The following is a 72,089-nucleotide window of genomic DNA, read 5'->3' as shown; positions in this document are numbered from 1 at the left end:
GGTCAGGCCGAACTTCCATTAGAATTTTGGGGACATGCACTAAATACAGCTGCACTCACTATAAATAGAGCTCCGTCTAAAGCTGTCGAAAAGACTCCATACGAATTATGGTTTGGAAAGCCTCCAAATGTGTCTTTTCTTAAGATTTGGGGATGTGAAGTATACGTCAAACGATTAATTTCAGACAAACTTCATCCAAAATCTGACAAATGTATCCTTGTGGGCTATCCAAAGGAAACAAAGGGGTATTACTTCTACAATACATCTGAGAACAAAGTGTTTGTTGCTCGAGATGGTGTCTTTTTGGAGAAGGATCACATTTCCAAAATGACAAGTGGGAGAAAAGTAGACCTCGAAGAAATTCGAGTCGAACAACAAACTCTAGAGAATGCTCAAGATGACATTCAGGATAAAACTCAGAGATCTTTAGAAGAATCTGGTGAGAATCATGGTCAATCTAGAAATGTTACCCCGCGTAGATCGCAAAGATATAGATCTCAACCGGAAAGGTACTTAGGTATTTTGACGAACGAGAGCTATGACGTTCTATTACTTGAAAGTGATGAACCTGCGACTTACAAGCAAGCTATGACGAGCCCTAGCTCCAAGCAATGGCAAGAAGCCATGCAATCTGAATTAGACTCCATGTCTGAAAACCAAGTATGGGATTTGGTCGATTTGCCAGATGGCTACCAAGCCATTGGAAGCAAATGGGTTTTCAAACTGAAAAAGGACAAGGATGGGAAACTTGAAGTTTTCAAAGCTAGATTGGTTGCAAAAGGTTACAGGCAAGTCCACGGTGTGGATTACGATGAAACCTTTTCACCAGTTGCAATGCTAAAGTCTATTCGAATAATGTTAGCAATCGCTGCATATTACGATTACGAAATATGGCAGATGGATGTCAAAACTGCTTTCTTAAACGACGTTTTAACAGAAACTGTGTTTATGACACAGCCTGAAGGTTTTGAGGATCCAAAGAATGCTAAAAAGGTATGCAAGCTAAAGAAGTCAATCTACGGATTGAAGCAGGCATCCAGGAGCTGGAATATACGTTTTGATGAAGCAGTCAGTGACTTTGGTTTCATCAAGAACGCGGACGAATCTTGTGTATACAAGAAGGTCAGTGGGAGCAAAATTGATTTCCTAGTATTATATGTCGACGACATATTGCTTATCGGAAATGACATTCCTATGTTGAACTCTGTCAAGATTTGGCTTGGGAAATGTTTTTCGATGAAGGATCTAGGAGAAGCACAGTACATATTGGGCATCAAGATTTACAGAGATAGATCTAAAAAGATGATTGGACTTAGTCAAAGCACTTATATCAATAAGGTGCTTGATAGGTTCAAGATGGCGGACTCCAAGCGAGGCTACCTACCCATGTCTCATGGAATGACTCTAAGCAAGACTCAGTGCCCAAAAACACTTGATGAGCGTAGACGAATGAATGGGATTCCATATGCATCATTGATTGGTTCAATAATGTATGCTATGATATGTACACGCCCGGATGTTGCGTACGCACTCAGTGCTACGAGCAGATACCAGTCAGACCCAGGAGAGGCGCATTGGACTGCTGCCAAGAACATTCTGAAGTACCTGAAAAGGCACAAAGATAACTTCCTGGTCTATGGTGGAGATGATGAATTAATTGTTAAAGGCTATACGGACGCAAGTTTCCAAACCGACAAAGATGATTTCAGATCACAGTCTGGGTTTGTCTTCTGCCTCAACGGAGGAGCAGTAAGCTGGAAAAGTGCTAAGCAAAGCACCATTGCGGATTCTACAACTGAAGCGGAGTACATTGCTGCACATGAAGCAGCAAAGGAAGCTATATGGCTAAGGAAGTTCATAGGAGAACTTGGTGTAGTCCCCTCCATTAAAGGACCAATAGCCCTGTATTGTGATAATAACGGAGCTATTGCACAGGCAAAAGAGCCTAGACACCACCAGAAAGTCAAGCATGTACTTCGTAGATTTCACCTTCTACGAGAGTTCGTTGAAAGAAAAGAAGTCGAGATAAGCAAAATTGGAACTGATGACAACATATCAGATCCATTAACTAAACCTCTGCCGCAGGCGAAGCACAACTCGCACACTGCAGCTATGGGAATCAAGCATATTGGAGAATGGCTTTGATGTCTCTGTTTAATGTTTTAAAGTTTTAGAGTTTAAATCTTTGTAAAACATTATTGGTTAATCATTCACAATAAATGAAAAGAATTCATTTTTCCATTTAATTTGTGGTTTATTAAATGATGAGTCCCTTCAATTTGACGATATATTCAAGATAGACTGTCAGGACCAGTCCTGTGACTAAGAAATGTCTATCAAGTGAACTTGAATGTCAAAGGTTGAAAATGGTCCCTAATCGGAGTTTTCTATAAAATTGGACGCATAGAAAACGTTAGACGATTAGAATGCAAGATGACTAGTAGTTCTGTTTCTTGAACTATGTGGACATGGCAATGTCATAATCATTTGCATAGATACTTACTTTGGGAAGACTAGTATCGGACGAGACCTATGAAACTTTACTGTAAGAGATGAAAGTCTGTCATAAGTAAATTTCATTAAATTATTAGACACTAAATCCTCAATACCTGAGTGATTTGAAGATTACTTGTTTGAGAACTGGTTGCTTTGACGTTGACCAACCGTCGCACCGTAAAAGGAGGCTATAAAGGCAACGCTCAGGTAATCACCTATCAAACGAAGTCTAATCTCAAGATCGCAAGATTGGGATTGTCCTCCCATAAATCGTGATGAGATGCTTAAAAGTTGTACAAGGCCACTCGGAGAGCTAGAAACTGTGAAATGCATGGCCGTGCTCGGATGAATCATAGGCTATGATTATCTGTTTATTTGATCAGTTGAACTCTGAAACCGAGGAACACCTCTGGACATAATAAGGATGACAACTCTTACCTTATGTTCAAGAGCAAGCATCGAGCGACAAAGGAATTAGGAAATGCACACTTGTCCCTAAGGACAAGTGGGAGACTGAAGGAAATAATGCCCTTGGTCCAAGTATGCATTCTATGATAAGCCTAATAAATGCGGTTCAGTATTAATTAACAAGTTAATAATTCAGTGAGATCAAGTGAGCTGAATGCCTAGCTAGAGGCCGCTTCAGTTCAAGTGGAATTAATGATATTAATCCACAGCTTACTCTTGACTGAACCCGTAGGGTCACACAAATAGTACGTAAACGGATCAAGTATTTAATAGCATTAAATACTCCATCTATGAATATTCGGAACCGACGGATCTTGGTTTCAGTGGGAGCTAAGATCGTCACAGGCAAGGAATGAATACTCCGGAAACGATGATATTGCCGGAAACGGAAATATGGATCGTATCGGAAATATAAATATTATCCAAGTCGTAGATGTTGCCGGAAACGGAAACATGGTACGTGTCGGAAAATATTATCGGAAATGGAAATATTGCCAGAATCGGAAATATTGCCGGAAACGGAAATATTGTCAGAATCGGAAATATTACCGGAATCGGAAAATAATTCCGGAAACGGAAATATTAAATATTTGTTCGAAACGGAAATTAATTCCGGAATCGGAAATATTAAATATTGTTCGTATCGGAAATGAATTCCGGAATCGGAAAATTTAATCGGAAGCGCATCGTACGAATAAGCATCGGACGAGGCCTGCCGGACGAGGCCCAGCACGAAGCCAGGCCATCGCCCAGCAAGCCAAACGCGCCGCACAAACAGCAACGCCAGGCCCAGCGCAAGGCCAGGCCCAGCAGGCTGCGCGCAGCGCGCAGCGCGCAGCGCGCACAGCGCGCACAGCACGCGCAGCGCGCAGCGCGCGCGGGCGCTGAGTGGGCTGCTGCTCGCGAGCACGCATGAGGCCCATCGTGGCTGCCGTGCGTGTGTGTGCAAGTGTTTGTGTTCGTGCACGTTTCCTAAAACATGCAGAGTTCGGTTAATGATTAAATTCCTAATTCTATTTGATAAATTAATTAAATTAGAGTTCTTGTAGGATTCTAGGTTTGATTAATTTGTATCTGAATAGGATTTCGATTCCCTTTCCATACCGCTATAAATATGAGGCTAGGGCTCACAATTTATAACACAAGTTTAAAAGTATTCAAAGTGAGTTTTTGAGAAAAAAAATTCAGTCACACATTTGCCTATAAAGTGCCGAAAATAATAGTACCTTAAGGGCGATTCTAGTTGGTCAATCTTAAGGCGGATCCGGACGTGCTGTGGACTATCTACGGAGGGACGACACTTGGAGTCCTAAAGACTTGTTCTTGTTCGGTTCGGGCGCAGCTAGGGAAGGCACGCAACAAAGAGTATGCATCTAATCTATGCTAAATGATTATGTGTAAATAATATGTTTTCCTGGGTTTATGGTTTTTCCGCATGATTTATGAATTGTCATATGTATCATAACCTAACAGTCCAATCATATGGAAGGGGAGGGGCAACTCTCTCCTCGGGGGTAACATGACCACTATAGTATGGATAGGTGAGTGGTGTGCCATCTCCCCCCCAACGAGGAATTGGTCCTTGTGGCGGGTGGTTAGGGTAGTTCAAGTACGGGTCAATGAGGTTGTTCCTCACATTAATATCATAGTTTGCCCGTGCATAGTACCCCCAGTGATCTTGCCCGTGAAGGATATCACTAAGGGTACTTTGAATACCCTCAAAGCTAAATGGGGAGGGGGTAGAAGATGACGTACCTTGCTCCCCTTGGGGAGCTTGTTGGCGGGGTGCTCTCACCTTTTATTGTGGTGGCTCGGTTTCCACCAAGGTTAGACCATTTGAGATGTCTTGCGTCCCGATGTACCATGGGTGGGCCTTGGTGCGATCAATCTTTATGAGGTCGTGGTTGGGGAGGACATACCACTCTTGCTCCTTGTAGACCACGGCGATCCACCTAGCATCTTTCCTTTTGGAGTAGTTGATGAACCGTTGGCTTTGGAGGGCCGCAATGTTGAGAAACTTATCATTCGGGCTACCAATGCTAGCAAGACCACTCAACCTACCCGCAAGTCTCCCTCTATCCATCCTCTTGGAAATAAGGGTGACCATTGCTCCCATGTGAATTTCCCCCTTCACGGTCCCGTCCCTAGTGCCCAAGCATCGGCTAATGAAGGATACCACACAATCGTAGCGGAAATGCGGCCGTGGTTTATCGGCCAACCATAGACTAGCAACCTCATCCTTAATCATAGCTCCTAGACTTGCCTTGAAAAAGATGGAACAGGCAAGCATTCGAGAGAAATATCGGAGGGCTAGGTGGATGATTTCCGATGCCTTGGATTGGTTTGTTTAATTTGGAAGTGGTTATGCTCGGTGATTTGGCTCCACCAATCGGCCTCATTATAGGCAAACCCATTGGCTACTAGAGTGGAGGCTAAGTTGGTGTGGGCTTCACCATCTTGGGGGAAACAAAATAGTGCACCCAACTCGGAGGAGCTTAATTCATGTGATTCATTGAAAAGCCGAAAGTGGACTTGCAACCCATCATCCGTTGAGGTTGTCTCTATAGAGGATAGGAATTCTAAGGTGCGCCAAGGATAGGTCTCGCAATGTAGATTTGTGAACTCCTTTAATCCAAAGTTTTCAACCAATAGCATCACTTCATCCTTAATCCCAAGTGAGACTAGAGTAGGCTCATGATAGAATTTCGTGGCTCGGATTTTTCTAGAGGAGAGCCGCTCAAAGTTGTCCCAATGCTTTTGGGACTCGAATTGGATGCCATAGGTTGTTGAGACATTGGTGGGTGGGATGATTTGTGAGGTAGAACCGACATCTCCTCCCCTTCTCTTTTTAGTTGGCTTAGGAAGCATAGTGTGTTTGGGGGTTCGGTAGATGATTCAAGGGTTACTTCATAAGGTTCACAAGAGCAACAACAACAACTTCCCAATGCAAGAGACAACTATCAACTCCAATAACACACCCCCAACAAATTTCAACACAACCTCCAAAACTACAACCACACCTGTTGAAACACAATACATACAAAAACAATAATCCATCAACAACACATATAAACTACCAACAACACATAATCCATCAACAAAGCAAATAAAAATCAATAATTTCTCAATTCACATTCAATAATTTCTCAAACCCTAACATATGTATTTCGAAGAATAAAGCATGAAAACAAGTACTAAGATGCAAATTAGACTACTCAAAACCATTAGGGAGATGAATAAAACAATAAAACACCCATACTTACAATCAATTTGAAGAATTTGAGAAAGTTGATGAATTTCCCCAAATTTGCAAAGTTGAGAAATTTCAGATTTTTTGAAGAATTTGTGGACTTGAATCAAGATTTTGTTGTTGTGGAGTTGATTTGTGAGTGAAAGGAGTAAGGATTTGTGATGGAGTATGGAGAGGAATCGAACTTCTTTTGCAATGGAGTATGAGGATGAGAGAAAATGAGAGTAGAAGAGAAAGGGGTTCGAAAATTCTGAAGGTTGAGGAGAGAGAATCGGCAAAAAGAAATTAAAGGGGCCGAATTTCCCAGCAGGTTCGGCCGAACATTAAGAGAGTTCGGACGAACTCCTTAATGTTCGGTCGAACTTCCTGCGAAGTTTGGCCGAAAGGGAAAAACTAGTTCGTTGCTAGTCTTACACCTAAATCAACTTAAATACCTAAACTAACCACAAGAATCAAGTAGAGTGGCAAGCAAAGGGTCGATATCCACAAGGAATTGCGAGTTCCGTAGCTAGAAATACTAACATAAGCTAATTCGAAAAGGGATTGGTTGTTGAAAAAGAAAGAAAATTCAAACTAAGCGATTAAAATGTTAAACAAGGATTAAAAACACTAGGGGATTGGGGTTCACCAAGGGATACATGCAATGGGGGAATAAGGATTTGGGGATTAACTAAACTTGCAAAGACAAATTGAAAAGGGAATCGATCTTTAATATTCTCAAGCAACGAATCATGCTTCCGCAATCAACCCAAGGCCTAAGAATCAATCGAAACAAATTCGATCAAAATCATACAATGCAATGACTTACAATCCCTTGCCAAATCAATGCATCACGTTCCATTGACCAAGAAAAGTTACGTCTAACCAAGCAAGCAACGTGGACCCCCCAACTTATACATTTAATTGCAAAACTAGCAAATCCTACCTTAAAACCCCATACATGAAACCCCTAGGCTACACCCAAACCCCTAGATGAGAACTACTCACTCATGGACTTGACTACAAATTTCAACATGATAAATTCAATGGGAGTATGCATTTCCGAATAATCAAAGCAAAAATCCCTAACCCAATAGTTCAAGCTAGTTTCATCATGGCAATCAAATCTATAGGCAAAACCATCATCCACAATACAATCAAAATCACCAAATCTCAAGAGATTAGCAAAGAAACTAGTAAGTCTAATCATAAAGGATTAGGAAAAGCTAAACAATCAAACAAGTAGGAAGGAAAAATATAAAAGTGCCTATTTTTGGGGGTTTTTGATTAATGAGAAAATAAGAGACAAAAGTAAGAAAAATCATAAATTAATGACATTAAATGGAAATAAGAGTTGAGAATTTTTACAATGAAGCTTCAAAATCCAAGATTAGGGAGAATCCCAAGCAATACAATGAGCAATGAATGAAGTTCTCCTCCTTTCTCTCTCTAAAATTAATTTCAAACTACTTTTGTAAAAAACTAGGTTTTCTAAAAGCTCATAAAATGCTTTAAATAGTCCCGAGAAACGGCTCAGCGCTGACAGCAGGTTCGGCCGAACATAAAGAAAGTTCGGCCGAACTAAGAGGCAAGTTCGGACGAACATAAGGCAGGTTCGGCCAAACCTGGGGAGAAACAGGAGCTACTGATTGCGAGGTTCGGTCGAACAATTGGGGAGATTCGCCCGAACATATGTAAGTTCGGCCGAACTTTTGCGAATGTTCAGCCGAACTCTGGGCTTGATTGCTTCAGGCTGTTCTGCTTTGGTTCGGCCGAACACATCTGAAGTTCGGCCGAGCGTCTTAAGTTCTTGACTCCTTTCTTCCACTTCGAGCTTTCCTTGGATACCGTTGAGTTCCATTGACTTTTCCGTCCGTTTTACTTGTTTTCCTACACATTAACAAACCCGTGAAAAGCAAAAGCTTTGACAAAAATTAAGAAAAACAAGGCGAAAGGACGATAATTAGGACTTTTACCTCATTAGACACCTTGTACGGAGAAGCTGCTCACCTGTATGGGTTACAACAAAGGAAGAATGGAGGTGCTGAGAAAAGAAAGGATGTTGGGAACTCGAATCAGGGGAGTAACCAACAGAATCAAGGAAATTTTAAGAAGAACAAAGGGAATGGGAATTTCCAGTTTAGAGCTTACAATGGTGGAAATCGCAACAACCAAGGTGGTGGAAACCAGTTTGGAAGGAATGGAGTGAGGACCTACAACTGTAGGCGCTGTAACATGAATCACCCTGGAAAGGATTGTGATGGAAACCTAATGACCTGTAGATTCTGTCAGAAGTTAGGCCATAGAGAGTACGAATGTTATTCTAAGAATGGAAAGCCTAACCAAGGTAACCACCAGAACAATAATCGGAATAACCAGAACCGAAATGGAGGAAATGGAGGTGGAAACCAAAGGAGTTACCAAGGAGGTAACAATAACAATAACAATGGCAATCACCAGAACCATGGAAAGCCTGGAGGAAACCAACAACAGAATGGGAACCGAAACAACAATGGAAACACCAATGGAGGTGGCTCAAAGGAGTTGCCCAAGGGAAGCTGAATGTGATATCTAGGCAAGAAGCAGAAACTTCCTCTAACGTCAAAGCTGGTACTTTTTCTATTAACTCCGTTTTAGTTAAAGTACTATTTGATTCTGGTGCAACATATTCTTTTATCTCAGTAGACGTTTTGGGAAAATTAGGTTTGAAAGAGCCTGAAATAATTGAGGTACTTATAGTCATACCTACTGGTAGCATAGTGAAGTGTATCAAAATCCATAGAGATGTGCCTTTGACCATAGCCAAGACCGTGTTCCTATATAACCTAATCGACTTTGAGTTAGGAGAACTAGATGTGATTCTAGGGATGGATTGGTTGACCATGTTCAAAGCCAAAATAGATTATGAGAAGCAGAAGGTTCACTTGAGGTATAGCTTAGGAAAAGTAGTGTCGTATCATCGTTTTGGTAAACCTAAGAACATAGGGATTATCACGGCAATGGAACTCGTGAAGCTAGTCAGAAAAGGGAACCCAATCTTCTTATGCAATGTGAGAAACCTAGAGCATGTGACCAAAGATCAACCTGAGGACATTGCGGTAGTGAATGGATTCCTCGATGTGTTTCCGGAAGAGATCCCGGGGATGCCTCCCGATCGACCTATTGACTTTACCATAGACTTAGTGCCTGGAACCTCGCCTATCTCGAAAGCACCATATCGAATGGCTCCAGCAGAAATGAATGAGTTAAAAGGCCAATTGGAGGATCTGTTAGAGAAAGGTTACATTAGGGCAATTGCATCGCCTTGGGGAGCACCAGTCTTGTTTGTGAAAAAGAAGGATGGAAGTATGAGGCTCTGTATAGACTACAGGGAGCTCAATAAAGTCACGATCAAGAATAAGTATCCTTCACCTAGGATAGACGACCTATTTGACCAACTGAAAGGAGCAGGAATCTTTTCAAAGATCGATTTGCGCTCAGGTTATCATCAATTGAGAATCGCTGATCACGATATACCAAAGACCGCATTCAGGACTAGATACGGACATTATGAGTTCACCGTCATGCTTTCTGGGTTAACCAATGTACCTGCAATATTTATGGACTTAATGAACCGTGTGTTGAACCATGCGTATTTGGACAAGTTTGTAGTGGTTTTCATAGATGACATCCTAGTGTATTCGAAGAGTGAAGAGGATCACGCTGGACACTTGAGATCTGTGTTGAGTACGCTAAGAGATAACCAATTGTATGCCAAGTTCTCAAAGTGTGAATTTTGGTTGGAAATGGTTGCATTTTTGGGACATTTTGTGTCTAAAGAAGGAGTGGCAGTAGACCCTGCTAAGATTAAAGCTGTTAGTGAATGGCTTACACCCAAGAGTGTGACTGACATTCAAAGTTTTCTGGGATTAGCTGGCTACTATAAATGCTTTGTGCAAGACTTCTCTAGGATAGCCAAGCCAATGACAACCGTGATGAAGAAGGAAGCAAAGTTTGAGTGGAATGACCAGTGTGAGGAGGCGTTCCAAGCCTTGAAGACGCGATTGACGACCGCGCCGGTGTTAACTTTGCCAGATGAGAGTGGTAATTCACTTTCCAAGTAATTCCCCACGTCTTGAGCCAAATCTTCAGCCTGTGCAGGGTATCATGGTGCGAATAGAAGATGATCCACAACTCCAAGGGGAATCTTCTTCTCCCATGGAGGAGGAAGTCCCCTCAAACGAGCATGTTGATGGTGTGCCGGCAGGCCCTTCAGGTGGAGAAGAAGGTCACCTCTACCCTAGTGAGATCTTCCCACTTCAGTCGTGGCTGACTTTTCTCACTGCCAAGGGAGCGGATTATGGGGCGTCTCTAAATCTGGGTTCCGAGTACAAGTTCCGTATGCCGGCTGGCATGGACTGCACCAGCTTTGGACTAGTGGAAGGGGAGTTTGCCGTGTACAGCTCCTTTCTGAAGCTCGGCATGAGATTTCCTCCTCACCCTTTTGTGGTGGAGTTGTTGGACGACTTCAACATTGGTCTGAACCAGATGTCTCCCAACTCATGGGCTGGCGTTTTTTGCTATATTGCCCGATGTGACCTTAAGGGTATTACTCCCTCCTTCCCAGCATTCCTGAGGATAGCCTCCATGTCTTAGGTTCCCAAGTCCGCCGAGGGTTGGCTGATTCTCACTTACAAGGGCGCTTATCGGACGGTGATGGGCAAGGCGTCCAAGTGGCATCACTGGAGGAAGAAGTGGGTGGTTATCAAAACCACCAACTTGGAGATGTGCGAGCGGATGAGACGTTGGACGCTTAGACCCAATTTTGTTGGAAAAAGCGGCTCCTTTCCTCCAGTTTCTCCCGTTCTCTGGAAACGGATCTCGTCCTTGTTCAAGGCCAAGCCGCTCATAGTTAAGGCCAAGATGGCTTATATACCCGAGTGGTGGTTGCCTCATTTGGATCAACTGGCCGATCCCGTTTTCCTCTCGGCCGTGGGCTTGTGTCCGTATATGTCGAGAGGTAATGTATATGTACCTTCAGATCTTTCGTTGTTTTATCAATGCTTTACTCTGTACTAACGTCTTTCTTTATTTTTCAGACGAGTCTATGGAGAAACTGGATGATGCATCCAAAGGCCGGGTGGAAATGCCGTCCTAGCTAGCAAAAGTACTTGACGCCAGCACTTTTGAGGCTTTGCAGCGTCAGAAGGCGGCTGATCAAGCTGTCCCAGAGCAGGTGGTTCATCATCCTCCTACTAAGGAGAAGAATGTATTGTTCAAGCCTTCCCAAACATGTGATTTCCTTCAATGTTAGCGACTTACGTGTCGTTGTTTCTTCAGAGTTCAAGGAAGGCGGCCTCGGACGCGGCACCTTCTTCCAAGCGCAGGGCTGGCACCGTCTTAAACAGATCGATCAGAACTTTTCTCAAATTGAGGATCTTTCTAAGAAGATTAAGGGGAAAGAAGCTGAGTTTTCTCGTCTTGAGACTCAGTTTGAGGAGTTGGAGACACAGTTGGAGGCGGCTCGCGTGGAGGTGGCCACGTCAAAGAGTGTTCTCGACCAGTCGGTCGTGCTGGGTGAGAAGTCAACTCGAAGGGGCATGGAGCTTGCATGGAATGCCGAATTTGGCAGTGAACGCCCCTTCAGCTGGTTTGAGAAGTTCCTCACCTACCAAGTTGAGGTGGAGAAGGCTCAGAAGGAAGGACGCGCTCCTCCTGAGTTTGTTCCCAGTGACGACGATGAATGAGGGCTTCTAGGTGCCTTGTATTTATTTTGGGTTTGTTTTTGTGACGCCCTGCTTAGTGGCACTATGTGCATAATTTTGTAATTATGACTAATTTTTTGGAATGACTAGGCGTCTTTTGAACGTTTTTGCTCTTAGCTTTTGTTGTTTCTGTTTATTTGTGATTGATTCTTCAATTATAGCCGATGCCCCTAAATAGAGACGTCAAATATTTGCCTTGGTCTTTTTGCCAAGGTCTTTAGCTACTTTATATAGCTGTTTGAGAAATGTGTGACCCCTGTGTTCTAGGTGATCAGCCTAGTGAGGGTGCTAATCTGGGCCACTTCTTAGGCCTTTAGACGACTAGTCTTTAATTCTTGAGAGAATGTTAGTTTGCACTTCTCCAAGAGATTCGATAACGTATTTGTCATAAAGGTTTCCCAGCAAGGCCGGCTTGCAGGGAATTTTTCATTTAATATTCATTAAAGCATGCTACATGGCGCATCTATGGTTTGGACGTCTTTACAAAACATTTAATCAAGATAACATAAATGTTAATCTGGAAAAAGTACTTCTTGAGGTTATCTGCATTCCATGTACGCAAAATCGGACGCCCCTACATGTCTTGGATCCGGTATGTTCCGTCTCGAACTTCCTCGTAAATCTCGTATGGACCTTCCCAAGTAGGAGTGAGTTTCCCTTGTTCATTGGCGCGTCCGACGGCTTCCATCTTCCTAAGCACAAAATCTCCAACTTTTAATATTCTTCTAGAGACCCTTTTGTTGTACTCCCTAGTCATTCGGAGTTTGTATAGTTGCTGGCGCAGAGCCGCGTTTCCTCTTGTTTCTGGCAAGAAATCCAGGGCTGCTTTCATCATTTCCCAATTGGCGTCTTCATTAAATAACATGACGCGCAGAGTTGGTTCACACGTTTTAATGGGTAAGACGGCCTCAGCTCCATAAGCTAACAAGAATGGTGTTTCTCCTGTAGAGTTCTTTGCCGTGGTCCGTATAGACCATAAGACATTGGGTAACTCGTCGGCCCATAAGCCCTTCGCTTCATCAAGCTTCTTTTTCATCCCTTCAGAGATGATTTTGTTGAATGCTTCTACCTGTCCGTTAGCTTGGGGACGGCCTACTGATGCAAAACATGTTGTGATGCCATGGTCAGCCAACTAACCCTCCAATTTGGGTGTCTTGAATTGTTGCCCATTGTCAAAGACAATGGACTTAGGCACGCCGAATCTTGTGATGATGTTTTTCCAGATGAATGCTCTCACATCTTGGGCCTTACTGTTTTTCAGAGCTTCAGCTTCTACCCATTTGGTGAAATAGTCGACGGCAACTATCACATAACGCAGTCCACCTGGTGCGGTCATGTAAGGGCCTAATAAGTCCATCCCCCATTTGGCAAATGGTATAGGGCTGGTGATTGGTGTCAGTCTCTGTGCTGGCCGTCGAATTAGATGAGAAAATCGTTGACATTTATCACACCGCTTAACCAAGTCAAGAGCATCTTCTTTGAGAGTGGGCCAATAGTATCCAGTTCTTAGAGCTTATTCTGCCAGGGCCCTCCCTTGTAACACCCTAATAATTCATTGCTTTTATAAAACCATTTTCCAACTTAAAATAAAGGAAGTACTAAAGTATTACCGCCACCGTGATAACGGTTAAGGCTATTACCAGAATTACGCAGCGGAATTAATTGTCGACAAACTTTTAAAAAAACATAATTAATGAAATATTGAGGCCTCCTACAATTTGGAACCATAATGGCCCAAAACCCAAACCATAAATAGTTTCAAACATTTCAAACATAATTAAAGTATTATTAAATAGTTCAAAATACGAAAACATGCAACTCTCTCGATCATCCCAAGCCACATGATTCCAATCTACCAACTTGCTATTTTATTCTACTCCCCATCCATGCAAGTGCAAATGATAGATCATCATAGGGTCATTAAGGCAAAGCCAATGACCAAAACACACAAAGCACGTAGTCAGCAAAAGCTGAGTACTTACAAGAATAGAGTGAAATGAAACTAAAACATGCATCACTCACTAAGTACTAATCAACATGCAAAAGCCATATAAATTAACAACCAATCATGAATACAAGACTCGACACTTGACTCGACTCTTGACTCACAATTTAATTAGAATAAGCTTCGAACGGGCCAAAAGAATAATCCACAAAGGGAAAAGGTGATGGGAGCCAACCATACACCAAATATATAATAATAAAATCGGGCCATACCGAGTGTCGGGCCATACCGACGGAATTCCTGCGCATAATATAAATGAAACAACGTCTTGTATCATTAGTAGGAGTACGATCTTTCCGGCAAGACTCCCCCCATTGTTCATACTCAAGGTATATACATTCCAAGAGTTTTGAAGCTTGTTCTGGTTGCACTTTACGTTTATTAATATTTTATAAAAGGCGAACTCAAGACTCACCAACATGCACACATACAATTAATAAACAACAACCAAAACAATCTTATTTTAAATGCTTTAGGACTTGTGATCAACAAGGCAAGACACTTGTGATATTACTACCATGTTCCTCCTCGCCAAGGTGAGACTCCACATCATGCACATTAACATGAGGGTTGTTGCCCTTGCACGACAAATCCTAATTCATTTCATACATAATATTCCCAACTGAACCCTACATGTGCGGTGGCTTACGTGAGCTAACCCTTCACATGTGGTAAAATAAATAGTACAACGAAGTACGAATAATTGGCTCAAAGTATGCTAGACATCCCGTACAATAGCATACAAATAAATAATCCATCCCTTGCATGTGAAATAAACCATACATGCATAAATATTGAACAACATGATTGACAATGAAATCCATACTCATAATAATTCCAACATGCTTGTTCAACAATTGATCCAATAAATCCAACATCACAAATCACATGCTCGTTCACCAAAATAGACATGATTCCACATAATGTAATTCACATCATCAACAATCATGTAATGTCATTGACAAAAGGTGTGGTCGCCCTAGACTTGTACGTACCTTGAATACCTAAGCGTAGGGGTCACTTTGCAATAACGAGCACTCAACTAGAAATCACCTCCTATCATCAAAATAATGAAACTTAAATTATTTCCATGTTCATTAAATTTCCAGCAACTTTATAAAATTTTAAACCTCCTTTAGACTTTAGAATTCAATCGTTTTTCAATAATAAAAACGTCTCAATTTGCAAAATCAATCCCTAGTACAAAAACATACTTTTTCCGCCTTTAAAATCAATAAAAATCGACACTTTAAACCTTTATTCAAATCTGAAAATATAATTGATTATCATAATTAAAATCATCACCTAATTATGCTAATCAATTGACTCATTAGGTCTAGGTTAAAACCCTAACTTGAAAATCCCCAATAACACTAGTTTATTATCATAAAAATCAATGCTTTATTCAATAAACAAATCTGAAAATTCATCATTTAATAATTAAAACAAGCCTAATGAATCACAACACGCAATTCCTCAAACCACGGTATTCATAACCGGTTCCCAACATTTTAATTACTCAAAACAATATTAATATAATAATTTAAAATACGGAATTTAAATAGAATAGGTAAGGAAGAAGAGAATTATACCAATCCGGCCTATAGCACGGAACAACCACGAATTAGAGTGATTGGGAGAAAAGAAATTGAATTATGAACACGAACAACACACACACACACACACACACATCCGTGTGTGTGCGCGCGCAGCAAGGGGCGACGAGCAAGAGGGCAGCGCGCGCGGGCTGGGCGCAGCGTGCGAGCGAGAAAGGGACGAGCAGGAGGGGCAACGCGCACGGCTGGGCGCAGCGCGCGAGCGATACGAGGGCAGGGGTGTGCGGTGCACACGAAGCAACAACAACACAGCAGCATAGCACCAGCAGCTATGCGCGCTGGCTGGGCGGGATGCGAGAGAAAGGGAGACGAGAGGCAGGGGGTGTGGGAGGTCCTGCGTGCACGAGAGCACAAGCGAGCACGAAGAGAGGGGCGAGGGACGAGGGCTGTGCGAGAGGCACGAGGGACCAACGAGCAATGGTGCTCGGTTGAGTGCGGGGCAAGGGGGACGGCACAAGAGGGCCGAAAGAAAGAGAGAGAGAAAAGAGGAGTTTTGGGCAAGCAAAGCAAAAATAGGGTTTATGAATTTTAGGGGCTCATTTAATGATAGGGGAGTCCTATTTATAGGCTCCCTAATCCCTTGATGGGCTAGGCTTAGGAGATTTCAGTTGGGCTTAGGAAATAAATGATTTGGGCTAGCTTAGGATTTAAATTAAACTCTTTTGATTGGGCTCGTTTAGTAAAACGAATTGGCCTTTTTATTTAAAACCCGAAGCTTTAAAAATCATTTGCAACTCATTTAATTTCCCGACTCAAGAATTAAATTCGTTTCGTAATTAATTAAAATAATAAATATTCTAATTAATTAAAATACATTAAATAAAATGCATTTAAATATTATTTAAATGTTAATAAATCGTAAAATGCTTTATAAATATAAAAAAATATACTTATAAATATTATAAAAATACGAGGTATTACAGTCTACCCTCCTTAAAAGAAGTTTCGTCCCGAAACTTGGGTTCGGAAATAAAAATTCAACTCAAAACTTGAGACTTTCTGAGACTTTCAATACGTTCATTTACAAAAAAAATTAAGTTGTTGTACTCTTTACATGATTAAACAGGACAATAATAAGTACAAATTCAATAGAAAGCACTAAACTGAGCATAAAATAGGGGAAAACAAGGTTAAAAGCGCGAAATTCTACCGCACTTTACCCCCCTTAAAAGACACGAGTTACGACCCCGTAACTCAACTAACCTCGGGAAAAAGCTCGGGATATTTCTTTCTCATTTCGTCCTCCGCTTCCCAAGTGGCTTCCTCAGATTCTTGATTAGACCACAACACTTTGACAATTTTCACATCTTTAGTACGCGTACTACGCACTTTGCTATCAAGGATTTTGACAGGTCTTTCCTCAAAGGTTAGACTTTGGTCTAATTCTATGGTCTCCGGTTGCAACACATGCGATTTATCCGGGATATATTTCCTTAACCGAGATATGTGGAACACATTATGCACTCTATGCAAGCCCATAGGCAAGGCTAGTCTATAGGCTACCTTTCCGATTCTTTCTAAGATCTCATATGGGCCTATGTACTTAGGGCTTAACTTCCCTTTCTTTCCAAATCTCATGACACCTTTCATTGGTGACACTTTGAGTAACACTTTATCACCTATGTCGAACTCTTCATCCCTACATTTCAAGTCTGTATAACTCTTTTGGCGATCCTGCGCCGCTTGAGTCTTTTATTGGATGGTTCGGATTTGGTTCATGGTGTCCTCTATCATTTGAGGTCCCAACACTACGGTTTCACTAATATCGTTCCAGCAAAGTGGACTTCTACACTTTCGCCCATACAAAGCCTCAAATGGTGTCATTCCAATGCTAGCATGATAGCTATTGTTATATGAAAACTCAATCAAATCCAGGCTATCTTCCCAACTTCCTTGGAAATCAATAACGCATGCCCGAAGCATGTCCTCCAGGGTTTGGATAGTCCTTTCTGTTTGTCCATCCGTGGCTGGGTGGAAGGCTGTACTCATTTTCAATGTCGTACCAAAGCTCTTCTGCACACTTTTTCAGAAATTCGAAAGAAACCTTGAATGCCTATCTGATACGATATCCTTAGGAACTCCATGTAACCTCACAACATTCTTAATGTAGGCTTTAGCAAGTTGTTCCATTTTCCAGGTTTCCTTCATTGGTATAAACACTGCTGACTTAGTCAACCTATCTACCACAACCCAAATTGTATCATTCCTAGTCTTTGACTTAGGTAAACAAGTGACGAAGTCCATAGAAATACAGTCCCATTTCCAGCTTGGAATCTCTAAAGGTTGGACCTTCCCTTGAGGTCTCCTATGCTCAATCTTAACTTTCTGACAAGTCAGACATCTAGCCACAAATTCAGCCACTTCGTTCTTCATCCTTGGCCACCAATAGACCTTTTTCAAGTCCTTATACAACTTGTCACCCCCTGGGTGCACAAAATATGGCGTGTTATGCCCTTCTTTCATCAATTTCTCCTTCAATTCTCCACACTTTTGAGGCACGCACCACCTGCCTTTGTACCTCAAACTTCCATCATCATGGATTCGGAAATCTAACTCCTTACCCTGCGAAATCTTTTCCTTGATTCGCTCCAACTTTACATCACCTGCCTGATTCTCCCTAATCTCATCAAATATCGACGGCTGGATGGTTAAGGCATTCATTATTCCCACAAGGCTTTCACCACTTACTATTTCAAGGTTCAAACGCTGCGGGTGACCCTACGGGTTCAGTCAAGAGTAAGTTGTGGATTAATATCATTAATTCCACTTGAACTGTAGCGGCCTCTAGCTAGGCATTCAGCTCACTTGATCTCACTGAATTATTAACTTGTTAATTAATATTGAACCGCATTTATTAGACTTAACATTGAATGCATACTTGGACCAAGGGCATTATTTCCTTCACAGATAGTGTCTCCATATCTTCAATGCAAACACTATAGCAGCCAGCTCTAAATCATGGGTAGGGTAATTGGATTCATATGGCTTCAATTGCCTTGATGCATACGCAATAACCTTCCAATTTTGCATCAATACACACCCTAAACCATTCTTAGAGGCATCACTATACACATCGTATGCACCACTCTCATCTGGTAAGGTTAATACTGGCGCGGTTGTCAATCGCGTCTTTAAGGCTTGGTTGCTTCCTCACACTGGTCACTCCATTCAAACTTGGTTTCCTTCTTCATCAAGGTAGTCATGGGCTTGGCTATCCTAGAGAAGTCTTGCACAAAGCGCCTATAGTAGCCAGCTAATCCCAGAAAACTACGAATGTCAGTCACACTCTTGGGTGTAGGCCATTCACTAACAGCTTTGATCTTAGCAGGGTCAACTGCCACTCCTTCTTTTGACACAAAATGTCCCAAAAATGCAACTCTTTCCAAACAAAACTCACAGTTTGAGAACTTGGCATACAACTGGTTATCTCTCAAGGTACTCAACACCGATCTCAAGTGTTCCGCGTGATCTCCTTCACTCTTTGAATACACTAGGATGTCATCTATGAAAACCACTACAAACTTGTCCAAATAGGCATGGAATACACGGATCATTAAGTCCATAAATATTGCAGGGGCATTGGTTAACCCAAAAGGCATAACAGTGAACTCATAATGTCCGTATCTAGTCCTGAATGCGGTCTTTGGTATGTCATGGTCAGCGATTCTCAATTGATGATAACCCGAACGCAAATCGGTCTTTGAAAAGATTCCTGCTCCTTTTAGTTGGTCAAATAGGTCTTCTATCCTAGGTAATGGATACTTGTTCTTGATTGTGACCTTATTGAGCTCCCTGTAGTCTATACAGAGCCTCATACTTCCATCCTTTTTCTTCACAAACAACACTGGTGCTCCCCAAGGCGATGCACTTGGCCTAATATAACCTTTCTCCAATAGATCCTCTAGTTGGCCTTTTAACTCATTCATTTCTGCTGGAGCCATTCGATAAGGTGCTTTTGAAATAGGGGCGGTTCCAGGCACTAAATCTATGGTAAAGTCAACAGGTCGATTGGGAGGCATCCCTGGGATCTCTTCTGGAAATACATCAAGGAATTCATTAACTACTGCAATATCCTCAGGCTGATCCTTGATCACATGCTCTAGGTTTCTCACATTACATAAGAATGATGGGTTCCCTTTACTGACTAGCTTCACGAGTTCCATTGCCGTGATGATTCCTATGTTCTTAGGCTTACCAAAACGACGATATGACACTACCTTGCCTAGGCTAGACCTCAAGTGAACCTTCTGCTTCTCACAATATATTTTGGCTTTGAACTTGGCCAACCAATCCATCCCTAGAATTACATCTAGCTCTCCTAACTCAAATTCGATTAGGTTAGATAAGAACACGGTCTTGGCTATGGTCAAAGGCACATCTCTATGAATTTTGGTACATTTCACTATACTACCAGTAGGTATGACTATAGGTACCTCAATTGGTTCAGGCTCTTTCAACCCTAGTTTCCCCAAAGCATCTACTGATATAAAAGAATAAGTCGCACCAGAATCAAATAGAACTTTAACTAAAACGGAATTAATAGAAAAATTACCCGCTATGACGTCAGAGGAAGTCTCCGCTTCTTGCCTAGATATCATATTCAACTTTCCTTGGGGAACTCCTTTGTTATAGCCACCTCCATTGGTGTTCCCATTGTTGTTTCGGTTCCCATTCTGCTGTTGGTTTCCTCCAGGCTTTCCATGGTTCTGGTGGTTGCCATTGCTGTTGCTATTGTTACCACCTTGGTGGTTCCTTTGGTTTCCACCTCCATTTCCCCAATTCCGGTTCTGATTGTTCCGGTTATTTCCTTGGTGGTTACCTTGGTTAGGCTTTCCATTCTTAGAATAGCATTCATACTCCCTATGGCCTAACTTTTGACAGAATCTACAAGTCACCAAATTTCCATCACAATCCTTTCCAGGGTGATTCATGTTACAGCACCTACATTCGTAGGTCCGTACTCCATTCCTTCCAGACTGATTTCCACCACCTTGGTTGTTGCGATTACCACCATTTTTAGCCCTAAACTGGAAATTCCCATTTCCTTTGTGCTTCTTAAAATTCCCCTGATTCTGATGGTTATTCCCTTGATTCGAGCTTCCACCATCCTTTCTCTTTTCAGCACTACCATTCTTCCTTTGCTGTAACCCATACAGGTGAGCAGCTTTTCCGTACAGGGTGTCTAATGCGGTAAAGGTCTCTCCAGACAACAACAGCTGTAAGTCCATGGTCAAACCATTCTCAAATCTTTGAGCCCTGAGCTCTTCCGTTGCCACCACTTCAGGTGCAAACCTAGACAGCTCTATAAACTTAGAATAGTATTCTGTCACAGACAGACTTCCCATTTTGAGTTCAATGAACTCTTGCGCCTTTTTCTTTTTTAGATAAGGTGGGTAAAACTTGTTCCTTAGTGCAGTTTTGAATGCTTCCCATACAAAGTTAGGTGTGGCTCTAAGGGTATTTTCACATCGTCGCCACCATAAATCAGCTTCACCTCTTAGGTAGTACACAACATTATTCACCCTAAGGTTTTCGGGGCAATTCACAGCTACAATGAGTTTATCAAACTCTCTCAACCAGTTCTCAAGCACACTGGGTTCAATCTCTCCGCTATAGAGTGGAGGCTTGCTTTGAGCTATTTTCTTAAACATTTCCCCAGCCGGATCATGCACTGGGTTGGCTCTGGTTTGAGCTAGGTCTCGAACTACCTCAGCTAATTGTCTAACCACTTCAGAAATCTCTTGGTTAGCCATATCCCTTCTCCTGAATAAATAAAAAGGCTAACTTTAATATTGGTTGGACATGACATTACTAAGGCACTAGTTTAACAACGAACCTACTCACAACAAGAACACATTTAGGCGCAACCTAGGGGAAGAGTTGGCGCCATTCTTGGGCCTTCTCACTCCACTATTCGATGCAAGTAAATTTAGATGGTTGCTACTAAACCACCTTGCACATAAAATTTCATTGAAGAAATAACAAGTAATCCCTTTGCGATACCCACAAGACTTAGAATTGAGAATTGAACTTAAAGGATAACGAAAAAGGAAATTCTAATCTTTTATTAAAACTCCAATGAATAAGTCTTACATCCACTAATGCCATAGCATTTATTCTCCAACTATGATAAAACTAAAACCATAAATAGTAGCTTTGCCACTTTATTAATCAACGAAAAATAAAACTAAGGATTACATTTCTCTAGAGACTAACGTCATCACGACGATCATTTCTTTCCTTGTATTGCTCTGGAGTAAAGTCTTGATCATTAGGATCATCCAAGTCTTCTTCCGGATCCGAGTCTTCATCCATAGCCTCATCATTTTGTTGTAGCTCACTATCAACCACATTATTCTCTTCAAACTCATCTTCAGATCCACTGGATATCTCAATGGTGGGTTCAGGAACTATAGGGTTAGGATTTTCAATCTCTACTACATCATCATCACTATCCTCCTCAACCTTAGTAGCTTACTCATCATGGATCATGCCATCCTCACCATCACTTTCTATTCCTCCATAGCCCATACCTAGACCCGCAGAGTACTTCCCATCCTCATAGCTATTTTCCGCAACCTCTAAGATAGTAGCAAGAACCTCAGAGTCATACTTCCACCTACCATCACTAGTCCCATATTTGTACCAATTAGGGGTACCATAACCAAAATGCATGTCACTGAACTTGTTCTTGAGGTCTATGTAAGGGTTCTTATGGGGTAACGATGTATAACCATACTAGCCATCATATTTTTGTGCCTAAGGTGGGGCATATTCTTGGTCGAAGCCAAATAGTCACAAGCAAACACGATCTTCTGAACATACGTGCGAGGAGTCTCATTATCCATCTTCTCTAAGTATCCTAGACTGGTGAACTTAGAAGGTAGCATCCTTAATTCCTGAAAATTCACAACTCAAAAGTCTTACTAACGCGTTTCCATAGAAATTCCAACCCCAAAAGGATACAATAAATAGTTCGTGGAGCCATACAATTTCAATGCACAAATATATGCTCAACATGAAATATGATGCAATTAATCACATAAAGCAAGATAAAACATGGTTAGAACATATTCATGGCACTTAATAAATCACATTGTCACATAATATGCATTCTTAGACTAATATGCCCTTCTTAGTCTACCCAATTCTCACTTGAAAATAATATTAATTTTCGAAATTAATTAAGAAATAACTCCTAACTTAGTTGAAATTATTTAAATTAAAATCGAAAATTAATAAGAATTATTGAATAATTAATTAATTAAATAAATAAATTTCGGAATATTTAAAATAAAATAAAAAGAAATCCGAAATTTTTTTTTTTTAAAAAAAAAATCGAAAATATTCGAATAAATAAGTAAATAATTAAAATAATTCGGATATTTAAATAAAATAATTTCCGAAATTATTAAAATAAATTCGAATTATTTTCGAAATTTTCGAATAAAAAAAAATCGGAAAAATTATTTAATTTTACGTAATAATCCAACTTTTCAACTCATTTCAAACGACCCCAAAATAATTGATATTTGACCTTTAAAATATTGAGTACTCAAAATAATACATTTTGACTTTAGGAAATTAATTTTCGAAAATCCTAAAGTTCTGCAATCGTAGTTTAAGGATTTACCACTTTGCACTATTAGTTAATGCAAAGCAGCTCTCAAACTAGAGCTCTGATACCACTTTGTAACACCCTAATAATTCCTTGCTTTTATAAAACCATTTTCCAACTTAAAATAAAGGAATTACTAAAGTATTACCGCCACCGTGATAACGGTTAAGGCTATTACCAGAATTACGCAGAGGAATTAAATGTCAACTAACTTTTAAAAAAAACATAATTAATGAAATATTGAGGCCTCCTACAATTTGGAACCATAATGGCCCAAAACCCAAACCATAAATAGTTTCAAACATTTCAAATATAATTAAAGTATTATTAAATAGTTCAAAATACGAAAACATGCAACTCTCTTGATCATCCCAAGCCACGTGATTCCGATCTACCAACCTGCTATTTTATTCTACTCCCAATCCATGCAAGTGAAAATGATAGATCATCATAGGGTCATTAAGGCAAAGGCCATGGCCAAAACACACAAAGCACGTAGTCAGCAAAAGCTGAGTACTTACAAGAATAGAGTGAAATGAAACTAAAACATGCATCACTCACTAAGTACTAATCAACATGCAAAAGCCATATAATAATTAACAACCAATCATGAATACAAGACTCGACACTTGACTCGACTCTTGACTCACAATTTAATTAGAATAAGCTTCGAACGGGCCAAAAGAATAATCCACAAAGGGAAAAGGTGATGGGATCCAACCATACACCAAATATATAATAATAAAATCGGGCCATACCGAGTGTCGGGCCATACCGACGGAATTCCTGCGCATAATATAAATGAAACAACGTCTTGTATCATTAGTAGGAGTACGAGCTTTCCGGCAAGACTCCCCCCATTGTTCATACTCAAGGTATATACGTTCCAAGAGTTTTGAAGCTTGTTCTGGTTGCACTTTACGTTTATTAATATTTTATAAAGTCGAACTCAAGACTCACCAACATGCACACATACAATTAATAAACAACAACCAAAACAATCTTATTTTAAATGCTTTAGGACTTGTGATCAACAAGGCAAGACACTTGTGTTATTACTACCATGTTCCTCCTCACCAAGGTGAGACTCCACATCATGCACATTAACATGAGGGTTGTTGCCCTTGCACGACAAATCCTAATTCATTTCATACATAATATTCCCAACTGAACCCTACATGTGCGGTGGCTTACGTGAGCTAACCCTTCACATGTGGTAAAATAAATAGTACAACGAAGTACGAATAATTGGCTCAAAGTATGCTAGACATCCCGTACAATAGCATACAAATAAATAATCCATCCCTTGCATGTGAAATAAACCATACATGCATAAATATTGAACAACATGATTGACAATGAAATCCATACTCATAATAATTCCAACATGCTTGTTCAACAATTGATCCAATAAATCCAACATCACAAATCACATGCTCGTTCACCAAAATAGACATGATTCCACATAATGTAATTCACATCATCAACAATCATGTAATGTCATTGACAAAAGGTGTGGTCGCCCTAGACTTGTACGTACCTTGAATACCTAAGCGTAGGGGTCACTTTGCAATAACGAGCACTCAACTAGAAATCACCTCCTATCATCAAAATAATGAAACTTAAATTATTTCCATGTTCATTAAATTTCCAGCAACTTTATAAAATTAAAAACCTCCTTTAGACTTTAGAATTCAATCGTTTTTCAATAATAAAAATATCTCAATTTGCAAAATCAATCCCTAGTACGAAAACATACTTTTTCCGCCTTTAAAATCAATAAAAATCGACACTTTAAACCTTTATTCAAATCTGAAAATATAATTGATTATCATAATTAAAATAATCACCTAATTGTGCTAATCAATTGACTCATTAGGTCTAGGTTAAAACCCTAACTTGAAAATCCCCAATAACACTAGCTTATTATCATAAAAATCAATGCTTTATTCAATAAACAAATCTGAAAATTCATCCTTTAATAATTAAAACAAGCCTAATGAATCACAACACGCAAATCCTCAAACCACGGTATTCATAACCGGTTCCCAACATTTTAATTACTCAAAACAATATTAATATAATAATTTAAAATACGGAATTTAAATAGAATAGGTAAGGAAGAAGAGAATTATACCAATCCGGCCTATAGCACGGAAAACCCACGAATTAGAGTGATTGGGCGAAAAGGAATTGAATTACGAACACGAACAACACACACACACACACACACACACACACACACACACGTCCGTGTGTGTGCGCGCAGAAAGGGGCGACGAGCAAGAGGGCAGCGCGCGCGGGCTGGGCGCAGCGTGCGAACGAGAGAGGGACGAGCAGGAGGGGCAGCGCGCGAGCGAGACGAGGGCAGTGGTGTGCGGTGCACACGAAGCAAAAACAACACAGCAGCACAACACCAGCAGCTATGCGCGCTGGCTGGGCGGGCTGCGAGAGAAAGGGAGACGAGAGGCAAGGGGTGTGGGCGGTGCTGCGTGCACGAGAGCACAAGCGAGCATGAAGAGAGGGGCAAGGGACGAGGGCTGTGCGAGAGGCACGAGGCACCAACGAGCAATGGTGCTCGGTTGAGTGCGGGGCAAGGGGGACGGCACAAGAGGGCCGAAAGAAAGAGAGAGAGAAAAGAGGAGTGTTGGGCAAGCAAAGCAAAAATAGGGTTTATGAATTTTAGGGGATCATTTAATGATGGGGGAGTCCTATTTATAGGCTCCCTAATCTCTTGATGGGATAGGCTTAGGAGATTTGAGTTGGGCTTAGGAAATAAATGATTTGGGCTAGCTTAGGATTTAAATTAAACTTTTTTGATTGGGCTCGTTTAGTAAAACGAATTGGACTTTTTATTTAAAACCCGAAGCTTTAAAAATCATTTGCAACTCATTTAATTTCCCGACTCAAGAATTAAATTAGTTTCGTAATTAATCAAAATAATAAATATTCTAATTAATTAAAATACATTAAATAAAATGCATTTAAATATTATTTAAATGTTAATAAATCGTAAAATGCTTTATTAATATAATAAAATATACTTATAAATGTTATAAAAATACGAGGTATTACATCCCTCCTATGTGAGAGCTGCATAATCCCTGATGAAGATCTTCCAGTACTTCATGCCCCTTCTCTGGGGTTACGCAGCGAAGAAGAGGTCGTGAGAAAGCTTGTTTGTATAGAGTCCCGTTCCATATCTCGAATCAGGTACTTTTCCTTTGTAATCTTTCTGCCTGCTTGGGATCATTAGGGATTACCCCATTCATTTTGAAAATGACAATATCATCCATCTAGGTGGCTGTTCGGTCAAAGATATATGTTCTCGAGGCGTCAATGCTTTTGAGATGTTTTACTTCCCAAAACACATGACGTGGCGTGTCGCAGGATGCTGAGCTTGCCAGTTTGGATAGAGCGTCTGCTTTGTTGTTTTCAGACCGGGGTATATGTTGTATCTCAAAGCTAGTCAGCTGCTGGACTTCTTGGCGGACCTTTTCCAGATATTTTATCATAGCGTCATCCTTGGCTTCATATTCTCCTTTTACCTGACTGACGATTAGCTGTGAGTCGGATAAAACCAGGACCTCTGCCGCCCCTGCTGCTTTGCTCATCTGGATTCCGCATATCAAGGCTTCATATTCAGCTTCATTGTTTGACGCCTGAAAGTTAAAGCGCATTGCATATTCATAGACATCCCCTTCTGGTGATTCGTAGATAATGCCGGCTCCACACCCATTTTGGGTGGCAGAGCCATCCACGTAAACTACCCACTGAGTTTTTTCATTCTTCAAATAGGGTGGCCTAGTCATTTCCGCAATAAAGTCAGCGAAAGCCTGTCTCTTTATAGCCTTCCGCGGCTCATACAAAATATCAAATGCATTAAGCTCAATTGCCCAGTTGAGCATTCTTCCGGACGCTTCCAGATTGGTAAATGGTCGTTTTAGAGGTTGATCTGTGTACACTATCAGCCGATGAGCCAGGAAGTATGGACGAAGCTTTTTACTAGCCAAGAACAGAGCGAAGCCGAATTTTTCAACAGTTGGATATTTGAGTTCTGCATTCTGCAACATGTGGCTGACGAAATAGACGGGTAGTTGCGTTCCATCCCTCTATGTAAGTAGGACGGCACTTAGAGCGTAGTCTGAGATGGCAAGGTAGAGATACAAAACTTCTCCTGAGAGGGGGCTGACTAACCGCGGCAGAGTGTGCAGATGTTCTTTTAAACGAAGGAAGGCGGTCTCTGCTTGTGGCGTCCGTTCAAACTGGGCCCCTTTTTTTATGGTACTGAAAAAGTAATGACACTTATCTCCGGCTCTAGACAAAAATCGTCCCAAGGCGGCAAGACAACCGGTTAGGCGTTGCACATCTTTGACCGTCTTTGGCGACGTCATATTAATGACGGCCTGTACCTTATCCCGATTTGCCTCAATTCCCCTTTCATCAATCAAGAAGCCAAGGAACTTGCCAGAGGATACCCCGAAAATGCACTTCTTTGGATTGAGTCTCATTTGGTATGTCCTGAGGGTCTCAAAGGTTTCACACAAGTCGTCGAGGTGATCCCTCTTTTGCTTGCTTTTTACAATCATGTCATCGATATAGGCTTCTATATTCCTCCCCAGTTGCTTTGCAAAAACCGTGTTCACCAACCGTTGGAAGGTGGCTGGGGCATTTTTTAGACCGAACATCATTACTTTGTAGCAGTACAATCCTTGCTCTATGACAAATGACGTCTTCTCCTGATCTTCGGGCCACAAAGGGATCTGGTGAAATCCAGAGTAGGCGTCCATGAAGCTCATCATGGCCTGCCCAGCTGTCGAGTCGACGAGTCGATCTATCTTCGGCAGTGGGAAACTGTCCTTGGGGCAGGCTCTGTTTAGATCAGTGTAATCGACACACATCCTCCATGTCCCATTGGGCTTGGGTACCAGTACTACATTAGCTACCAAGTCTGGGTAATAACATGGACGTATGAAGCCTGCGTCCATTAGCTTCTGAACTTCAGCAGCAGCGGCTAAATTCCTTGCTTCTCCATGATTCCTTTTCTTCTGACGTACTGGCTTTATAGCACTATCTACATTCAGCCTGTGCACGGCTACCGCCGGATCAATGCCTGACATCTCCTCTACTGTGAAGGCAAATATTTCTTTGTATTCTCGAAGCAGTTGCACTAATGCTGCTGCCATGGGGTCGTCAGGGGGAACTCTAATGGGGACTGTTCGAGACGGATCCGCTAGGTCCAGAATTATAGCATAGTGTGCTCCCACTGGCTCAGGTCGTCTTTTTGCATTATGCGCCGTTGGTGTCTCTCGGGATTTACGACGGTTTGTCAGAGGTTTAACTTGTTCGTTTCCCTTTGGAGAGGCTTCCCATGCCGGTGGCTCCAATGCTGATAAGTAACAGTCTTTGGCCAGCTGTTGGTTTCCATAGAGGGACCCAATGCGTCCGTTACTTCCTACACGAACTTGACCAGTAGTAAATGAGGAACGATCACAGCTTTTAGGTCGTTGAGTGCTGCACGGCCAAGTATGATATTGAATGCGGTGAGGCTCGCTACAATTGTAAATCGGATGACGCCTTCTTTGGTCACCGGGGGGACACCAATGGAGACTGGGAGCAAGATGGAGCCAATTGGGCGGACAATGCTTCCTCCAAATCCTACCAAGGGCCTGAATACTCTCTCTATGGCTCCAGGATCGTGCTTCAATTTTTGCAGACAGGGCAGACTGATTATGTCGGACGAGCTCCCCGTGTCCACCAGTACTCTCTTCACTCTGAGATTAGCCACCTTAATTTCTAGAACCAAAGGGTCATCATCATATGGTGCTGACGCCCTTTTGTAATCGTCTTTGGAAAGTTCCACATAAGGTAGATTCATCTGGGCGGAGCGGAGATAAGATGGACCTGCTTGCCGTCCTTCCTTACATGGTTCTCCCGCAACTATTCCCCCTGATATCACCGTAACAACTCCTTTGTCTGAATACCCCTTGGTGGGGAGACTTGTTTCCTCGTCTGCGCCTCTTAAACGGATGTACTGGCGAAGGCGTCCTTTAGCCGCGTGGTCGCTTAATATCTTCCTCAACATCCGACAATTTTGAGTGTCGTGTCCTTCATCTTTGTGAAAAGCACAAAACGGGGCCTGTTGGTTTGAGGTAGCCAGTCGTCGGGGGGACTGTTCTATTCCAAGACTTGGCCCCTCAGCCAAGAGAATGTCTTCAAGAGTCGTGTTGAACATAAAGGATCCTCTTGTTGACGACCTCCTTCGCCTTCTTTTCACTTCAGTGCCGCGGCCATTTTTTCTCAAGGTGACGCTCTCATGCTGCCTTCTAGGAATTCCGAGAGAGTGATGACCCTGAGTTTCACCATTCTTCTGTCGTGAAGCTTGACTCGTCCGCCTTCCCGGACGTTCTTCTTTTACATGCCGACTCTCCTTCTCTAGGGTGCGTCCTTCCATAGGTGGATCGAGATCATCTGATAAAGGTTCCATCATTCTGCCACTATCATGCTCAGGGTTGGCTTCGTGGAAAGACCTAGTGATTTCTTTTTGAAGGACGTGCTAAAACCCTTCTTGCCATTCATTTGCAATATCTTGATGGAGATCGTTCAACAAGTACTGCATGGACCTCGCGGAGGCAGGCCGGCTAGTTGCTGCGTCATAATGATTGTTGGACTTCCACTGGTAGGGAATCCCATTCCATCTTGGAGTTTTTCGCGCTCAGATTGCAGTTCAACCATGACATTGTACCTCCCCATAGACGGCGCCAAATGTTGTGAGATCTTTTACGGTGATGACGTGTCACACGTTCCTCGGAGGTATCAAGTGTGATCTTGCACGAACCTCTGGCAACCTGCAAAACAAGAATATTCCCGTAGGAATATTCCCTCCGATGCTTATGTAAGTATAAGCTAGAGAGAGAAGTAATTTGTAGAGAGAAGGCAGAGCAAAGATAGTTTTAGGTTGGTGGGAATGAATTGATTGCCCTCTTACCTTGGGATTCGAGCCTTTTATAGGGCTAGGGTTTCTTGGGAAATGATCCCTCATCCCTATCTGTGGGATGTGTGCTCCGTAGGATTAGGGACATGTGTCCTTCTGTCAAACGACCTTTTAGCAAGTTGGGCCAGAGATCATGGGCTTCCTTAAATAAGGTAGCGCCCTTATTTTACCTGAACACTAAGGTCCAGGCCTGCTTCTTGGGCTTGAGCCATGGATTCGTTTGGCTAGTTATCATGACCTCTTTGGGCCTTAAGATGGCAACTATTAGGCCCACATCAATTAATAATTTATTATTTAGTTATTAATTAACATTTTTTATTATTAGTTTGTAATTAACTAGAGATTACTAATTATTAATATTTAATGATTAATTATTAATTATTAATTATTTATTATTATTTATTATTTATTTCAGTAATATTCAGTTAATTTGAGTTAAGTTGAGTTAAGTTCAGTTCAGTTCAAGAGCATTCAGTTCAGTTCAGTTCAGCTCTAAAAAACAGGGCCTAACTCCACAAGGTTATAAGGTGATATTTTTTTCTCATATTTCTCCATTGTGGACAACTCACTTCAGACATGTGGTAAAATTGAATTAAACAGTTATTAATATTGCTAAAATCGAACATCACACTGATATTGCCTAGTAAAATAATATACAAAAACTTTTGTGTAACCTAGCGCATAAAAAGTGAAAAATAGAACTCACTCAAGTAAAAAGTGACTCATATCAAAGATAAAAGTGAACCCGACGAAAGATATAAGTGACCTTATTCGATGACTAAAGTTACCTTACTCAAGGATAAATGTGACCCTAATCAATAGAAAATGTGACCCTAACAATAAACAATGAAGTGACCCTAATCAAGAGTGATATACTTGTTACAAGTTATAACTATGACCAATACAACACCAACAATTAGAATACACCAATATACAAGAGAAAGGGCTTGAACACACACCATGAACAATATTGTACATTGCTCTACCATTTAAGCTAATAGCCTTGAAAATATTATACTCCCTCCGTATTTTTTTAAGAGATACACTTGCCATTTCCGGCCGTATTTGTTTAAGAGATACACTTGCCATTTTTGGTAACTTATCAACCCCACCACCTAATTAAATAATATATCTACTACACTTTATGACCCACCATCCAATTAAAAAATAATTTTATAACTACACCCACCCCACCCCTACCTCCATTTGTTCAAAATGACATGGTCCCCAATGTACTTATTTATTAAAATATCTACCCCAACCCCACTTCTTTTATTCTTCTTAAGACCCGTGCCCAACCAAGTGTATCTCTTAAAAAAATACGGAGGGAGTAACTTATAACTAACATAAGGAAAACTAATAACATCAATAAGGGTAAGTAAAACAACAGAACATATGTGAATAACCTTCCTCATTTGAAACGCTACACAATATATAGATCGTCCTTTCTAAAAAATTTGTGAAAATATAATAAGGCGACAATGGGATGAAATGAGATAGGGAATACAACATAGCTTTTGGATATTGGGATAGAAGATTCTGGCTGCTGCTTTTTCTCCTACTACAAGTCTAGAACACATTACTAGACTACGGTAACTTCAACAAGTGTTTCTCAACAAGTGTTCTTGGAAAAGGCTAGGGATACACTTGGTGTGCAAAGGTATCTTGCACACCACCAATTACACAATGCCACCTCACAAATCCCACTAAAAAAAGAGAGGGAAAAGCTTTCTGAAATATTTTTTTTGGGCGGCAAATATTTTCAGCCATTTGCGCCATTCTGTTCACTTGAGCGGGATTTAACTGCGCCAAAATACCCATTTTCATCTTTGCGCCAAACACTTCTTCACCTCAAATTTTCATCTTTCACCTCCACTAATAATAAGAGAAACTGCAAAGAACCATTTTTTCTGGTTTATATTGCTAAAGCAACTGCAAAGTATGTGATTCATTTTTTTCACCCTCTGAATTTCTATTTCTCGTTCCATTTTCTGCCATTTTCGAAAGCATTAACTATCTAAATGAGTTATAATTTTTTTCAAAGCATATAAAAGTCTGCCATTAAAAGAACTTCCATGGATTTAGTGATGCATATAACATGTTTGATGAAATTACTAAGAGAGTTTCAATCATATTTAGTATAGTGTTTCATTTGCGATGTACTGGAAATGATGAATTGAAAGTGACAAAAGCTTGACCTATTGCAATGGCTGGAAAAGATAGTTAATATATATTGCAATGGATGTAACTGTTATTTGTCTTTCTACGAAACTGGAGATGGTGAATTGGAAGTGACAATGTTGAAGCTTTTGTATAGCAATGAACCTGTTTGATTCAGTTATGATTTTTGATTCTAGAAATTGTATAGACGATACTCATAAATGTGTTTTGGTTGTAGAATTTGTATAAAAAATACTCATTAAAAAAATAAAAATAAATGAATAGGGCAAAAATATATTATTTTTCAACAACCACGTAGGTTCGAACACAGGTTTAAGCTAGTGTAAGGGTAATCATGTAACCAATTTAACGGGGGGTATCTGCACATCATAGTGGGCTACCTAAAATTTTATATAAGATACAATAGCTAATGAAGTTAATATATAAACAGTATGTATTCCAATTTCAGTATACATGTAATGATCCCACAAATTAAAACACAAACTCTTCAAATGCAACATTTATTAATAACAAGATATATCACAATTAAAACACTCCGTCAAAAAATAAACTCGTGTTTGTTGAACTTATCCATCAAAAAATAAAAATAAAACAAATTTATCCGAATTACCCTTTGTGCATCAGGAATCAACTTGGGTTCATAATTCGACGTGGTGAAGACTCTCGTGATGAAGTTAATTCATTTGTCAATTCAGTGAAAGCTTTCACGACCTAATTCATTCGTGATGAAGTTATTTTCTTATTTTATTGTATTATACGAAAGGGTGATTTGTTAATTGATACCATCAGAATTTTTTTAAAAAAAATATGATTAAAAGAACTAAAATCATACTCCCTCCATATAGATAAAAATATTTTATGTTGCAAATGTTAACGTGCTGATACCCCTTTGTCATTATGGTCATTGCTTTACTGCTTGAACTTCAATATATTTGCGATCAACATGTGTTCGAATCCTGGCTCTAACAAAAACACTGTTTTTAAAAAAATGACATCTTTTTATGGGATCATTGATTTTTATAAGTCATATAAATTGGTATTGCAATTGTAAATGTGTTGATACCCCTTGTTATAGTGGTGGTAACTTCAACGCTTCTGCCTTACATTCACCCGTGTTCGTATCTTAACAATAGGTTAGGATTTTGTTTTTTAAAAATCTCACGTTTCTTTCAATCGATGAACCAAAATCACTATGAATTTTATTTGTTGTGTACAAAGTAATTCTAGTTGATCCTTTAAAAACAAAACATAATCTATGTACTATAAAACCTTCCCTGAAACTAAAATCATGTTATATGTAAAAAGTTGAATTTGTTTTGATCCTTTAAACACAAAAGAGATTATATGTAAAACAAACCCCTCCCAGAATTAACACCATGTTGATTGTATTTGTTATGTTCAAAACTAAATATTTTGTGATCCTATTAAAAAAAAAATAGATTTACTTAAAATATACCACTCCCAAAAAATAAATAATTGTTTAGAAATCATCTCAATCTAAATCCTATACAAAAAAATAAAAAATAAAAAATAAAAAATAAGTTACAAATGTTAACAAATCATTTATGGGATCATCTTAATAAACTATAAATCATAGTTATAGAATTAAGAATATATTTTGGGTAACTCATTACTTTTATTGCAATGATTAGATTTAGTGTAAAAATCGTCAATGTATAATTATAAGTATCATTGAACTATATACAGTATCATTATGAATAATATGAGTTATTTTTAACCGCCTACACTTCGTGTTATGTGCAGCCGTAAAGTTTGTTTATGGGGACTAACACAACATTTATTATCCCCATTGTTTATCAACATTGGTTGTAACAATTAATTAATATGAATATTACATTTAAAAAAAAAATATAAGTCATGATCTTAAGAAAACCCAAATTGATAGTAAAGAATAATATTGAATAATACGCGAAAAATGTCCGTACGAAAATAATCTGTGTCAAGTTATATATATTTTATTTATGCTAACCTAATTTTATAACGGTACACAAATAAATAAATAATTATTTAGAAATCATCTCAATTTTTTAAAGTTATATATATTTTATTTACGTTAACCTAATTGTATAACGTTACACAAATATTATAATTTGAATGAAAAATAAAGAATTGTTTAGAAATCATCTCAATCTAAATCCTATATATAAAAAAATAAAAAAATAAAAATTATGTTGCAAATATTAACAAAACATTTATGGGATCATTTTAATAAAAAAATAAATCATAGTTAGAGAATTAGGAATGTTTTTTGGGTAACTCATTACTTTTATGGAAATTATTAAATTTAGTGTAAAAATCGTCAACATATAATTATGAGTATCATTTAATTATATATAGTATCTTTATGAAAAATATGAGTTATTTTTTCACGCCTATATTTCATGTTATATGCAGCCGTAAAGTTTTTTTCTGGGGACTAACACAACATTTATTATCCCCATTGTTTATCAACATTGGTTATAACAAATAATTAATATAAATATTACATTTAGAAAAATATATATAAGTGATCATGATCTTAAGAAAACCCAAATTGATGGTAAAAAATAATATTTAATAATACACGCAAATGTTCGTATGACAATAATTTGTATCAAGTTATATATATATTTTATTTATGTTAACGTAATTTTGTAACGGTACACAAATATTGAAATAATTGTTTAGAAATCACCTTGATTTGTTTTAAGCTATATATATATATATATATATATATATATATATATATATATATATATATATATATATATATATATATATATATATATATATATATATATATATATATATATATATATATATATATATATATATATATATATATATATATATATATATATATATATATATATATATATATATATATATATATATATTTTATTTACGTTAACCTAATCTTATAACGGTACACAAATTAATGTTATAATTGAATGAAAAATCAATAATTGTTGTGAAATCATCTGAATCTAAATAGATAAAAAATAAAATAATCAGATTATAATAGGGTTTAGGGATCATTTTAGTGAGTGATAAAGACTCGTTGCTTGCCACCATGATTATTTACAAGGAAATAACATATTATTTGAATTTGTAAGAGATTATTTACGGGATCATTTTAGTGATAAAGAAATCAGAAAACTGAGCTAATTTTGTTCTACTCCGTACAATTTTTTGGTAACTTGTTACTTTTATCGGGAGTACACGAATATTTAATGTCCCTATTATCAAAGAGGTATATTGGAAATATAACACTGAATTTATATTTACTCTAGAAAATAATTTTAAAAACTTTACTCTTTGATTTTTTCTAAGATAAAATGATCCCGTATAATTATCTATTCAGATTAAAAAAATGTTGTGTTATGCAGTTACAAGGATTCGAACAAGGGTGCAGGGTACATAATCAAGGTGCGTCTTGGTGACCATCTTGGCAAGGGGTATCAGCACATGAATATTTACAATACAGTATACAACAAGAATGATTATAGATTTTATGATAAGATTTCAATTACACCCTACTGTGTTAGATGGCAATAAAATGATCCTCTAAATACATTATATATTTTATTGAGCATGAACAAAGGAAATCTGATTCTGCGTTTCCAAGATTAATCTGAACTTCAATTGCAATTATAGATTTTATGTTGCAGTATAAATTGTTAATTTATTAAATCCGATTTTATTAAATCTGGGATTTGTTGCAAATTCATAAATTTGGGACGTTCCAATTCCAATTGCAAATTCGTTAATTTGGGATTTATCAATTGCAAGTAACCATCATGAATCCGCCTAAAAAATAGCACCACCATAATTTCCGATTGTCTGTGGAGGAGGAAAATGAAGGTGGCGATCGTCGAAGAGAGAAAATTTTTTTTGGGCATCGAAAAATAACCCGATGAAATTCTGCGGCTGAAATTTTGTTAATGAATCCTAAAGTCGCCGCTAAAAGCCACGATTCACCCGCCGCTAAAAACCATCGTTCATCAGCCCAAATTAATGAAGAACCATAAAGCACAAATAAATGTATTTAAATGAAAAATAAATAAATAATCAGAAGAACAATGAAGAACAAGAAGAACAGTGAAGAACAACCAGAAGGAGAGAAAACCGTGTAAGGGAACAAAAAAAATATTTTCTCTCTCCTAACTTTTTTTTGGGAATTAATTAAACATTGTTGGAAAGGTAAGAAATTTAACATTCAAATTAAAAATTTAAAAATAGATTTCAAATTTTAAATTGAAATTTTTAAAAGAAGGGAATCTTTCACAAATGATGTGGCATTGTGTAATTGGTGGTGTGCAAGATGCTCTTGCACACCATGTGTACCCTTAGCATCATCCAGTGTTCTTATAGACTTATTTATCATTGTTTTTAGTTCAACTCAATTTAATTTCGTTTAAATCCAATATGTTTATTTAGTTCAATTATGTTTACATTCGATTTATCCAACAATAGGATAAAAAATTAAAAATCATATGTAGTACGGAGTAATTCGAAAAGTCAAGCCTTGGAATAGCGCAAGTAATGACCAGTGACTTTTAAAAAATCAAATTATTAATATTGTTGGGCTAATAGTCAAACCCAGTGACTCACTTGCAGCCCTTAATCCACTATTTTGTCAAATCTTTGGCCAATTTCTCTTTTCACAGTTGAATTATACTTGTTCATTGATTTTTATATGAATCTCACCCACAACAAGTAAGCTTTTAACTCTCAAACAGTATACGGAGTACAACACCAAGATTCAGAATTTCTGTTGAAAAATCACTCTTTCAATTTTATTAAAATCATTATTTGAATTCCAAATTATGATTTTGTGTCGGAATTCCCAGAAGTTTATTTAGATTCCCAGTTCATAGTAATGGCGAACCCTGTTTTTCTGTTGATGATTTTATCGGGTTTTCTTCTCTCTCCAATACAGTCCAAGCTAGTTGAAAATGAAGGTTTGCATTTTTGTTCCCAAATTAAAATTTCGTATTGATTAATTTATTGGGTTTATTATCTATGTACTCTTGAAGGTTAATCTGGTTCTTATTAGACGTAATTTGATATTTGGGTTATGTTTCTCTCTTAATTAAATGAAAGTGGATGATGAAATGTGAGTTGGCAAATACCCATTTTGTATTGGTTTTGAATATAATAGCAATGATACCGTCCAGGTAGGATCGCCCGGAATGAGAGCGATTTTTTTCTTTTGGTGTAGGGGTAGGTAGAGTTTTATACTAATTGTTGTCAGGGAGAAGTGATAATGAGTTTCTGGACACTGGTTTGACAATTTAATAAGTTGTTATAGAGGACGAATCATTAATCATCATGAGTCGGAGTATATGTTTTTAATTAGGGTCTCTTTTCTTGGCTTTTAGTGATATTACCTTATCTGGTAATTGAATTCTTCCCAAGTTTATTAAATTTCAATTTTTTTTGTTTGTTTGTAATTTTCTGTGTGTGTGTAATATTGTAATGGGGAGGGGGGGACTAGAGAAACCCTATGATATTTGTAATTTTATATGGGTATTTCTATTTGTCGAAGTAGTTTATCGGATTGCTTGAAAGTTCATGTGGTTTATTTGGTATAAGATCGTAAATGAGGGGAAGTTAACGATCTCTGGTGTAAATAACAAAATTTTTGTGTAATGAGCAATGATCAATGTGAAATTATAAACATGTATTAGTTATGCATCGTTTCCCACCTAAACTTGTGAATATAAGTGGTTACTAGAATCAATGACCAAAACATAGATTTGTAAGCGAAGATGCATAACTGAGAAATATCACATGAACCATTCCATGCAATATTATAAACTTGTTACTGTTTCTTTGATTTATAAATATATGCTATAAGAGCATTGGGAATCGTATGAAAGGAGTTTTGGTTTCCTTGCATTAGTCATTGCTTGTGGTAACAGCCAAGTGACAAGACGTAACTAGGGTTGGCCATGGGTTGAGCTGAAATCCAACATGGGTTGGCTCAGAACTACATAGCTTGAGAGTTAAGACTCTTGACTGTAGCTTGGATAGAATGTTACAATTCGAGTTTGAATTTGATCTCGAACAGGTCTTGATAAACAATATGCACGATGAACTATTGTACTTGCTGGGTTGCTGCTAGGCTCTGTGATAGTGTTCAACCCGGACTAGTTGTACCAAGAATTACCTTGTTCCTTTTATTTAAATGGAAGATTAAACCTTTGGGTAAAGGGTATATAAAAATATCAATCACAATTCAACTGATTACATATTTACATGTTTAGTTCATTTGGAACTCAAACTTTAATTATTGAGATTGATCTCGGCTCATTAACAAACAAATCAAGCCCGAGTTGGTACTTCAGCCTAGCCGAGTCCAGACTATTCATGAGCTGTTCAATGCGTGGACACCCGTAAATGCAGCTCTAACACTTACCTGCTAATGGTACTTATCTAAGCAGAGAGTTGGATACTTTTACTCTTCTGACGTTTCTGTCTCTTATGCATTTCTTCTGCACCATGGTAAAGTAATTAGCGGACGTTCAAATTCTTTAAGCTAGGTGATGAACAGAGGGTTCACAGAATATATATGTGGGTTCGCCATCTATGTCAGAAGTCTGTTTTGATGTAGCGGATACCTTAGAGATCATTCTGACTTCTCTTGATAGTTATTCAAATGTTTAGCATTCCATTTAAACACTGACATTATGAAACTAGAAGCCTATCGATGTGGTAATTTACTATTTTGTTTCTGTTATGCAGCGATTGCTCTTCAAGAAATTTTTCAAACAATGGGTGCCATGTACTGGAAGTTTGATAATGTCTCTTGTCAACTTGAAATGTCTGGAGTAACACCACATTCACCATTTGATGCTGAAAGTGACATTGGGTGTGATTGTAACCATGAGAACAACACTTGCCATGTTGTAAAAATGTATTATCTCCATATCTCATTTCTATAGCCTTATTTCACTCTTGCTGTACATTTTGAAATACAAGTTGATTAGTTGAGGATTTCTAGTTATTACATTTTCAAGATAGTTAACAGAAGTTTTGTTATATGGCATTGCAGATGGCTCAAAGGTTACAGTCTTCCTGGCGTGCTTCCACGTGAACTGGTGAAGCTTCCTTATCTTCGGGAAGTGTAAGAACTAGACATTGCTATTTCTCTTGTATACCACTTACTTTTTTAATTGCAGGGTAAATAATTCATTGCTATGCTTGCAGTGATTTCGCCTATAACTATCTATATGGTGGAATACCGGCAGAATGGGCTTCAATGCAGTTAGAATTCATGTAAGCATGTTGATATCTCTGGCATTTTTAGTGTCTTGGAAATCAAAATTTACGAAGTCATGCAGGTAAAACTCATGCAGCTCTCTACTTGCAAACCGGTTGTCTGGACATATCCCAAAGGAGCTCGGAAATATTGCTAGTCTCACTACTCTGTATGTCTCAGTCATCCTTCTACTACCTTGACAGTTATTTAGGGAGTTACCTTTGTGAATACTCCCACTCATTTTCAAGTTTCAACAGAGCTGGGAACTTTAACATTCTTTCACAGTTGATTTTCTGGTCTATGCAATTCAATATGTTATTATGAGTTATCTGCTTGTAACCACCTTTTACTTATGCCACTTTGCAAGAAGCTTTCACATGTTACCAATGTTTATCTAACTACTCATATGTTACTTTCTGCTAAAATCTACAGTACCATCAATGTGTACCTTTCTGCATACCTCTATATCCCCTGAACGCAACATGCTTCCCCTCTCTTGTGGTTTTTCTCTTTTCTATTTAAAATCCCAAAAAACGGTCTTTCTGCATTTCTGGAGGCAAATGGATGAAGGGAAAAGAAGTGAATAAGATGGGAAGCAAGTGGTGTTAAAATCTAGACTTATATGAGGGCATTTTGTCTATTCTAGATTTTTTTTTCAGGGAGTAAGTTTTGTGTAAGACCGTTGACATCACTTAACTATTAATACAAAATTCATTACTGTTAACACGAAATTTATAACTATTGACACAAAATCATAACAATTAGGAAAAATTACTTTAAATAATCCAACCTTTCAACGATTTTCAATTAATAATCCAACCCTTGCATCCCATTAACTTTAATTGCACCCAACCGGTCACCAACCCGATACAACAAGTAAATTATACATGTGTCATGCAACCTTTCGTTATAGTTTCTGAAAAAGAACTTTCTTTCTCTTTTTTCCCTTCGTATGCAATATGTCTATTGTCTTCCCCCAATTGCTTCAATTGGTTTCTGGAATCTATAGTCGCCCTTCATCTATGAATGTTCTTTCTTTTCTATAATTCTAGTTTGTTAATCTAATCACCTTCCTGTTCCCTTGTAGTCTTGTAGTCCGCCAGTAATAGTGCCTAAGCAATGTTGAATAATAGTAATGCCACATTAAAATTTTCCTCCTCTTGTTTGGTAGAATAATAATAATGTCACAACTACAATTGAATGAATCAGAAGAACTTATTTTCATAGGATTTGGGAAGTCATTTTTTAGGAAAATCATAAGCCATTTCTTAGTCAATATTTGTCCCTCCTTCATTCCTCCTACCCCCGGCAGCCAGCACTACCAGCACTACCACCACCACCTGACATCCAACCCGAAACCATTGTACCTCACCTCCCTCTCTTTTCCTCTCCTCCATTCTGAATCTCACCTTCCTCTCTTCTCCTTCGCGCCAAAAACCACCATCCCCCATCCGACACCGAGCACCAGTCACCCAAACCAAAATCTAGAAACTCAGAACACATCATCTCTCCCTTTTCATTTTCTGTTCTCCAGCTACGAAAATCCAAAACCCTAAAATTTTCCACTCTAAGGGTGTGTTCTCTTCAACTTATATGACCTGAACTTATCCGAACTTATCTTATCTGAACTTATAGGACCTTATTTAGCTTGTAGGAACTTATCGGACATTAGGACCTTATTTAACATATAGGACCTTATAAGACTTTATAATACCTTATTAAATTTTATTAGACTTTGTTTGAAGTTAATTATCACTAAACTTTTAACCATTAGAATATTTATAATAGTTGATTGCAAATATTAATAAATATAAATCAGTAAAGCAATTATTATTTAGTTCTTATATGAATGATTATGTTTTTATGTTATTATTCATAATATAAATTATTACTCTGTAATAATTATCCAAAATTTATTAAAACCAAGTACGAATTCAATCGATTTGTAAAAACATATTTGTGATTACCTCTTTAATAAACTTCTCTATACTCCGCATTGGAACTTTATCACAGACGAAAAACAATTCTTTGATACTCCCTACGAGTATTTCACTTAATGCATTCAGTCGATTTGTAAAAAAACATATTTGTGATTACCTCTTTAATAAGCTTCTCTATACCCCGTAATGGAACTTTATCACACTTGAAAAACAATTATTTGATACTCCCTACGAGTATTTCACTTAATGCATTGATGTAAAGAGATAATATTATGATTATTGGAAGTTATTACTTTCAAGTAATGCATTGATGTAAAGAAGTAATATTATGATTATTTACGTCTCACCAAAAATATCGTTCATTGATGTGTGATTTACACGTAATTTTAAAAGTGTTTATTATGTTTTTTCCCCTTATAATTACATTGATTGTAATTAATAATAACATATTAGTTAATACTTACGTATCATTGATAATTATTATCGTCAATTAGTAACCAAAAATTATTTAATATAATAATATAAATATGTTTTATTTAATATATGTCCATTTCCGATGGAGTCGAAGATTCTTTTGTTCTTTTGGCCGTGGGATGTAATGGACTAAATCAAAATGGCTCTTAAAACCTCTTCCCTTCCTTTCCATGAAGTAGAAGATGGTCTTCCCGTTGTCGTCCCGTTATCGCTTTTGGGTCAATTGGAAACAACCTCTCTGCAATTGCAGGGGTAAGGTTGCGTACACCCGACCCCCCCTTTACCCCGCTTCTTGCGGGAGCCTCTTTGATGCAATGGGGTAATGATAATGTTAATGATGTTTTATTTAATATAACAAGGTAAATAATCATAATATTACATATTTTATTTAAGACCTTATTGAAACTTATACGAACTTATTAGAACTTACAGGCCCTTATTGGAACTTATAGGACCTTGTTTAACTTATAGGAACTTATCTAACCTGAAAATAAGGTCCTATAAGTTGAAGAGAACAAGACCTAAATCATCATCCCCCAAAACCCAACAATGTGATAATTAAACACATTGAATTATCTGAATTCACACACTATCACACAATTGCACAAAAAAAATCACACGCATCAAATCGAGTTCATCATAATCATTATTTTTGTCTTAATTGATCTATTGATTCGTTTCTACACTTCCAAGTATCACTCTGGTCTGCATCAGTTTGTCGACGGCGGCTTTAGATTCCCAGCCGTAGAGGTGGGTTCGATTTTGGTTGTTATCTCACTGGGAGATGAAGAAAGGAAACTATACTTCGAGAAAGAATTCTTTTTAAGGATGAGTGAGATTGAGGAAGTAGAGACTGGAGAGGGAGAATGACCATTGATCGAAGCTTGAAAAGGAATAGAGAAGGGGATTTGGGAAGAAGGAAAAAAAAAGGAAGGGTGGGTTTTTCTTTAAAAAATAAAATAAAAAAAAGTTGTTAACTTGTTCTCCCGATTACTGGTCGTTTGAGTGCAATAAAAGCGAATGGGTATAAAGGTTGAATTATTAGATAATAATCGATAGGCTGGATCATTAAAGGAAAGTCGTCGAAAGGTTGGATTATTTAAAGTAATTTTTCCTAACTATTGACCCGAAACTATAGCTATTAAAACGAGAACCTAATATTAACACATTTTTGTATTAGAAAAGATAAGTAACTAAGCAAAACCCGTTCATATTTTAAAAAAAACTAAGAATTACTATTTGACAATAAGAATATAACTTTCTAATTTCAAAGTATAACTATTTGATCATGAAGTGTAACTGAAGTCTTATACATATAAGCTTGTCTTAAATAAAAGTTTGTAGCAAACTACTGTAAATAAAGGGTGGTTTTAGGCAAATTCTCTTTTATAAGCAGGATGGCTTGCAGGTTTCCTTGACTATTCTATTCGAAATAGGGTTAAAACTTTAAGAAAGTCATTTTGCATTTATTTTTCCGCCTTTCATGAATGAATTACAGTTGGGTGTTCATGTTTTGATATTTTTCATTGCTTTCTCTCCAGGTCTCTTGAGGCCAACAAATTTACTGGAAAGGTTCCTAACGAGCTTGGAGAATTAGTCAACTTAAAGAGTTTGTAAGTACTTCATTCCTCTAATAGGGATTCATCTGTTGAAGTTTCTTTATTTGATCAGTATATAACCTTGTTAATCAGGTTCAATCATAATGTTTCTCTCTTATGGTATGCATATTAGGATGCTGTCCTCAAATAACTTAAGTGGAACACTGCCTACAACACTTGCTGGCCTGACAAACTTAACAGATTTGTATGTTTGCAACAATTGTAAAACATCTCTTATTTACATTGTCCTCTGCCATGACTTAACTTTTTTCTTTATGGTCAATGCAGTCGGATTAATGATAACAACTTTGATGGGGTTATACCGGATTATATTCAAAATTGGAAGCAGCTTAATAGATTGTAAGATCCTTGGCTCATTGGCCAGAAGCAACTGCTTCATGATGTTGTATTTGGGTGTTAATCTGCTCGCTCAATATCTTTGCAGGGAAATGCATGCAAGTGGACTTCAGGGGCCTATTCCATCTTCAATATCCCTCTTGGATGGACTAACTGAGTTGTGAGTACATGTGATACACTATTTCAGTTTGACACTGTCTTTCTTTTATTTAATTTCTTGAAGGATTTCTGAATTCATAGGAGAATAAGCGACATCAATGGATCTATGCAGAATTTTCCGGATTTGAGGAATATGACTGGCCTAGAAAGACTGTATGTTGAACCCTTGTATCATATAACCAAAGGTTTTTAACAGTATTTTTCACTAAATTGGTCATTTCTGGTTTCTAGTGTGCTGAGGAACTGTAACATTGCTGGAGAGATTCCTGCGTTCTTGTGGGCTATGAAAAATTTAAGAATGCTGTAAGTGACTAACTAACTGCCGTTTTGAAACTTATACAATGGAGTCACTACTCACTAGTCATATCTCTTTTATGTTGGACTTCTTGAATTTCAGTTTTCCTTTCAGTTCTGTTGTGGTAAATGTGGTAGCCTTGGTGGAAAATACAGGTAAAAACTGATTTATGCAGATTGCAGGGAAGAGGAAGATGTCATGGGCCTCATTGCATGCTTTTCACCTATGAATATGACCCCTGGTTGTATATGTTGGCGTCTAGGGCCATTCAGGGCCAATCTTACAAGACTGCCTATGTCATTAGTAGGATACTAGGACCATTATTGATTTAATGTTGTAGATTTTGGACAGTACTATATTCATTTCAAAGTTTATTGCATCTTTTTACTTTGTGGTCAATTCATGCTACCTTTGGCAATTGATTGTCACATTATGTGTTAAGTTATAAGTTAAAATGGTTTTAATGTTAGACGTTCACAGATGTTACAATAATAGGGGCCGTCGGTAAAAAACCACGGGAAAGCCTCGAGGCCATGCCTCTCCCACAATTAGTAGAATCTACGTGTTCCTTTAAAATACAAGAGGAGGAGATCTTAATTGCTGGTTATCTTAGGTGGTCACCTTTTGTCCCTTGTACTATAGTAACATGTGCTTTGTACAGTTCAGGTGATATTTCTTGATATTTTTTATAACATGTGCTCATTTGTCCCCCCCTCTCCTCCTCCCCTCCACCTTCAACTAAAATTTGGTTTCGAGTTCATTACATCAACTGAAATGTTCAGTGGCAACAATATAATCTCCAAAAAGACCTGTTAAATAAACAAATCAAACAAAGAAACTGAAAACAAGACTAGAGAAAGTTTGTCCTGTACCTCTGGAAAGTGGTGTCTAACATTGACCTTGAAGGGGGTGTGGTTGTAGACATAGTATCTTTCCTTAGAACCAAACTGTTTTTAATACAAATTATTTCTCGTCAGTTATATGGGACTGAGCCAAGCTGCTTGCTGAACAGATGCAAATGCAAAGTTAGAAATTTGTATTTAGCTGCTTATATTACTCATATTACCTTCATGGTGCTCCTATCTCCCACTTTTATTTCTGTGCTGGTTGTTCCGTCTCTTGATATTTCCACTTCAGGAAAAACAATTATGGTGGAGAGGTGGATGAGTTAGCTTGACTTCTTTAGGTAGGCTGTAGATCCTGAAGTTCTGAACTTATGCAGAGTGTCTCTTGATAGGCGACCTTGGTTGTCAGATAGCCCCTCTCTGTTCTTTTTTCTGTCTCCTTTTCAGGCTACTTAATCGGAATTTCAAATTTGTCTGTTTTTCTTATTGTGTTTGGAAGTCCTTTAACTCTTTAAGTGAATGCCTTTTTCATATACTGCTGTTCCTGCAAGAATTAGCTAGTCATTTTCTGCAGAGAGGACCTTGCAAAGCTGTGTTTTGTTAATGGGGTCTTAAGTTTATACATTGCAAATATGAGGAAGTCTTTTATTTCTTCATAGGGAAGGCGGTATTGTGTTTTCTAACAACATCTTGAAGCCTTTTGGCTCAAAATTTCCACCAATTTTCATAGGCCATCGTGGGACAGCTTTGTGAAATTCGCCACATGACCTTGGCTTCTCCTCCACTCAATCTCGTACCATAAACTAGGTAACAATGATGCGAGATAATTAGAAGAAGAAATGGGTGGTGGAAGATGGGGGGGAGGGGTTCTTTCTTGTTCCAACATGTGGGCCGCAATCAAAGGGAGGAAGGAAGAACATGGGTGGCAGCAGCCTTAGGTGGTGACCGGCTGACTGCTGCAGTCTAGGGTTGAAGGAGAGTGAGAGTGAGATAAAAATTAGCTCAAGGATGACGGCGTTGATACCGTGTAAGGTTGCCAAAGGTTCCCAAATCAGGGTCTTGGTGTAAAGCCTAGTATTCTTTTCCGAGCACTAATGTTGCACAACACTGTTCCACTTGATCACTTATTTTATCTGCATAATCTTTGGACAAATGAACTTCAATACCTATGTTGTATAATTGTTTAGGAGATATCAGTATTAGAATAATAATAACACTCATACTGGTCAATTTTCTATTTCAATTTTTAATGTGATGGTCTTTTACTTCTGTGGTTGGTCTTATATTTTATCAGACAGCGCCTGCTACTCCATGCTTACTAGGGTTTAACTGCTTCATAAACATGTTCTGATATTTGCTGTGCAATTTTTTTTACAGTGATGTTAGTTTCAACAACATAGTAGGCGAAATTCCAGATGACATTAGCTCTAAGTACTTGAAGTTTATGTGAGTATCTCTTTGAAGTCAGAATTCATGGTACATAATTGCTAATTTTAATGCTACATTGTGTTCAATTGAGCGATATATCAAGAGAGAAGCTATTGCACTTTTTCCTTTATTATTGTACAAGTATCTGTTTAGTTTTTATTTTTGTTTTTAAATAAATGCAAAGAAGTCGAAAACGGAAATGAGAAAGTGTAACTGAGAAGAAGGTAAAGATGCAATTCACTTTTCCTAAGAGCATGTTTATCAAACACCAAAATTGGTGTTCAAGAGAGAGAATGACATAAAAAACTATAAAATAGATAGAGAGATGAGAGAGAAAGGAAGAGAGATAGTAAAACCAAATAGCATTTGGTGTTCATGAACACCAAATGGAAAATCAATTTGATGGAAGGAATGTTCGCCATGTGGCAAATGGGGACCAAACTTGTTCTTTTTTTCAATTGCAAAAGAGATGCATACTTGTAAAATTTGCAATGCCCGAAAAAATAATATTACAATTCAGAAAAATAAATTAAAAATTTGAACACTTTTATCTTTTCATGCACTATAAAATTATAAATAGACACCAATATTGACCCACTTTAAATAAATAAATTAAAAATCTTAACTAAACAATGTGTTTTTTATTTAATTTTTAAGTTATTTTTATTTAAATACTTATTAGCAGATTATAAAATTTAATTAATAACGATTAATACGTCACTAAATTAACCAATAACGATTAATTATATCAATAATAATTTGATTATATACTTATTAAATTAACAATGTCATGAGAAATAAATGTAGGGGGAGATGTGGGGTATGGATAAAGTAGGAGAGGGATGATATTCTTGGTCTTTGATAAACATGCTCAATTATTGTTGCGGTTGAGTTTGGTGTTGGGGAGAGAAAAAATAAAAAATTATACTTCCTCTGATTTTTAATACTCGCAACGTTTGTAATTTATACACTATTCACATATTATACTTTGATCATTGTTGGTGATTTATACGTAAGATAAAACATAGTCATGTGGGATCTTGTTAGATTCGTCTTAATGTGTATTTTCAAAATATTAATTTTTTATAATTTTTGCCTAAAGGAATTAAAGATAATAATGATCAAAGTTGTTCATTGGTATGCGTGAAAGTGACAAACGTTGTGAGTAAAAATGAACGGAGGAAATATTTTATTAGCTTGAAGTCTTTGGTGTTTGATAAACATGCTCTAAGTTAAAATGGATACTTAATTGGGAGTTTCTTCCCCTCTGCTGTAAAATTTTAATTTTTTTTAGATTTAAACCAAATACGGATCTTTTCAGAGAAAAATACTTCTTATGTTCTTTTATAGTTGACACATTTCTTTTATCACGTTTGCCAATGCAATATTTTAATCATTAATATTCTTTTACTATCAATTGGTAAAAAACTAAACATTGTAAAATGTTGATATTATAAAATATATACAATGAGACGATCGTACCTAGACTCTATATGACTATATTTTCTTATGTATAAATCACAATTCAAAGTCAAAGTAGATTTTATGAATAGTGTCAAAAGACAAACTGTGACAAGTGAAAAAGAACATAAGAACTATATTAATGTGATTGGAAATACGATATGATACCATGCCTGAGTATTGCCCTGCCATGCCACTGAATATATCTGGTGTTATAATCTCGTACCTCCAAATGTCCCTGTAGCAGCTGACAATTTCCGTAAGGTGTAGAATCCATAGATACTTTAGAACCTATAGATACCCCTCATAGATGCCAATACTAAAGTAGATCAATGAGTCAACCAACCCAAAACAGTTAAATAAACTCTTTACTTATTATAATCACCTACCTGATTAAAAAGTACTTAGAGACATGGAGGGAGTCCATCTGATACACTCCCCTTAGGCTAAGTTTCTTCATCTTGCATTTGCGCCAGCAATCAAACTCGAGGCTCATCGCCATATTGTCATTACCATTGTTGTCATTTGAGACTTTGGAGCTAAATGAAAATTAAAAGGTAAAGTAGCCACCCAATTCCCAGTGATACATCACCTTCAGCTAGTTCATCGATTTCTTTACCAGATTTTTTTCCGTGCTCATTCTTTGTATGTGGTAATTTTTTACAATAATGCTGTCTGATGCATGTTCCTGCTGTTTAGCTTAGTACTCATTAGCCCATTTTCTTTTTGTGAACAGATTTTTGACGGGAAACACGTTTAGTGGAAACATACCTTCTTCTTTGTTGCAAGATGGCAGGAACATGTAAGCTATGCTTTTATATTTCTCTGCTCTCTTAAATTTACTGTCTAGTTAACATGCCTTTTGTCTTTCGTGGTTTACATGCACTTTTGCAAGTGCTTAACTGAGTAAACGCTCTCCTCAATATAAATTTACCCACTATCTCCAACCACATCTACTTTTTCTCTCTCTCCTCAATTTAAAAATTAACCACTGCCTCCAGTCACTTGTACTTTTCAGTTTTTAGAATACTACCAAAAGAAATTTCTCCTGAAATTTCATCGCCCCCCCCCCCCCCCCCCCTCCTCCACGTGATGGGAAGGAGTGGTTCTTTTGCAGTCCAAATTTCTAAGACATGGACATGACTGTTAACATGTTTCTTGGATAAAAATGAATAGATGATACTACTTGGACGACATTTCCACACAAGAATTCTTTTTAGAGGTATTAGGGACTATAATCTTTCAAGTACCGCATGACTTCTACTTGGAAACTGTATGGAGCCTGAATGCTCATTATAGACTCAAAAAGTCAAATGATAGTGACTGCTTACGCTTCAGACACTGCAGCTGTCCACTAATCCTTGGTCAAAAAGACACTTGACTAGTTGAATTGGCATGCTTCAAATAATGCAGAACTTCTGTAGTTTTTAGTTGTTCTTCTGCACTGAACTTCAGTTTTGGTCATAGATGGTCTTCTTTGTGTTTCTGACACTGGAAGTTAGCTAGTTCTGAATATAACTACTGTACATTTTTTTGGGTGCGAACTAGCTTATACTTTTTTCAGTATGTAACTTGATTTTTATCATATTCCTGTAGTAGCTGACAGCATTTTGATGTTTGCTTGCAGTGATCTTTCCTACAATAATTTCACGTGGCAAGATCCTGAGCAGCCAGCGTGTAGAGAAAACATGTGAGCCTATGACTTCTTATTAGTTTGATTCATGTTTTGTTTGGGGTGGTGTTATGACACTCTTGTTTTTGCCTGTAACTTGTTAAATAGGAATTTGAACATAAACTTATTCCGTAGCTCTTCTACTGGAGTCAGCTTGTAAGTTACTCTCTTTGTTTTTACTCTGTAGTAATATTGGAGTTATTCATTAACAAACGTTGCATATCTGAGCTTTCAAAAACTTTATGCTAAGACCTTTTATTAGGCTAATGTTTTACTCTCCTTGTTTTTATCTGTAGAAAAGGACTGCTCCCTTGCTCAAATAGTATTAGTTGTCCACGATGTAAGTAACTTTTACACGAGATAACTGAGATTCGTTCTTTTATTAATTTGTCTTGTGAGAATTCGGTCTTATGTTTAAATTGTTGACTATCATCTATAAACAAGCACTACAGATCTGATGTATGCTTAGGCCCTGTTCAATCCACCTTCAAAGATAAAAGAGAGGTTTTGATCGTTAAAAATCAGTTCCAATCAGCAGAAATCAGTTATAATTAGTAAAAGTCAGTTATAATCAGTAGAAATCAGTGATCTCATAGCAATAAAAAATACTCCCTCCGTTCCAAAATTATAGTCCTGTTTTCTAAATCGGGATTCCCAAAATCATAGTCTCGTTTCTAATTTTGGCTATTAAGGTCCCCACTTTCTCATGTACTATATTAATTAAAAATGTATTGAAAACCCCACCATGTACTATATTCCACCTTCCAAGTATATTACCAACCTTGGGACTTGAGATTGATTGACTCCTTTCTTAAATTGAAGGCTCCCTAACCTGATAATTTGAGGAGAGTGTCTTTATTTTCTAGATGCATTATAGATAAAGAATTGTAGGGGTAGTAAAAGGGGTATGACATGATGTTAGACCCTTATTGCCATGTTTGTATTGAGCTCATCAATATCAACAAGCTCCAAATCAGCAAAATACCCTGTACCTCCTTCTAAAATGCACTACAACCTATCGTCTCTAATTTCGTGGTCGATTTACAAGACACAATGTCTAACATCTTAAATAATGCCAAAAGCATACGAAAGATAGAATTATCATTTAAAAGATGCAATCCCAAACTTTTTCAGGACATAATTGATCTATGTACTATATTCTCTTTCCCTTGTACTTTATTCCATTTTTCCATGCAACTCAATCATTATTTTTAATTTATTCCACTTTTTCATGTACTATATTCCCTTTTTCTTAAAACTCGTGTTTTTTGTCAAACCGGACTATAATTATGGGACGGAGGGAGTACTAGTGAACCAGTAAAAATAAATTATACGAAGTAATCAGTAAAAATAAATTCAACAAGTAATAGCAAGTTGTAATCAGTGAAAATCAGTTTTAATTACTCCCCCCGTCCCTTAATACTCGCACCGCTTTCCTTTTGGGGTCGTCCCTGAATACTTGCATTGCTTCTATAAATGGAATTTTTTTATCAATATTATATTATTTCTTACACTTACCTACTATTCCACTTACACCCCTACTCCCTACAAAAAAATCATTTAAAAATTCACACCCCCCACTCACCACTCCCCATACCTTACACATTTTCCACTAACTATTAAAAAAATACCCCACTATCAACTAACAATCATTAAATTAATAAGTCAATTCAAATGTCTTAAACTCCGCGCCGGTCAAACCGGTGCGAGTATTAAGGGAAGGAAGGAGGAGTAAATTTTAGTTATGTTTTCGGGTGAACTGAACAAGGCCTTCTCAGTTTATAGTGAAAGAAATCATCTCAATAGTAAGGAACCCCTTTTCAAGGAAATCTTATTATAAAGATTTTTAAGACAATCACAATTTGGGGTGTTCAGGTAGTGAAAATTACGGCCCATGACCTAATCTGTTAACACCTAGTACCCGAAATTCCCAGTTAGGTCATGAGTACCCACAAAAATTATGAGCTTATTATTGGGTAAATACCAAATTACAATTTTATTAAACCATTTTTTCTTCAACAATTGAGTAATAAAAGATAAAAAAAAGGAGAAATTCTACAAGGTTGCCTCCTAGTTTGGGAAATTCTACATGGTGGAAACAAAAAAATATATTTTTTAAAGTGATCCTATATTATTGGTTTTTACACCAAGTGCCATTATTGATGTTTTAAACTACTAACTTAACCATTTAATGACTAATTTTGACCTTAATCCTGAAATTACTAGTCTATCCCTAGTTACATCCATCTTGACCAAATTTGACCACCATCCATCTACCTACAGCCGTCTAATCAGCCCAACTCAACCGCCTAGATGGATAATCCTAGTGATAGCTAGAATGATGGGTTGTGTTTCTAGAATGCTCTCGCAATTTAGAGGTGTTCTTTTTTTTATCACTGGTCATCGATTGAGAAACTGGGTATCACATGGGATCTCATCTACCAAACTACATTGCTCCTTGTTTCTTGACTCATGTAAAGAAGATAACAATAAGACTCGTAGCAGGGGATAAAGATGCTGATGTTAAGAATTAAGATGATTGATTACATTCTAATTATGCAAAAAAAAGTGTTTATTTTCATGGACCGCTTGGTAGGGATGAAACTATATTATAGAAAGAATACGAGTTGTGTGAGAAATTGTTCCTCCTTCCGCATCCCTCAACGTGTAATATGGATGTACGAGCTTCCAAAATAAATGTTAATCATTAAATGGTTAAGTTAATCTAAAACTCTAATAACGGAGCTTTGTGTAAAAAGCTGAACCGTAAGGCCATTTTAGAAAATCAAACATTTTTGTGTCCACCATATAGAATTTCCTAAACTATGAAATCACCATCTAGAATTTGCCTAAAAAAAGTGAAATTGTTACTTTAATTATTGAGAAAATACCAAGTTATATGTACATAATTTGTCGAAACCTAAATACATCAACAATCCACAAAAATAAAATGATAGATTAAACTCAATCATGCCTTTAGAACAACACATCTAACGCACTATTGATGTCATGAACTTGGAAAAGAAATGAATGGAAAAAGGGAATTTAATTTCTTCAAGATACATTTTGAGATACCAAGAGAGATGAACGAGAGAGAAAGTTGCGAAAGGAAAATGAGAGAAAAGGGGAAATTGAAAACTAATTTCATGTCATGACTCGAGTTTGTGTAAAAAAAACTAATTTCATACTTCCTCCGGTTTTTAATACTCGAAACGTTTGTGTGTTTTACACTATTCACATATTCTATTTTGACTATTGTTGGTGATTTATATGTAAGATAAAACATAATCATATAGGATCTTGTTAGATTCGTCTCAATTCGTATATTTTTAAAATACTAATTTTTTATAATTTTTGCTTGAAGAGAATTAAAGATATTAATGATCAAAGTTGTGCATAGGCATGCGTGAAAGTGACTAATGTTGCAAGTATTAAAAATTGGAGGAAGTAATTCCTAGACCAAAATTAAAGAAAAACCAAAGCTACAAGGTTTCCAGATACGCATTATGCAGAAAATTATGACCCATACAAAACTCGTCCACCTATAAATTCTCTCGACCCGCTAGTTTCAATAAAATTTATATTACCCGGCTTACGAAGCAGGTGAGAGGGTCAACGGCTCGGGTATTGCGGGTCGGGAGTTTATGGATACCGTAATATTCAGTAGGAATGTCCTGAGTATTCTTTCACAAATAATAGATTTTAGGAGATTAAAACTTAAAAGTAAGAGGATTTATAATTTAATGGGTCTCCCTATATTTTAAGTAAAGAGAAGTTTCAATTAATCAATAGTAGAATAATAGGAAAGGATATTGATTGCTGGAGCGGATTGCTCGAGTTTTCTCCTCTCCAACCAAAACAACCTTAGGAGTCCCGACAGGCCGACGGCTAGAATTTTCTCCTCACTATATTCCTCTTAAATCAAAATGTTGGGCCAATAAGTTCCCTAAACGTGAAGTTGGAAAATCCCCCTGGCAGTTGGTCCCACCTCAGATAGAGACGCCAACATGGCGGGTTGGGTGGGTCGGGGATAATTGACACACGACCCGCCTCGTTTAAACTAGGGTGGGTCGAGTCGTGGGTTGTGTCGGAAAAAATGGACACAGTACATGATGGGTCGTGGGTCGAGGTGGGTTGTGCGGGTCAGGTGGGTCTGATGGGTTACGCCATGTGTGATTCCGGTCAGTTTGGTGGGTTTACATAAGTTTTAGGAACTGTTTTGGATCAGGTGGGTCTGGACGATTAATCAAGCGATAAAAAGTTATAAAAATTGTATGAACTTATTTAATTAATTTTTATGTTATTCATTTACTCACATAAATGTGGTTAATGTATATTTACACAATAAAATTAGAATTTATTAGCATTTTAAGCATACAAAATTGTTTAAGTTAGGATGCGTTTTGGGGGTTGGGTTCCTGTGTTTGGTGGCTTGGGTTTGGTGGGTCGGGTGTGCCGTGGCGGTTGTATTGGGTTCTATGGGGTGGGTCGAAATGGGATGTGTTGAAAATATTTGACCCACAACACATGAAAAAAAATATCCGGGTTGGGTTGGGTTGTGTCATGGGTCATAAGTGTGTCCGACCCATGTGACCCACTATGGCTCGGGTTTGACAATCCATGCCACAGGGAGGGAGGTAGCTAATCTGCATCGAACGTATATATTAGACTGAGGGTGCGCTCTGTTCACCTTAAAAAAATAAGTTTCAAGTCCAATAAGTTCAAATAAGTTTCAATAAGTTCGGATAAGTTCCAATAAGTTTCAATATTAATAATAATATTACTTCCTCTGTTCCGGAAATATCGCACCATGGTTGACTTTTACTCTTCTAACCATTACTTTGACTCTTAATATTTCCAATCGTGTCTAAGTATATTATAATTATTATAATTCCTCTGTTCCGGAAGTATTTATTATTAATTATTTATTACTTATTACTTATTATTATTATATTGTTGTTATTATTATCACTATTATTGTTGTTGTTGTTGTTGTTGTTGTTGTTATTATTACTGTTTATTATTTATTATTTTCTATTTACTATTTACTATTTACTATTGAGTATTGATTATTTATTATTGATTATTTATTACTTATTATTTGTTATTTATTATTTATTATTTTATTATTTCTTATTTCTTATTTCTTATTTCTTATTTATTATTTATTACTAGATTTTTGCCCGTGCGATGCACGAATTCTGTTAAATTATTAAGTTAAAATAAAACTGTTATACATCAACTGCTATATTTTATATATTAGATTAGATAAGTGTTTGATTTTGGATTGAATTTTATTTAGATTTTTTTTTTTTAATTATTAGAGTGTTTGATTTTGGATGGAGTTGTATATATTACGGAGTAGTAATTAATTAATTAGAATATCTACGTGGCACCTAATTAATTATCTACGTGGCACTAGATTTTTTTAATTCAAAAATAAATTAGAAATCTTATTTTTCATTAGCCGAAACCATTAGTAATCATACGTGGCGCTCTAATACTTCAGCAAATATGTCTCTTTTACATATATATTAGATTTATTATTATTATTTATTATTTTATTATTTCTTACTTATTACTTGTTTTTATTTATTATTATTGTTATTATTTATTTATTTATTTATTATTTGTTATTTATTATTTATTATTTATTATTTATTATTTATTATTTATTATTTATTATTTATTATTTATTACTTGTTACTTGTTACTTGTTACTTGTTACAGTACTTAGTCAATAGAAGCTTAGAAGTTAGAACATATGTTACAATGCATTATATCTTAGTTCATTCGTTCAAGGAAGGATTCCTGAGGATTATTCATTGTATTGGATTGTATATGGTGGTTGTGCTTCAAAAATCTATCAGTCAAATTCCAAGGAAAGTCATACAAACTCAGATGCATAGGACATTGATCTTAAGGGACTTTATATTGATCTGTTAAACAGGACCAAGTTTGTATACCAACGGTAGCAAAGAAGAGGATTATATGTTGATGTGCAACCTTTTTGGAAGAGATAAAATAACCACCCTAATGTGTAAGATGGCCAAAGGAGGAAACTTTTTCAGAACCTTTTTGTCTAGGAATTAGGGAGGCAACTTTATTCCTTCCAACTTCAACTTCCACTTCTGCTTTCCCCTGCCCTCCCTCTGCTTGTTTAGTATATGTGCCCTTAATACGTGTCTTCTCACTAGCACTTAGAGGATGTTTGGTTCACAAAAATAAGGTATAAGGCATGGGTTTGGAATGGCTAAAATCCATACTTGGTGTTTGTTTGAGAAAGTATCAATTTTCAAACCCATACCTCTCACCATCTATTGTTATTCGTTAATAAGAAGTATGGATTTTAGCCATTCCAAACCCATACCTCTCACCATCTATTGTTACTTTTTACATAAGGAAAAATATAGTTATGTGTGGTCTTGTTACATTCGTTTCTATATATACTTACAAATTATCAACTTTTTATAATTTTTACTAAAAGCTAGTTAGAGATATAAATGGTTAAAGTGGTGTATTGGACTATTGGTAAATGTTACGCAATAGAAAAATAAGGAGGAAGTATTATTCGTTCCTGGATATGGGTTTAAGAATCTAGTTCCAAATCCATATCATCCTGCTTTCATTCCTTATTCTAAACTCATACTAGTGTGTGAACCAAAAGCTCCCTTATTCGTCTGGTTTGGTTGGTCTGATTTTTCATTTTGCTGGTCTGCTCTGATTTTTCATTTTGCTCGTCTGGTCTGATTTTTCATTTCGCTCGTCTGGTCTGGTCTGATTCATGCTGGTCTGGTGGACTTTTCTTATTATAATAAATAATAAATAATATAAATAATAAATAATAAATAATAAATACTTCATCCGTTCCACAATGATGTTCCAATATTTTTTTTCGCGTTTGCCAACGCACGTTTTGTATCGTATTTATCTATAGTTACACAATATTAAAAATTATAATTTTTTGATATTCTGAAAGTGTTCATGGAGACGAATCAAACAAGATCCCACATGAATATGTTTTTTCTTATATGGTGGAAATAATTTAGAAGATTCTCTTCTATTGTGAATAGTGTCAAAAACCTCAATTGGAACATCATTATGGAACGGAGGGAGTAACAACTAATAAATAATAAGTAATAAGTAATAAGTAATAAGTAATAAGTAATAAATAATAACTAACAATTAGTAATTATTAATTTATAGTTAATAAGTAATAATAATAATTATTATTAAATTATAAATTAACAATTAATAATTAATAATGAATAATTAAAAATTGGTAATTAGTACTCCCTCCGTTCCTAAATAAGTGTCCAGTGTTCATAAATAGCGTTCCCTTATTAGTGTCCAGTTTCCATTTTTGGACATACACCTTTTCCACTTTTCGATACACTTTTCCCACTTTTCCACACACTTTTCTCACTTTTCTATAAATCATTATTACTTTTTCTTACACATTCTACACAATCCCCACTTTTCAATTCCTACATCCCTTTTTATTTGTACTTTTAACATTAAACAATTATATACTTTTTCCTTTTCCCAAATAAAACATTCCCAATCATTACATCTTACACACAATTCAGTGTTGTTAAATCCCACGTAAATGTCCAAAGTGGACACTTATTTAGGAACGGAGGGAGTAGTTATTTTAGTAATTATTTTTTATTAATTTATAATAAATAAATAATAATTATTATTTATTAATTTCTCATTACTAATTATTAATTTGTTATTTTTAGTTACTAATTGTTAATTTTTAATTATTAATTATAATAATAATAATAATAATAAATAATTAGAAAGGCATGGTCTGTTCTGGTCTGAATGTTGTTCCCATTAGTTATGTATCAACGTTCCAACAAAAATACTTGTATGCATCAAAAACCTCAGATTCCGCGGGGGAAATGTGTTAAAAAGGGGCAAATTTTAGCAGATGGTGCCGCTACAGTTGGTGGTGAGCTAGCTTTGGGAAAAAACGTATTAGTAGCTTAAATGTCGTGGGAAGGTTACAATTTTGAAGATGCGGTACTCATTAGTGAGCGTCTTGTGTATGAAGATATTTATACTTTTTTTGGTCTGTCTGATTTAATAAGATCTGATCCAATAAGTAACAATGACAAGGTGAAGAGAACAAGGCCTTAGTTGGTTGTACTTCCTACCTAATTCCCCTTCATTCTTGTCATATCATCATCGTCGTCATTATTTAAAATGGTTCAATTATTTACATTTTCTCTGTTAATTTGAGAAAAACATAAACAACCCTATTTTCACAACTTCCATTTGAAACATGTTACTTTTTCAGGGCTTTTAAAAGCTGTCTTTTCCTAGCACAATTAGAGGAAAGGCTGCTTATAGAGGACATCCCGAATCCTTTGTGGCCTTCTGTGCAACTTCCACTTTTTAATCTTTATGTAATGCTAGGTGAAATCATAGAAGATCATGGTTTCATTTCCGACTAGGTTTTTGGGATGCCTTTTATTTACTCCCTCCGTCCCTTAATACTCGCACCGCTTTCCTTTTCGGGTCGTCCCTTAATACTTGCACCGCTTCTATAAATGGGAATTTTTACCAATATTATATTATTTCTCACACTTTCCTACTAACCCACTTACACCCCTACTCCCTACAAAAAATCATTTAAAAATTCACACCCCCCACTCACCACTCCCCGCTCCTTACACATTTCCCACTAACTATATTAAAAAAATACCCCACTATCAACTAACACCAATTAAATTAATAAGTCAATTCAAGTGTCTTAAACTCCGCACCGGTCAAACCGGTGTGAGTATTAAGGGACGGAGGGAGTAGATTTTTTGAGTTATGTCAAACAGAGGAGGTAAGTGGAAAGCATATATTAACCTACACAGCATAAAGAGAATAACTAAAATGGTAAACCTTATAGGTTATGTAATCCTTCTGTGTCTTGGTTGTCCTACCGCTGTCCCAAGTATTTCTTTTCCAAATGATATGATATCAGTGAAACCATCTTTGAAGAACGGCTGCTGTGGTATAAGAAAGTATTGTGAATGGACATGTATGTCAGGAATTCATTTCTGGTAAACATAAAACAAAATGAACAATTTAGTTTGAGCAGGAACATTACTTTCTTTTAACGCAAAAGAAATTTCATTTAACTACGCCTTAGCCATAACAATTTAGTTTGAGCAGGAGCATTACAAGTTTAACATTAATTGCCTTGTTGTTTACTTCACCATTCTACTGGCAGATGGTTGCTCTTTACATGTGAATTGCGGTGGAGACGATTTTGTAGCAGAAGATGAAAACAGAAAGTTTGTCTATGAAGGAGATGGAGCTGTTGGAGGTGGTGTAGCCACATATTTCAGGAGTGATAGAAGTCGCTGGGGATTTAGTGCCACTGGTGACTTCATGGATGATGCTGATTTCCAAAGTATACGTCATACTAAATACTTGGCTAAAAGTAATTTGTCTAATTTATATGCCACAGCGCGTCTTTCCCCAGTTACACTTACTTATTTCACTTACTGCCTGGAGAATGGGAATTATTCTGTGAAATTACACTTTGCTGAGATTCAGTTCACAAACAACAAAACATACAACAGCCTTGGGAGGCGTGCCTTTGATATTTACATTCAGGTAATTAATTCCTTTAGTTGCCTCCACAGCATCTGTACTAGGCACATATTTTCCTGATGTTAAGATTGTCTGCAGGATAAATTAGTGCAGAAGGCCTGATGTTAAGATTGTCTGCAGGATAAATTAGTGCAGAAGGATTTCAACATTGAAGATAAGGCTCATGGTGCTCAAAAGCCAACAGTCATAGTGTTTAATTCAAGTGTGACAAATAACACTTTGGAGATCCGATTTAACTGGGTTGGTAAAGGGACAACAAGGATTCCGACCAGAGGAGTTTATGGACCTCTCATTTCAGCTATCTCTGTCAATCCTGGTTAGGGTTGCATCTTTTTGGTTAAGCTCACCTTGTTTCTTCCTGCATACAGACGTACTTACATAATTTGCATTGATTTTTGCTATCGGGCCTGGTTCTATTACTTACTCCATTTCTTCTTATAGTGGTGTGCCTTTTCTGCAGTTTCCAGACGCTGCTCCAGTGGCAGGAAAAAAGGAATTGTGTATATCTCTGTAGGAATTGTCTCCTTTTTCTTTATAGTCTTGGCGTTGCTTATTATCTGGTGGAAATGCTGCTTCAGAGTCAGGACAAGGAGAGATGGTAAGGAAAGTTCTGGCTGTCTACTGTAATGATTGAGCATTTGTGTAACTGACTTAATTTTCAAATAACAAAACAGAAGTGCTATCTCAAAGGGATAGCCTAGGATTGTCAACTCACTGTGATAGTATTTTTCATAGGACTTACGACCATCTGGTTGTTGCAAGTTAGGATAACTGCTGTTGACTTGTTTTTAGTTCACTGGTAGCAAATTTAAGAAAATTCTGGTTTAAGATTGTGTGAGAGATACCGCATTTTCTGTCCTGCAAGAGAAGGGTTATGGACTTCTATTTCTGCATTTACCCTATAAAGCATATGATAGTTCCATTTGCGGCTAACTTTTCTAGTTTGGGATTGAGCAAAAAGATGCTTATCTGCAACCTTTTACAAGCTTCGGCAATAAAATCCAGAGGAATAGAAAAAGATTGTTACTTTTTATTTGATACAATACACGGATTCTCATACATGCTGCAGGTGGTTGTTGCTATTCTCTTCTATTTGATACAGTACAAGGATGATCGCACGATGCATGTATGTAAATCTGGCTGGTTTTGTTTTAGAGTTGACTTTTAAGGGATGTAAAGTTTAGTTGTTATTTGCATAGGTTTCAAGAATCGTCATCATGACCTTGGCATTTACACTGAATAAATAGTGTGTAAGCGTGGTAATTGGGTGATTCTTGTGTATTGGCTCTCGGGTACCAACCCTCCTTGCGTCTCGTTGGCTAAAACATTTACATGATTGCTAGAGAACAGGGGTTCAAGGGTTGGTAGGAGAGAGAACGGAGGGAGTAAACAAGGCTCTCGGGTGAGGCATGTTAGTAGTATATTGGATAAATGTTGTGGGCATTGTGGCCACTTAAATTGTAGTGGTTTAGAATGGACATTTTTTTATGAGACAATGGACATTTATTATGAAGGTTATGCATACTTGCAGTTCTTTATCAGTCCGGATAGAAAGCTTTAAATGGACCCGACTCTTATATTGTTACCCCATATGTTGTATGCTTTCATCCTTTCAGTGAAACTTTGTTGTTGTTCATTGTTCATCTGTTGTTGGATGGTCATGGATATGTGATGATAGCATGTCATCTCAGATCTAACCATGTTCATTGACAGATCTTGGAGGACTGCAATTACAAGGCGGTGGGTTTACATTGAAACAAATAAAAACTGCAACCAAGAACTTCAATCCCACGAACAAAATAGGTGAAGGTGGTTTTGGGCCTGTTTACAAGGTACATTTTGATTCTCGGTGAGTCAAGTCATATCTTAGTATTTATTGAAATACAAAAACTGATGGTGAATTGGCTTGCCAGGGTTTGTTGCCAGATGGCACTCTTATTGCAGTAAAGCAGCTTTCCTCAAAATCGAAGCAGGGAAATCATGAATTTCTCAACGAAATTGGCATGATTTCCTGTCTTCAGCACACAAATCTTGTTAAGCTTCATGGATTTTGCATTGAAGGGGATCAATTGTTGTTGGTATATGAATACATGGAAAACAATAGTCTTGCAAACTCTTTGTTTGGTAAGTTATTTAATCGAGATCAAGACAATAGTAGTATTTCTTATTTTTAAGTACTTTTAGATTTATGGTGACTTGAATATGAATGTAGGTCATAATCGAGGCCAAATATTTTTGGACTGGCAAACAAGAGTTGGAATATGCCGCGGAATCGCTAGAGGTTTAGCTTTTCTCCACGAGGACTCGAGACTCAAGATTGTTCACAGGGATATTAAAGCGACAAATGTGCTGCTGGACAAAGAGCTGAATCCCAAAATATCTGACTTTGGATTGGCTAGGCTTGGTGAGGATGAGAACACCCATGTTAGCACCCGAGTAGCAGGAACAATGTAAGAGATATTAACCCCAGTTCCCGCTTCCCCGAATGCAGATTATAATAATCATGAATTGACTTGATTTGCTGGTAATTTAAAACTTTGTGCCTTTGTAGTGGATACATGGCTCCAGAATATGCAATATGGGGTCACCTAAGCTATAAGGTTGATGTTTATAGTTTTGGAATTCTCACTTTAGAAATTGTCAGTGGAAGGAGCAACAGTTGTTATGTGCCAACTGGTGACTTCTTCTGTCTTCTAGATTTGGTATGTATTCTTTTTCGAAATCATCTTATTCATTTCGTTTAACCTACTTGTTTCTGCGATTATTTCTTGGAAACTTGTTGTATTAGTTAAATTTCTAACTCCATTTACTTACATTACAGGCATGTAGTTTGCAGCAGAGTGGTAACTTTGTAGAACTTGTTGATCAAAAGCTGGGGTGTAACTATAACATAGAAGAAGCAGAGAATATGGTGAATGTTGCTCTGTTGTGCACCAGTACTGCTCCTTCTGGAAGGCCTAGTATGTCCGAGGTGGTGAAGATGCTCGAAGGGGAAATGACAATCCCTAATGTGGTTCCTGATTTCCAAGCATATACAAATGACGTGAGATTTAAAAGCATGAGGGGTATCCAGACTCAAAGAGAAACTGAGAATGTTAATGGTACGCAATCTGAAATTACAACAACAATGCATGCAGACACTGTTTTGTCCTCTACATCAAGTCAAAACTTGCATCAAAATACCCCTTTCAGAAACTCCTCATGATCCATTATTTTCTTTGGCTTGTTCAGATTTGTTCAGAGTGCGCCTCCGTTTTCCATTGGGTACTGCCCCCTGAACGCAAGTTCTTGATGACATGGTGCCACCAATATCTCCAATTATTATGTGCATATAGAGTCGGATAATGATACATTGACCCTGAGACTGAGAGCAAGCAGCCCTTATTACAGTGTTACATTGTAACAGGCAATTGTTATTTTACCTCTCTCTTCTAACTCACGAGGGTTACTATGTAGAGTCTCATAGCTTGTTCAGGTACTCACTACTACGTATATATTAGAAAATTTATTGTTTGAAGCATGTAATACACGATTTTAATCATGATGTATATAAAAAGTGCTGATTAGCTGAGAATTAGTTTTAACTTCAAAATCTTACAGTGATTACTAAAACTATGAGCACCTACAAGAATAATCTTTCTGCTTCCTTGGAACCCATGATGTAAAGGATAATGTTTGTTATTCTTAGTCTGTTAGCTTAGCTCTTGCTTTACCCTTTAGTCGATTGTACAACTTCGTCTACTGTTATGTACATAAATCATGAACAAGTTACAAAAAATATTGATTTTCTGCAAAATTCCTGCATAGTTAGTTTCAGATTATGCAGTTGCGTCTAGTTCGAAGAGCACAAGAATTTTGGATAACCATTTGGCATCTGTATGAGTTCAACACAAGTTAACAAGTTGACATATATATTTCATTATCAGGAATTCAGAACAATTGGGCTTATTTTAAGCTAAGGTTTTTTTTTATAAAAAAACACTTAGTCAAATATATCTAATTTATTTTTATTTAAGAATAAATTCTGTCAAAATAATCTGAATCACGTTAGTTCCTCTTTATCTCAATTTACAACTTGTGCTTACATACACTAAAGTATACGGCAGCCTTGGAGTGAAAGGCTACACGCCAGCTTTACACATAATATGCTTTACAAGATAACCTTAATTAAACAATGTCGAAGCGTCAAGATCCCGAAAGCCCAATTTATGTAATAAAAAGCTGAAATACACGTTTCCCAAATCCTACATATAAATGTCATTTACGTAGGAACCTATCATAAGAAAATAAGATCATTATAATCAGTGGCGGTGCCAATAAGGGTTAAGTGGGTTCAACTTAACCCTTATTGGAACTGCAAAACTCTGTTTAGTTTTTGACAGAAACCAAGTTAAACACAAAATATAGCAAGATAGCAGCATATGAATGCCAAGCGCTGCAGTGGTTGAAGCTAGGCCCTTTTATACCAAGGAATCATTATCATAGTCGTAACAAAATGCTCAATCCATATGGCAAATCTTTTAATATTGCTCCCTCCGTCCCTTAATATTCGACCCGTTTGACTTTTTACACTATTCACATAATTCACTTTGACTCTATTTTATTTCTAATATATGAAAATAAATGTTAGTATATAATATATTGTTGGCTTCATCTTAATATATATTTTCAAAATATTAATATTTTTATAAGTTTATAATGTGTAGTAAAAGAAATAGGTGGTCAAAGTTGTGCATTGACAAGCGTGGCCGGTCAAAACAGATCGAGTATTAAGGGACGGAGGGAGTATCATATTCTTTGGCCCGGGGGCTGTGGATACTTAATATTTTCATCAGTTTCGTGTAAGACTTATTCTCCAAATCACCATGTAAAAATGCATTCAGTTTTTAATTGCTGTGATTGCCACGTACTTACTTACTGTAGCCATTTTAGCTTACAGTAGTCCCTTAATCAGCTTCGAATTGTGCATATAATTTTTGTAGGTAAGGACAACAAGGCGCAATTATTGACTTACGTACTCTTGCTTAATTAGTTAGCCATCGAAACCTTGTTTTAGTTGTCTATCTGATCTTTTCATCAGCACATCCACTAATTAAGAAGAACAGAAATATGGAACTACGTACATACTAAAATAGTAACAAACACGTGCAAGTAACCAAGTTTTTCCTATAAATAGATACAATTTTGCTGCTTAAATTAACTAAACCATATAGTACTATACCTTCATTTACAATAACAAAAATGAAGGACATTATTGTAATATGGTTTTACACATTTTTATTATTAATGTTATCATTCATATTGTTGATACTGATGAAATTAGTGGTTGAAAAAAAGAAAAGATCAGAAAATCTTCCTCCAAGTCCACCAAGTATTCCCATAATAGGCCATTTACACCTTTTCAAGAAACCATTTCACGAAAGCATGCAGAAAATATCACAAAAATATGGCCCCATAATATCTCTAAAATGTGGAGGACGCTTAGCAATATTAGTTACCTCCCCATCTGCAGTAGAAGAATGCTTTATAAAGAATGATATCGTATTCGCCGATCGTCCTCCTCTTCTGATAGGTAAATACCTTGGCTATAACTATAACTCAATGGTCACTGCTTCGTATGGACAACATTGGCGTAACCTTCGTAAGGTAAGCTTACTAGAACTTCTCTCGAAACACCGCCTCAGTATTTCTGCTGGTATCAGGAAAGATGAAATTAAGAGAATGCTTAGTAAACTAGTGGTTGACAGTTTGAGGGTTGAAGGAGATGCAGACGGGTATGTCAAGGTTGAGCTCAAGTCATTGATTCGAGGTCTGGTACTCAATATGTTATTGAGGATTCTTGTTGGGAAAAGGTACTATGGTGGTGAAAGTGGTGTGATGGATTCAGACGAAGCTAGACAATTTACTGATATAATCAATGAGGCTCTTGATTTGTTTGTTACTTTGGATCCTGGAGATATTTTACCGATACTGAGATGGATTGACTATGGCGGATTTGTGAAGAGGAATAAACAACTGGCAAACAAGGCGGATGCATTTTTGCAAGGTCTTATTGATGAGCATAAAAGGGAGGTAACTGTACTTAACAGTACGGAAGATCAACCTATGATAAATCGTTTGCTTTCTTTGCAGAAATCGGATCCTGAACGCTACACTGACGAGACTATTAAAGGCCTTATATTTGTGAGTTTCTTTCTATCTTTTTTATCGAAAATGATAAAGGTCGCAACATGCGACCTTTAAGCCGTGTCACAATGATGACATGGCATGCTTATGTGTCATGATTAAATTGGAAACTAAAATATTTAATTTATATATCCTACTTTAAATGTTTCAAAAAAAGCTAGGAAAATCTTAATATTCTAATTTGTTTCCTTATTTATATCGACTACCTTATTAAACTGCGACACGTAAGATTGCGACAACTAAATATTGTCGCAACTTGCGACCTTTATCATCACCCCTTTTTTATTACAAAAACTTGGACGTACAAAAGATCATGTTACATGCTTCTTTCATTCAACAGATGTTGCAGAGATTAGAGTTTTACAATTCTAAGAGCAACTTCAATGGTTGTACTTAGGACTTGCTTGTAATTTGCAAAAGTCCCAAGCTACTCGCTTAACCATTGGAGTGATTTTGACAAATTAGCTTGTTTAAGCAAATTAGCCTTTAGCGTTGACAAGCTAATTTTATTTGGAAAAAAATATCCAATTAGGAGGTGATTTATAATTTAAATTAAATTAAAATTAATGTAAAAGTGGGACACATGCATTAAGGCTCCATTATATTGGACTTATTTTGACTGATCTTATATTATCTGAACTTATCTGGAAAAAAAAACTTAATTATTTTGTCTGAAATAAACTTATTTGTGTGTGAAAATGTCTGGAAAAAAACTTATTTTTGTTGAATTTATATTATCTAAACTTGTCTGAACTTATTTTGTCAAAATAAGTCGAATAAAACATAGCCTAATAACAAACTACGTAGTAGTGCAAATCATCTTTTACAAATTAGCTAGAAAGTAATTTGATTAAAAATCTTAGGTGACATGACAGACTAATTTGACAATTAACTTACCACTAGAGTTGTTCTTAACTCACAACTTTGATAATAAATTACTCCATCCGTTCTTGAATGTTAATCTGTTTTGGAATCTAAAACAATCCAACAAAAATATATTTGTCACATGAATTTCAATAGAATATAGGCCATTTTGGTAGGAGAGATAACTAATTGAGGGTTTAATGGAGATAAAAGTTTACTTGAGAGTAAACAAATGGGACTTTGTGATATTTATAAGGGTATAAATGGGATAAATATTGGACAAATAAGGAAAGATTCTAAAAGAGACTAATAAAAAAGAACTATTCAATTAAAGAAGAGGACTAACATTCAAAGACGGAGGGAGTAATATATTTAATTTTAGATAAGTAAAAAATTAAAAAAGTTGATTGCTTGAAAATTGAACCAAATTAGATCTAATAGAACTATATGTTTCATACATGATTAAAGGATAGGGTGTGAATAGAGTAAAAGTCTACATGTATACATGTATGAATCAATGCATGGTAGGCACTAGGGAGTTGATTAATTTTTCTAAGTTTCTTGATTATCTACTCCGTATTTGATTGTTACAGTGCATGCGAAATAAGATTCATTAATCATTCTTATATAATGGGAAATGTAATAAAAAAAATTATGTGTTTGTCAACGCACAACTTTAACCTGTGTGTGGTGTATGAAGTATGAACGATGGTGCGTGTAGGTTTTGCTAGTAGCTGGAACAGACACTTCTTCAACAACAATGGAGTGTGCAATGTCGGAGTTGCTGAAAAATCCAAATGCCATGAAAAAAGTAAGATACGAAATAGAAGCTAAAATTGGAAAAGATAATTTGGTGGATGAGTCGGATCTTCCAAAACTAGAATACCTTGAAAACGTCATCTTAGAGACACTAAGGATGTTCCCTCCAGTCCCATTTCTACTACCACACATGTCGTCGCAGGACTGCCAAATAGGCGGGTTTGATATCCCTCGCGATACCATTTTGCTAGTCAATGTATGGGCCATTCAACGAGATCCAATTCTGTGGGATGAACCATCAGAATTTAAGCCGGAGCGTTTTCAGATGACAAATAATAATGATGATCATTATAAGTTGCTTCCTTTTGGTGTTGGAAGGAGGGCTTGTCCCGGGACGATTATGGGTAAACGGATGGTGGGTTGTGTGTTAGGATCATTGATTCAATGCTTCGATTGGAAACAGGTCAATGACGATCCCATGTTCAAACCAAGACGTACTGTTCTTTGAGGGACAAAATAAACTTTTATCGTAACATCATTTCCTTAATTTGTGTAAATGTTCAAATTATAATTACAACTTGCATCACAGTGGCTGCCATTTTCATCCACCGGTGGATGCAATGTAATTTCATAATATAGTGTCTCTTCTCCTCAAATCGATATTTCTCTTAAATCATCCCAAAATTGATACATGTAAAAAGTACAATTTCGGAAAGGTAATTCTGCCTGAGTTTTATAGGCTATTTAGAGGAGTTGATGGATTTTATTTCTTCACCAACACACTTAGAGTAATACCCTCGTCCAAAAAGAGGAAATTACGGAAATGAGATAACCGCCATAGAATCTAAAGAAGGGAAACTTCAAAAGATCATGGAAAAATACCATTAAGCACTACTTCATCTGGCTCTGGAGGAAGTGGTAACAATAATGATGGGTCAGAGTCAACAAGTGACTCTTAGATGATCATCAAATATCATCTAAGCGAAGGAGGATAGACTCTGGGGCCTTCTCAAAGGAAGTCAGTTCTGGCGAATAATCGGACGCTGAACCGAATCTCTGATCATCAGAAGACGAGGAAGAAGGCATCCCTTCATCTCGTAACCCAATCCATACTCAAGCCTACAAGTGTGTTGATCCAGTCATGTTTATGGATGACCGGCCAGACGAAGATGATTATGCTAAAGTAGTAGTTATTTGGTAGTGACCAAGATGTCTAATCAAAGTCATCTATCCAAGTCACATCTTTTGGTACAACGGTGGTCCAAAAGTAGGTTCAATTCATATTTATATTCCCTTTTTAGTTAATATTTTCTTGTACATAAATATATTTTGGGGTACATGCCTTATAGATATTTTGGTACATTACATAACATGTAAATCGTAACATTTTTATGTAATCCATGTTTATGTAAATTAATTTTCATATTATCAAATGAAAATCTTATTATCTAAAACAACATGAAATAAAAACAAGGAGAATAAATATATCGAATCTTTCAGCCTCCATCATTAAATTAACCCGCTACAGAAACGAAACTTCATTAATTCAACCAATAAATGAAAATGCAAGTTTATATTTCTCAAATCTCTAACAGCACAGAGAGGATTTCAAACAGGGTGACAGTCCACTTTCGAAGTGACCTTGGATAAAACAACTGCCCATTCCATCCCTCTATAAATAAGAAAAAGGTCTGATCAAGAACACACCCATTCGTAGAGCGTAAAAAATAAAATCAATCGCTTATCTCTTCTCACCCCTCCTCCACTTTTTATCAAACAACAATTAAGATGGAGTACTTTGAGTTAAAAGTTGACGAATATTTCGACTTCAGCGTTGAAGGCGACGAATATCCCGACATATGTGAATATCATCTGAAGGAAATAATGCCCTTGGTCCAAGTATGCATTCAATGCTAAGTCTAATAAATGCGGTTCAGTATTAATTAATTATGCAAGTTAATAATTCAGTGAGATCAAGTGAGCTGTATGCCTAGCTAGAGGCCGCTCTTTTGCTTTCTTGGGTCATTAGCTAGGTCGCTTCAGTTCAAGTGGAATTAATAAATATTAATCCACAACTTACTCTTGACTGAACCCGTAGGGTCACACAAATAGTACGTGAACGGATCAAGTATTTAAGTGAATTAAATACTCTATTTATGAACATTCGGAAACGACGGATCTCGGTTCCAGTGGGAGCTAAAATCGTCAAAAGGCAAAATATAGAATGATCCGGAAATGATGATATTGTCGGAAACGAAAATATGGATAATGAAGGAAATATAAATATTATCCAAGTCGTAGATGTTGCGGGAAACGGAAACATGATACCTATCGGAAAATATTATCGGAAATAGAAATATTGTCGAAATCGGAAATATTGCCGGAAACGGAAATGTTACCGGAATCGGAGATATTGTCGGAATCGGAAATATTAAATATTTGTTCGAATCTGAAATAAATTCCGGAATCGGAAATATTAAATATTTGTTCGAATCGGAAACGAATTCCGCAATCGGAAAACGAATCGGAAGCGCGACGTACGAAACGATCGACGGACGAGCTTGCAAGACGCAAGGCCCAACACGAAGCCAGACCCAGCGCCCAGCATGCCCGCGCGCCGCCGAGAAAGCAGAGCAAGCAGCAGCAGCAGCCAGCGCCCATGGGCCAGCGAGCAAGCAGCAAGCACTCGTGGGCTGCGAGTTGCGAGCCGCGGGCTGCTTGTCTACGGGCTGCACAACAGCGTGGGCTCAAGGGCCACGCAAGCAATCCCTTGGCCGGATAGGATTAATTCTTTGTGAAGTAATCTCGTTTTCCTAATTCTACTCAAATTGAATGTTTTTGTTAAATCTGAAACACTTAGGTGTTTGATTAAACATAAAAATCTAATGATATAATTTAACTAGATTCCTAATGGATTTAGTTATTGGAAACCTAGTAGAATTCTAACTCCGTTATTTCCACCCTATAAATATGTGGTTCGTGATCACAATTTATAAGGCAATTAATAAGTATTCTAATACATTAAGTTCAAGAGAAATTTAATATTTGCCTAACTTTATTGGGAGTTTCCCGAGTGCACATAATACCTTAGAGAATATTCTAGTTGGTTGAATCTAAGGCGGATCCGAACGTGCTGTGGACTATCTATGGAGGGGCGACATTTGGAGTCCTAAACTTGTTCTTGTTCGGTTCGGGAGCAACTAGGGAAGGCACGAATCACATTGTATGTATCCTAATTATGCTAAGTGACTATGTGGAAATTAATTTGGATTCCTGGCTTTATGGTTTTTCCGCATGAAATGTATTGTTTATATTTGTCATAACCTAACAGTGGTATCACGAGCCTGTAATTAATTCCATAATCAATTATAGTTAACATATTTAAATTTTATAAATTTGCAATGAATTAAAGGGGTGATTAATTTCGTTTTTTGTAATTAATTGCAAATTCGTGCGATTCGCAGAATTTTCGGCGGTTTAGTCAATAATGGTCGGAATCGTATAATTTTATAGTGAATTTCGCATGTAAACGGTGTTTTAAAATTTTGACTAAAATCTAAGATTTGATGCCGAAATCAGAATTCCCAAATTCGAAGCCTAACTATGACTTTTTGGAGGTTTTAGTTTTTCTGAACGCAAAATTTGTAATTTTTATGATGTTAAATTAAATATTTGCGAATCCAGTATGTAAATCTTGAACCTATGATTGACCTACTGTATATGTTTAACAATTTTAAAGCCTAATGTTGTTAATTATACAACCTAATTTGTAATTGTAATTAATTTGTTGAAATTCGAATAATTTAGAATTTGTTTTGATTTTCATAATTAATTAGCAATTTAATTAGCATCCTATGATTAAAAACCACCATAAAATTTGTTAAAATTGAAAAGTTTTAAAATCTATGACCTAGATTTGAATCCATAAAAATAAATGTAATCGGAAATTAATTTGAATAATAAATTTTCGATTTTTGACCAAATTTAATGAAATTAATATGATTTATTAATTTTCCAATTAAATTAAAGTATAAAAATTATTAATTTTTGTAAAACCGATCACCAATATTGCACGCACGAAGCAATTGAAGCTAAATGTTACTAAGGGCTGTTGCATTGTGCGGGCATGCGACGACGAGCAAGGGAGCTCGCCGCCCATGCGGTACGTGGCAATGAGCAACGAGGCATGCGTGGCAGGCAGTAGCTGTGACGTGTGTGCCGTGTGGATGGTCGAACAAACAAAGGGCAGCGATGCATCGTACCGCTAGGCACGAGGCAAGGCAGCAACAAACCTCGCCAATTTGGATCAATTAAAGAAATACCACATTTATGTAGGGGAATACAGTTAAATACATATAACATGTGCGGAACAATCCCCAAAGCCAGGAAACATGTATAAAGCACAGATTAAGCAAACTTACATTCGAAGCGTGTTTTTCCGAGTTTAGCATCAACGAACACGAACAAAGAACTCCAATTGTCGTTCCTCTATTTGGTTCACCGACACGTTCAGATCCTCTTGATAATCGTAGCTTAGACAATATTCAAGAGTGTTTTTGTAACACCCCGAAAATTCTCTCTTTTCTAAAATAACCTTTTTATATAAAACGTAGAAAATTATCAAGGCATTATCGCCCGTGTGAAAACGTAACGGCTTATTCAGAATTTTGCAGCGGAAAACATAAAACGAACTTTAGGTTTATAATTAATCGATTACAGGTTTAATCCCAGAAACCAACCAACGAAAATAAGGAAATATAAATAGTAAGACAAATTTAAAGTCTAAATTAACAAACCAAGTCACTTAGCAAA

The 72,089-nt window shown here is 37.0% G+C and overlaps 2 protein-coding genes across 4 annotated transcripts; both read left to right on the top strand.

Annotated features, from left to right (window-relative positions):
* Window positions 1-36,952: 36,952 nt before the first annotated feature.
* Window positions 36,953-63,187, top strand: LOC110794031 (probable LRR receptor-like serine/threonine-protein kinase RFK1). 3 transcript variants are annotated; one of them, XM_021998966.2, is made up of 25 exons: window positions 36,953-37,315; window positions 39,102-39,273; window positions 39,412-39,483; window positions 39,567-39,635; window positions 39,716-39,787; window positions 43,574-43,645; window positions 43,764-43,835; window positions 43,919-43,990; window positions 44,076-44,147; window positions 44,228-44,299; window positions 44,378-44,449; window positions 46,664-46,732; window positions 48,912-48,977; window positions 49,803-49,865; window positions 49,956-50,003; window positions 50,144-50,187; window positions 59,083-59,471; window positions 59,589-59,784; window positions 59,929-60,066; window positions 61,182-61,300; window positions 61,382-61,592; window positions 61,681-61,918; window positions 62,020-62,170; window positions 62,290-62,569; window positions 62,700-63,187. In XM_021998966.2, exons 1-25 carry the CDS (start codon window positions 37,234-37,236, stop codon window positions 62,744-62,746), a joined length of 2,958 nt encoding a protein of 985 aa, XP_021854658.1. In that variant the 5' UTR covers window positions 36,953-37,233; the 3' UTR covers window positions 62,747-63,187. The 3 variants fall into 3 exon arrangements, with proteins under 3 accessions (XP_021854658.1, XP_021854657.1, XP_021854659.1); XM_021998965.2 differs by having other exon boundaries at window positions 62,290-63,187; XM_021998967.2 differs by lacking the exons at window positions 36,953-37,315; window positions 39,102-39,273 and having other exon boundaries at window positions 39,416-39,483; window positions 39,701-39,787; window positions 62,290-63,187.
* A 586-nt stretch (window positions 63,188-63,773) lies between these two features.
* On the top strand, window positions 63,774-68,681 carry LOC110794032 (isoflavone 3'-hydroxylase-like). Its single transcript, XM_021998968.2, has 2 exons — window positions 63,774-65,651; window positions 67,240-68,681. The coding sequence occupies exons 1-2, from the start codon at window positions 64,710-64,712 to the stop codon at window positions 67,783-67,785; spliced, it is 1,488 nt and encodes a 495-aa protein (XP_021854660.2). The 5' UTR covers window positions 63,774-64,709; the 3' UTR covers window positions 67,786-68,681.
* Window positions 68,682-72,089: the final 3,408 nt, after the last annotated feature.

Source organism: Spinacia oleracea, chromosome 5 (genome assembly GCF_020520425.1).
Source record: "Spinacia oleracea cultivar Varoflay chromosome 5, BTI_SOV_V1, whole genome shotgun sequence".
Classification (NCBI taxonomy): domain Eukaryota; kingdom Viridiplantae; phylum Streptophyta; class Magnoliopsida; order Caryophyllales; family Amaranthaceae; genus Spinacia; species Spinacia oleracea.
This window is presented reverse-complemented; position numbering and strand designations above follow the sequence as displayed.

Coding starts and splice junctions, on each gene's coding strand:
- LOC110794031 (XM_021998965.2), top strand. CDS start 37,234: ATGGCGAACCCTGTTTTTCTGTTGATGATTTTATCGGGTTTTCTTCTC. Junction 39,788..43,573: donor ATTGCTAGTCTCACTACTCT/GTATGTCTCAGT, acceptor CTTTCTCTCCAG/GTCTCTTGAGGCCAACAAAT. Junction 61,593..61,680: donor TCTTGCAAACTCTTTGTTTG/GTAAGTTATTTA, acceptor ATATGAATGTAG/GTCATAATCGAGGCCAAATA.
- LOC110794032 (XM_021998968.2), top strand. CDS start 64,710: ATGAAGGACATTATTGTAATATGGTTTTACACATTTTTATTATTAATG. Junction 65,652..67,239: donor CTATTAAAGGCCTTATATTT/GTGAGTTTCTTT, acceptor TGGTGCGTGTAG/GTTTTGCTAGTAGCTGGAAC.